Source organism: Cydia amplana, chromosome 16, assembly GCF_948474715.1.
Source record: "Cydia amplana chromosome 16, ilCydAmpl1.1, whole genome shotgun sequence".
In the NCBI taxonomy this organism is placed as follows: Eukaryota; Metazoa; Arthropoda; class Insecta; order Lepidoptera; family Tortricidae; genus Cydia; species Cydia amplana.
In genome coordinates this window covers 14,675,378-14,747,466 of record NC_086084.1, presented here as the reverse complement: position 1 = coordinate 14,747,466, position 72,089 = coordinate 14,675,378, and the positions used below count along the sequence as shown (strand labels likewise).

Here is a 72,089-nt window from a genome sequence, read left to right as displayed (position 1 = left end):
TGTATGAAATATATTTTATTAATTGCGTATTTTATCAAGTTTTTCAGTTGTTTTAATAAATATCTTCTTTATTTCTCCTTGCACCATTTATACATAATTTAGCGCAATGGTTGACTGGTAGAGAATAAATAAATATTATATGACATTATTACAGAAGTCCAACTATAAGCTCAATATTGCCATTTGTACATTATTTTTGTATTTTGTGCAATAAAGTTTATATAAATAAAATTTAAATAAATATGTAATTACTTGTTAAAAGCGCTGGTGGCCTAGCGGTAAGAGCGTGCGACTAGCAATCCGGAGGTCGCGGGTTCGAACCCCGGCTCGTACCAATGAGTTTTTCGGAACTTATGTACGAAATATCATTTGATATTTACCAGTCGCTCTTCAGTGAAGGAATACATCGTGAGGAAACCGGACTAATCCCAATTAGGCCTAGTTTACCCTCTGGGTTGGAAGGTCAGATGGCAGTCGCTTTCGTAAAAACTAGTGCCCACGCCAATTACTGGGATTAGTTGCCAAGCTGACCCCAGGCTCCCATGAGCCGTGGCAAAATGCCGGGACAAAGCGAGGAAGATGATGTAAATACTTGTTAAGTTAAAATTCAAATTCATGTAAAGGCGATGGAACCCTAAAACCCTATGAAAATCTTCAACTAAACTAACTACATTACAGATCTACTGCCGTATTAGATCGTACTAGATCCATTCTAGATACGTTATAGTTTAGATTTCAACTAGTTCTCTTTTGCAGCGCAATTCGGGCAACCAATGTCACTTTTACTATAGATCGTGTTAGATATCTATAAGATGTGAATTAGATCTCTAAGTAATATCTTGTGGAAATCGTTCAAGAGTATCTCCAGAATCGCGGAAATGTCAAGTTTGATAGGTTAGATCTTAAACATATCGTTATCGTATCTTGGCGATGTCTAAAAGATATCTAATAGATGTCTATTACAAAATCCGAATCGGGCCCGTAGTGCATAAGTATTTTCCATCGTATTTTCACGGAAACTTACGAACGTGTCTTGCTATTTCAGTCAGTCTCGGTGGAATAAGTATAGCCTGACCAGTAATATATGATAATTGTCAAGAGGGCGCTGTTATTCTCATGTATAGGGTGACAATTCAGTGCAGTATGAAAAAATTAGTTCCAGTGAAATTCCGCAACATGGCGCACCCTCAATAGATCCTGGTTCACCTATACTGACATTGACTGAACTAGCATGGCAAATACGAACGTTGCCGAGAAAATACGATGGAAAACAATTATGCACTACATCTACCTGTATCTTATCTAATATCTTATACCTTTAAACGAGCAATTCTTGTATATATATTAATTTATTTATATGTATATATATTTCGGGAATCTCGGAAACGGCTCTAGCGATTTCGATGAAATTTGATATTAGGGGTTTCCGGGGGCAAAAAATCAATCTAGACAGGTCTTATCTCTGGGAAAACGCGCATTTTTATATATTTTCCGAGCAAAGCTCGGTCTCCCAGATATTAAGTAAATTATACAACTTACCACTAACTATATTTACCACTCTCTATAAACTACTCTTAGACTACGTAATCGGATTATCGGTTCTATTATATCCTCCCAGAACCTGCGGTCCTGGTCACCCTTTCGGCCCTTTCATCCACAAGAAGGGTTAAGGCTTTTTTAATACGGAACCGTTTCACCATTGGAAAGGGTTCCGTCGACGTTTATTTGTGTTAATTGGGTGTGTGTGTGTGTGTTAGCTTGACAGTGTGAGAAAGTAAAAAAAAATGGTTTTCTTTATTCACATTTAAAGTCGGGTCTGTCGTGAAATTTATTTTATTATACCTTTATTTATCGACGTTTCGACGTGTCGGACTATTGACAATAATTATTTTACCATTATGGTTTGAAAATGTGATGTCTACCTCAAACTACTTTCATACACTTTTCGTCGGGTAGCTGGACAAATCTCTGTTTTGACATTTTGCTGGGACATTAGTTAGCCGCGACCACGACCAGTGAAACCGGAGTCGAAACGTCGGTAAATAAAGGTAATAAAATAAATTTCGCGATAGACCTGTCTAAACGCGAAAGTTTTAAATATTATATGGTTTTCTTTGTTCTTTCTTGTCAATTTACACTAGTGTGGCTACCACGCTTGGCACTGATACCTATTAACGCTATCGAAAACGTAACTTACTTTCTATGCATCTCGCTTGTACTCGCGTATTAGTGCGAGCGAGATGTATAGAAATTAAATTACGTAGACGTCAGCATATATGTCAGTTTTGACACTGTCAGTGACTCATGGTACACCCGTACCCGTACCATACCGTAATAAATATACCCATATTATAGTGGTTTACAAAGCTAGCGCGGTCGAGTTCACGCAGTCAGCTTAAAAATAGCAAGTCTCATTATTTCGTTTAAAAAAATCGTTTAAAAACATTTTCGATTGAAACTATTTCTATCCTTAGTGAAAAAAGACAAGTACAGTCACCTGCAATAATATTATTATGTACGTTACTCTTCGAAGGCCGCAAAAATGTGTGACTCGCTCTTATGGCTCTACAAATGAGATCGTGCCAGATATTTTTGCGGCCTTCGAAGAGTAACATATTATTGTAGGTGACTGTACCAATATTAAATTTATGTACAAGTTGATTTATTATGGTTGTATCCTATTTAAAGTTTGTCAAAGGACTGTCTCATTTTAATTATAGACAGAGAAAATCATACTATCTTTGTCTTACACTAGTACTAGCACCCAAAAGAAAAGGATGAGTATAATTTTCCTGGTTCTTACTGACTGAAAAATTGGTTTGGCCAACTATAAACACCTTTTAAGGCCCGTGCACACCGGCTTGCGTGTGCGTGACGTGCACGTGCGCGTGCGTAAAAATGTTGGAGCCGCACACGCACACGCACGCAAGCGGTGTGCCGTCTCTCATAAGGATCTGTATACTACAACACTGCACGCACACGCAGCCGGTGTGCACAGGCCTTTAGTCTTTAGATTCCCCTTTTGCCCCCGTGTCCCCTATATGACCTTGTACTTTTAATAAATGTGTGCCGTTACGTCGAAATTGCTAGGTACCGACGTTGATGAATGAGATCCCGATCGATTAGGTTTTATAGCCCGGGTGTCATAGGTTACTTTTTAACTTTCTTCTAACTTGGTCGAAGGTGTACGTACTAAATACGGCGTTGCGTGAACAAAAGATTTCCTTTGGCAGGATTGGTCCTTAGGACCCAAGGATGGATTTAAGAAGTGGAGCCACCAAGCTGTTTGATATACATTTTTAGAGGTTAACCCGGTTAACCCCGAGTTAGTGGGATGGTAGAAGTGGCGCTCAAAGGCTGCGGCTGGACTTTGACTCGTACATCTTTCCCCCCGGTACCCGCGAACCTCTGGATTGATTGATTGATGGAAAGTCCCACGCTCTTATCATGTGAAACTTAAAACTATAGCAGTTTAATAATCTGAACCCCTAGTGTAAATTTCATTCGATAGCGTGACGTGACGTACCTACGCGTTAGCGTTAACTGTAATTTTTTATGGGATTTTGAGTTTCCAAAACGTCCCGCTGGGCGCGCTGTTCAAGATCCCATACAAAAATAGATATAACGCAAACGCGAACGCACGTCACGCTATCGAATGAAATTTACGCTAGGGATTCATTCTGAATATTGCTTCAGATTATATGTAAGTATACCTACTATGCAGGTATATTTAAAAACCGACCAAGTGCATCAACCAAAATAGAGCAAATCGTGTTTGTTGTATGGGAGCCCCTCTTAAATATTTATTTTATTTTATTATTAGTACCTATTTGTTGTTATAGCGGCAACAGAGATACATCATTTGTGAAAATTTCAACTGTCTGCTATCGCGGTTCATGAGATACAGTCTGGTGACAGACGGACGGACGGACGGACGGACAGCGAAGTCTTAGTAATAGGGTCCCGTTTTTACCCTTTGGGTACGGAACCCTAAAAACAATGGGTTGCACTCAGGGAGTGCCGGCAGAAGTGAAAAGTAAATCACTATTGCAAAAGGTCTGCAGCACTATGTATAATTGAGGTTAACGCCATCTAGCGTTATTTCGTCGCATTACTTGAAACCCCTAAGCACATCACAGTTAGTACTCGAGTTATATTAATACCAGTTAGAGCGAAACTCACTAGATGGCATTTAAATCAATAAAGAAAAACTCAATGACATTGAAGTAACAGTTTTTCGATCAGGTCACGTGTCCGTCTTACGTCTTACGGTCACATGACACCTGTTACGAGTTAAAAAAAAAATCCCCATCACAAAAAGTGCACAGCGCCACTAAAGAAGTTTTCACTTCAAAAAATATACAACTTTGTGTATGACAAATCTTGTACATAACTTATACTAAGTAGCCATTTTAATCCATCTACTATTATGTATTCAAAATAATGATTATTAACCATTCCTTTGAGGATTAAAATAGTCCCAGTACCCCGTAACCCTAAAGTTTATGATTTATAACGTGAAACTATGAGGGCATTATAAAATATATGTAAATCATACGCTTAATACAGGTGTTAGTTTATTCTATATGTTAATAAGTCTGCCTAGCATGATTAGTTTGTAATTTAAATGGGGTAATGTCGGAAGCGGGGTAAATATGGACATCACTAATATCTACTAAATAGTTTCTACTATAGCAACCGGAGGCCAGATTCCTTGGCAAGCATTGCAGTAGCGTAAGTGTTACATACTAGAACAAATTAAATTATTTTCAGAAAATATTTTAATTTGTTATTATTTCGACTAGTCACACTACTATATAAATTATAAACTGAATGAAGTATGAAGTGCATATACTTGGAAAAATTCGACCTATGCCGCTGTCCCCCGGTGGCCGAGAGGTAATAGGCACCTGCCGCGATAGCAGAGGACGCTGGTTCGATTCCAGCCTGGGGCACTAGAGGCTTGGGTCACTTTTTCTGAGTATATGACATTTATTTCAGTTAATATCCATTCTAGCGATACCGAAAGGTCTGAGGTCCATACGATCCTCGCTGGGACATCTAAATTGGTTCCTAGTGTGCCATTATTACGCGTTTAACATAAAGGGTATGTCGCCTCAATCCCAAAAGGATCTAACTTTAAACACACAACTTGGACTTACGTCTTAAGTATTCTAAAGGTTCTCGTAATGTCTGTTGGACGATAGAACCGGCTTTACTGCGTTACTATGTTCATTATTAATGTAATTAAAGGGATTTTGAGTTGATTGTGGTATTTGTTTAAAATTATACTTGATGCTGAAATTAATAATGCTTGGTTTAGCGTATTTCACTTTGAGAGCGCTTGACTGACTTGTTTATATTACGTCTTGCACATGTTACCTTGAGTTGTGCAACTACAAATTAATTAGGCATTATTTTCCATCGTATTTTCTCGAAAACGTTCGTATTTGTCATGCTACTTCAGTCAACCTCAGTACTTTTTGTACGAACGTGTCTTGCTATTCCAGTCAGTCCTGGAATAGCAAGACACGTTCGTACGTTTCCGTGAAAATACGATAGAAAACAATTAAGCACTATACATATTCTGTACTTACTTATGCACCGTTAGGGTGAAATCACATCTGTCAGCATCGAGTCGCATTTTATATATGAGAAATCGCTCGTTAGTATGAAGATGCGTACGCATCGGAAAGCTGAAAGCATGCGTACGCATCTTCATACTAACGAGCAATTTCTCATATATAAAATGCGGCTCGATGCTGACAGATGTGATTCCACCCTTATCGTTAGTGCTTGAAAATGGAGACTTAAGCTCTCCGCAGCAGCGATTAGCCGAGTGATAATAAACACTAAGTATTTTTTTTGTGGAAATTTACTGTCTTGTGTGGGACTTGAACTCACGGCCTCTGAATCGATACTCCAGCACCCTGCCATCTGAGCCACCAAGACCTCATCCATAGCAAGCACATCTTTCCACTATATGTGTCAAGGGGACCAGGCATCGTTCGCAGACGTTTCTGCTCGTTAAAAATAAAATTAAGTAATATTTCTGCGCAAAATAATTACATTTTATACAGCTTCAGATCCTTTGTATCGCCTTATAGGTTAATTATAAACCTTACACGCCCCTGTATCCCAGATTGGACCCTCTTCACAAACTTCAAAATTTGCCTCATACCTCAAATTAGTTCGAAGGAACTAAACAAATAAACTAGGTACCTACCTAACAGAAAACACTTGACCGGGCAAGTTTCGACGTGTTTGGGAGTTGGTCAATATCGGAGCCGATTGGGTCCCTGAAGGAAATATTGTAATACACCGCGGTATTCGGAAAACAAGATCCGTTCTAAAGAAGAGAACGATACGATATGTACTAGATACCTGATAGTTTAGATTTCAACTAGATATATTTTGCAGCTCAGTTCGGGCAACCAATGACACTTTTACGTTAAATTATCGTATTAAGATCGCTTCAAAATCGTTTTGAGATCTAAAAATATATAAGACGTTTTAGACGTTGTGAAAATCGTTCAAGAGTATCTCCAGAATCGCGGAAATGACAAATTTGACAGGCTAGATCTTAAAAATATCGTTGTCGTATCTTGGTGATGTCTAATAGATATCTAGTTCAAAATCCGAATCGGGCCCACATTATATTGTAGGTAGGTACTTGCTGCTTACACGAGTATTGAATATTTCACTAAATATTAAATTATTAGAGTTTGGGTAGATACATTTAGTAAATTTAGTCTAATTCAAATTACATAATTAATTGTGAATTTCACAATAACATATATTATATATTAACAGCTATTAAATTAATAAATCGACACTTCACATTAATTTTACTAGCCACCAATCATCATAAATATTAAATCAGAGATTTGTTGAATTGAAAATTAAACGTCTGAAAATCCATTTCCACAGTGGTTTTCGATAGTAAATCCAGAACATTTAAATCGAATTGAAACGTAACTCGCTGTATAAAAGTAAGTCGTAATCATTTCAAGCGGGGCCCCATTTAAATTGAACATAGATAATCCGAAATGTCACGGAATAATGGTAGGATGGTCGTTAATCTTGGCTATAGTATCTTCATGGCGTTTCTTTTATAGCCCCTCTAAATGGCTTCTGAATCTCGTGTTACTCGAATTTCATTTTAGTTTCAACGGCATTTTCCTTAACGGCCTTCTAATCTAGCAAGGAGTGAGGGGAATGAGTAATGATTTATAGTTTTAAACATTTTTTTACGCCTAGGAAGCAAATCAAATTATTTTTGCATTTAATATTTACGTTAGCATCTAGTTCACACGAACTTACCCGCATTCCCTCTCTATGGACTCATTTAGACGGCGCGCGAAGTTGTAGGTATACGATATACATTGCGGACCATTGAGGTTACGTCAATTCAGCCAACCGATCAAATGACGCAATGTAATGAAACCGTCTAAATGAGCCCTAAGGCACCATATTACGAAGTAATATTTAAATCAATGGTATTGGCCTTACGGGCACTAAGAATGGTGCCAGTTCAGCGGTGTCATTTTTGGTGTCACGCACGAAATTGATCCAATCATAATTACCGACTAACGCAATTAGTTGCGACCAATCGCGCGCGTGATGCGAACTCATCAACCAATCGCGTTGTAGCAGTCCAGATATTCAGGGGGGAAGTCCGGGATAGTTATATTGTCGGGAGAGATGAGTACCTAAATTCAGTATTGTTAAAAATATTTTTTTTACAACGACATTGACAGTTATATCGCTCCCCGCAATACTGCGATGCTTTGGCAATTGGAATGTAAGCTTAAGAAGCCAGCAAGCCGATTTCATCAATTAGAATAAAAGTAGCTCTAGAAATATTCGGGGCTCTTTTGTATATCAGTGTTTTCTTTTAAATAAAACAAAATAAATATTCTGACGTTCAATACGTATATTTATGTCTTAAACAACGCCTTACAACTATTATTTACACAACCATATCAATTAGACTAAATATTTAAAACAAAATTGTATTTTATGTTATTAATTAAACAACATGATCTAAGCTTTATTTAGTTTAGTAATATTTATTAACTATCAAACAGCGTTTCATTTTGCTGAAAAATGTTGACAAGGTTAAAGCTCACATGTCACCCAATTCTGTATTAGCACAGAAACACCGCAACAGTATTTCGCCCGCGAGATAGACTACTTGTCTTTTTCTAGCTGTATTAATTAGAGAGGGACGGGTAGTATATCTCGCGGGCGAGATACTGTCGCGGCGCTCGTGTGCTAAGCCCGGTCGACAAAAGCCATTATAGGCTTGGCAATATGTTGCTTAACCTTTTGTAAGGTGCGGGGGACAATTTAGACTGCGGGATAATTTAAACTAGTTTTACATTATTAACTAGAGTCACACACAACACACATAGCACATCTTTTTCGCTATCTGGACATAATTATATGGCACTCTAGTTAATAATGTAAAACATGGAAGTTTCGATTGGTTTAAATTACCCCGCAGTCTAAATTGCCCCCCTGCACTTTATAACAGATCTGACTAGATGTTTGTGGATGTAAATATTAATATATGCAATATATTCATAAAAGTCAGTGAATACAGGCAGATGTGAAACTTCTCTTATAGTCAATAAAACTATTAGCTTGGCTACCCTGCATACACATTTGTACGTCGGGGTGTTAAGCTAACAATTTTGCTGACTTTCATAATAAAACTTCAGTGAGACACAGACATAATATAGGTAAATATATTTAAATGGATCATTCAAGTATTGTTTAAGTGGAACATTATACCCTTTTTAAAAATACAGTGACCCGTTATGATAGTTTTGCTGACGGTACACAATGTTAGCTACAAAACACAGTATGCTATTTTTGAGTCAAATAGTGATCATCAGTATTTTACAGGTTTGAGAAGCTGTTCCACAGCTGTCAAGCGAACGCCGCTATCGCGCGCACAGTTTATACACGTAAATATTAAATTTTACACGAATATTTGCGATTCTGACTGCATAAACCACGTAACTTTTATTAATAATACTCGTATGTACCTTAAAAAAGCTGGTAAAATTACCTTTTTCACACAATGAAACGCTTTGCTTAACTCGATTTATTATTCTATTCACTAAATACAATAGCAATATTTAAATTCATAAAGGCATTTAAATGAGGGATCGGTAACGAATCTCAAAAAACGACGCACCGTTTTTATATGTCTGTACTAGGAGCCTGTGCAAAAAAAAGTGTATTCCCAACTAGGTATAGTTATGCCATTTTCGAGAACGTTCTCTGTTTTGTATAGAGAACGTTCTCGCTTGAGATTATTCCCCATATTAGGTAAACGACAATGTTCTCGAGACCGTTACATACAACTCTATTCCCAACCTTTATGACTTGTAAATCATACATCACTTGTAGTTTTTCATACAAATAAAAATTTCAAAGTGCACAGGTACTTACCAAAGTTCACATGTCTGGTTTTTTCTAATCTATTTATCTTATTACTATAGAAAATTTGTTTAAAAATAAACGCTTTATGAACAACAACTTGTATTTGGCAAATGAAAAATTCTGAAAGAGTACCTTCGAAATATATAATAAGGATTGAAAAAGTCGAAGAATACTACTAGGAATTATATAAAACAACAAGTCGGGTGGAGTAAGAAGCAATTTATTTTGCCTGGGCAAGATGAACAGTTTAAAAAACTCTATAAATACAAGTATTCCTCTTGCCCCGGTGTTCCTCTTTACCCCACCTTACCTTTCAAATTTCGATGGATTCGTCACAAATAAGGACTTTGAATTATTAACTCTAAATATTTACAATGTTTCTAACATAACACATAATATTATATATGTATGTGCATTTATCATGTTTTACAAGTTATCTTGGCTAAATCAAAAATAACTTTTTGAAGCCGTGCAGTATAAAAAGCAGATAATATACAGAAACATTACAATTTTCAGGATCAGCGATTTTTTTGTTATTTTGTTCTTGCTCAAATTCTAGAATATAGTTGGTCAAACCAATTTGTCAGTAAATAAGAACAAAAAAAACTATACTCATCCTTTTCTTTTGGGTGCTAGTACTAGTGTAAGACAAAGATAGTATGATTATCTCCGTCTATGTTTGAAATGAGACAGTCCTTTGACAAACTATAAATTTCAAGCTCCATTGCACCTCTTACCGCCTTACCACGACTGCCTTAGCAGTTGAGTGTCAAACTGACATACGGCCCGATTCAAACTTTAAAATACGTCAAATACATAGAAGGTACGACGCCTCCGCGCGATACGCGTGCCTCCGTGACGGACAAAACATAGGCAATGCAAGACTATGATTGGTCGAATTTATTTGTTGCCCACCATAATTCATACTAATTTATGGTGGGGAATAAAAAAAATGTGAGACTGTGACAAGGACAAAACAATAATAGCGCTTTCGCTGCTACTCCTACTGAAAACATGCATAAGACTATCCCGTTCGGTCATTTCCCCCCACCCCTCATGCCAGATCCAGTTATACACTTCATGGTCAAATATTACGTTTATAAATTATGTTTATGTTTAATGTGGTGATATCTTACCGTCGAAATTTATGCAACAGCTCAAAACGCTTTTAAATGATAATGAAAAAGTTATTAAGTACACGAGGCAACTGAGACCAATCGAGCTCGCAAACGGATTCGAGAGATTGTTTTCCATAGCGATTCGAGAAATTAAAATTTTAAGCGCTGTTTCATTACAGTTTAACTTTTTCGCGCTTAACTTGGATGAAGCTCGGATTTTTGCTAACGAACCGCTTTGATGTTTTTTTTTGTTATGGACTTGAGGGCGGTGTTGCCCGTAGCCAACGTCAAGTAAATCGTTATTTGTTCTTCATTTTTATGGCTTTCAAAATTATGGCTTCAGTCCAGTAGGACTATTTCGCCAGTATCAAGTTGGTATCAAGGCATTGACGTATAATATCTAAGGACGAGCTAATGGGGCACTAAAAATCGTACTAGTTCAGCGGTGTTACTCGCGAATTCCAGCCAATCGTGCAGTCTAACGCAACTAGTTGCGACCAATAGCGCGCGTAATGCGAACTCGTCAACAAATCACGCGCGTGATTCTGAACTCATCAACCAATCGCGTTGTAGCGATTTTACACCGCTGTACTGGCCCCTGTCATGCCTCATTTTTATTACCTGTAAAGCCAGTCCCTAGATATCTATGTCAATGTATCAAGGTAATAGACAATCAGTGTACGGTGATTATATTAGCTCTTGTAAAGCGATAGCCGGTCTAAGACAAGTAGCATGTGGACTTCCAGCCGTTGACTCCAAATTGGTGGTTAAACGCGTTTCAAGATTAATTCTCCATTCACTGCACACTACCACATTAGTTTACTGTATCTGATATAATGAGGTATCATAATGAGCTATCGATATTACACTTTGAACAATATTAATGAGCTAAAATCCAAGGAATTAATCACGAGGCGTGACTATCAAGATGGCGCTCGAACCGGAAGTCTCCGTTTGATGTTGAGACAATGAAGCTTAGACTTGTACCCATTGCCAATTTGCCACAGAATAAATAATAGTACTAGGTACAGAAAGACTCACTCTCTAACAAAACGCGTCTGTCACGATCAGGACAGATAAATGGCCGCTAGGTGGCGACAGCGCCACGCGCGGCTTATGGCTAGCCACCAAAATTGGTGTGAAACGGATGTACTTTTAGCTACCTGTAGCAAAGCGACGAAATCGCGGAGTGAGCCACGCCTGTCATTGCCTACATTATACCGGGTGGGGCTTGTAATACGAGAAAAAAAATTAAACTAATGGCTATACTCGATCCTCAGAGCAACATTCGTTCAGCGACTTTTAAAAATAATGAAGACTTAAGACTTCGTATTTTTCTTACAATATAAATATTATTTTCAATGTACGCCATTATTATTGTGATTGACGTTGCTTGTCACGCCTTAAACATAACAAAATTCGCAATACATTGCGTCTTAAAAAAATCTTTAAAGTGTAATCAAAACACAAGTGTTTTTAAAAGTCGTTGAGCTAATGTTGGTCAGTTTGAGGATTACATCCTACAGTTTAATTTTTAGCTCGTGTTACAGGCCACACCCAAAAAATAGTATACCAAAAGGGTTTTTTTATGCATTTTTTTGTAGTTGTGGCAATAAAACGTTTTTTTAATAATCTGGGTTTAAATTTAAATAAATAGTAGGACGATTGTGTCGTGTTGTATTATGCGATAACCTGGGTAATGCGTTAAGAGAACCATGTCTGTATGTGTGTGTCATGTAAATGCAAACATTACGAATAGTGTTGTGAAAAACGCTCATTTCAAGGCTTAAAGACTCGAACCCTTAAGACTCTCGAGGCTTGACGCCTCAAAGGGGGCAAAGAAGATTTCTTACATCCACACGCGTAAAATAAATAAATACAATTCTCAAATATAATCGAGTCTTCAAGACTTACGAGTTTTGAGGGCTGAGTTTTGAGTCGAGAGAGGCGAGTTTTGAGTCTTTAAGGCTAAAAATAAGCGTTATTCACAACACTGATTACGAATCATAATGACATTACAAGTCATAATGGCATTATGAGTCAACAAGCGTTGAAAGTTACTTGAAAATACTCTTATCTCGTAACTTATTGCGTGTTGGTTTACATTGCGGGCCGAATTATTTTGTACCTATGGTAAATATTTTTATCGTATTTCTAAGCAAAATGTATCTCAATATACTTCTTAGATCATGCTAACCACCGTTTAAATATTGGCCCGTATAATTACATTATCATATTATCTACAGTATACCTACCTAATAATTTTAAAATTAAAATTAATTATAAAATGAGGCACATTTTACGTTATCATGTTTTCATATCAGTGGTGCTAATTAACGTTTAAATGTACTAATTATATTAGAAATTTAATGAAAGAGAAGCTGACTTCAAAGGGAAAGTGGATCAGTGTTATTTTGTTATATTAATCTCAGGATTATTTAATGTAATTATAACGAGTATTTATTCGCTCCTACATTGAGCTCAACTGTACCAATGAAGTTCTTTACTTTGTATTAGTACAGTCGCCATCAAATACATACCTACAATAAAATAAAAATAGTCTGCAAAATTGCGTATAGTATACACGCATTTTAGTCGATTATTGTAATAGGGTCGTTCTCGCATTTCGTGCAAATCGGTGTTTTCGGAAATTTACCAAAAATGTGGTGGCGTTTTCGAATATCTGTTAATGCAAGGTTGTAACATAGGGCCTAAAGTATATGTATCTCCAATGAACAATTCTAAAAAAGTTAGTATTTTCTTTATATGTACAATTAACACCCAATTTTTTCATTCATCTCTATATGTAACGCGTGAAGATATAACTTTGACCTACATTTTAACCTTAAGATACTACAAATAGAAAATTCGTTGTTTGTGCAATAAATGACTTATTTAGTTATGTTTTAAATCGTATAATATTAGAAGCTAGAAATAAATAATAAAAACTATACAGCCTTATAAGTGTATGGTTCAAGTAATTTCTTCATTACCGACGCGAGAAATAGATTAGCTATATTTTGCTACATAGCGAGGGTATATAGCGCCTACCGCCGATGCAACACATTGTTCGTCAGTCAGTTGGCCGCATGATCTCGTAGCGGATGCCCGTGTGCCACTGTTAGCGAAAATATATACGATCTCTCGGGTCGGGAAGGAGTGTGGTTCTCGATAGTCTTCATCGCCATCGCGTGATTTATACAGTAAGTAGCAAGTGTACATTATTATAATTATACGTAATGAAGTGTTTTAGTGTCGCCTTTCAGATGGTTTATTCTGCAAAATTAAGGTCTGATGCCAACTGATGTAGGCGACAAAAACTTCCAAAACTTCATTCATATCGGTTTCATTCACTTCTTTTCCTTCCAATTTTACTGGGGAAGGTAATGAATGACTTAAGAAGGTAATGATAATATATTCGAGGCAGTGCATTTAATGAAAAGAGGCTTAGTAATTATAAATACTACGCTGTTATAAACATTTAAAACTGTATATGATAATAGGGGAGCCTTTGTAGTCTAAGATGGTCGACCTTCACCGATATGTCTGACGGATGAAACTTACATATTATGAAAGAAAATATGTTCCTGAACATAAATAAATAGGGTTGCTTAAAGAAATATGGTCAAGACTATTTTTAATTATTTTTTGAAAAAAAATTTTTTTTTTTCAAATTTCACCGATCTGTCTGACAAACAAAATAAGTTCCAATGGAAAGTATACAACTTGTACAATATAAATCAACTAGGTTGCCTATCTTTTCCCGGTCACTATTATGTGGTTATAGGGTTGCTTGCGAAAATCCGATCACAAATAAGGGTTGCCAGGCTTTTAAATAAAATAAGAAGGGAAGACTTTTAGCGATAACTCATAAACGGCTTAACTTATCAAGTTTGCTTTAATTTTGTTTGAATGAGTTTATTAAGCACTATTTTTATGATTTTTTTTTTCATATTTTTGGATCGATTTTTCAAAAGTTAGAAGGAATAACCGTTTTTTGTTCTTTCTAAATTATTATTTCCGAAATGATTCACTTTATCAAAAAATGTTAAAAGTAAAAAAGTAAAAAAGTAAATTCTTTATTTGTTCTTAATTCTTTGTTGTTTGCAAACTCCTATTTATTTTTAAAGACCTATCCAACGACACCCCACACTATAGGGTTAAAACGATAAAAATAAATTACATAGGTACAAAACGCGAATGATTTAAATATATTTTGTCTATGCTAATTTTTGAAAATTTGAAAACTACGTTTTATGTGATATGGTGCGCAGATGTTCAAACCGACTTAACAAACACTTGGGGTTGACAATCTCGACTTATAATGATGATAAGTAAATGGTAAATGTACCATCTAGCTTGAACATTATAAGTTGAGATTGTCAACCCCAAGTGTATGTTAAGTCGGTTTGATCATCTCCACAGTGCTTAAGACACATGTTTTTAATATTGTCGATTTTAATTGGTGTTAATTTTCTTGAAATACAGTTTTTTTATGTTCGATTTCATAAGTTTGTTTCATTACCGTCCACAGATAAAATTACCATCTCGGCCGATTTCATTACCAGCGCGTAGTTCATTACCAGTAGCCTTATTAAATGAAAAGTAATAAGGCTACAAAGGTGCCTTTAGCAGAAAAATGTTAATAAATGAATCCACAAATTGACGAAACCCAAAAGTTTACCATTTAAAAGAAAAATTACAAATCGAGAGAATCTCACCGATTTGCACGAAATGAGAGAATGACCCAATAGCGAATTTTAAAGGGGTGTGTTGACACTTTTCTTGGTTTTAATATTCTCAGCTAGTAATTTTATCATGTATTCGAAGTACCTTTTTACCTCCTTGTTGTTGGTACCTATATGATAGTATTGTTTTTTACGGCATTTTAGGACTAGGTAGTATACCATCTTGATATTTTTTAGCAAAAATCAAAGAATTTTATCCTCAATGTATAAAAATAACTTTATGTTTTCCGTAATAAAAAAACGATATATATTTTTAGCAAAAATCAAAGAATTATGTCTTCAACATATAAAAATAACGTTATGATTGAAATCATATTAGCATTAAAAAAGAATTCATTGAACTGAAGACAAATTGGAATCGACCTTAAACTTGAACGAACGAAACGAATGAACGACCGAATGATTGAGCATTGAGCAATACAATAAAGACCCTTCTTAGGTCGTTTTGAGCGAAACTGGCTATTTATAGGAGGAATTGAGAACTTTGCAACAAACATTCAATATAAATTGATTGATTAACATTTATAGACGGTATTTATTCTGAGTTCCGTTTTCGTTTCATTGAATCGGAGAAAAAATGGACTTAGAAAACGTGAACGATTTTAAAAATAGATCGCAATGTCTATAGTTCGTTTTAGCATTAGAAAAAGACTACGCGATCTTGACCTGTCTTTTAATTGAAAAATGCTTTTAAAAATCAGTAACTATTACTTATGAAAGCAAAAGAATGTGAATAATCGTATAATTCATAATTGTTACATATTTGCCGTGACTTTATTGTTCAAAAGTGTTTTTTATTAAAAAGACACGTCAAGATTGTTTACCTTTTTTCTAATGCTAAAAAAAACGAACTATAAATAAAAATGTCAGCGATGAAAAGATAAGGAATATAAAAATAATTAGTTTATCTGTATATTATCTGCTACGTCTATACAAGGTGGCAAAAAATTTGAGCCTTTTTACACTAAGAGTTTCATGTTTTGTCGTTGGTACCAAATATTAGTTGGATTATTGATATCAATAATACAGTGAACAATTTCAACTTTTTGATATTTACATACCTAATATTATAGTTATATCGTAAACAGTAGCTTAGTCTATTTATTACATGAGATGTAAGATTCTAAATGTTTTAAACAATCATATTCCTACTCTTATTAGAAAAGAAAGTGTACAGAAGAAAAGCATTTTAACACATTATATACAAGATGCCTTTGAATTTGGAGCTTAAAGTACTTGTTATTAATAAAGCTAACTGTCTAGAATCTTTGTGTATATACACTATTAACAATCTATTAATAATATTTGTTACTATATTTTCGTTTATCGCACTTAACACACGTGAAATGTGTAAGGCTTTTATCTTTTCTACAGTAAAAAGATTAATAGGTGCGAAATCTATGGAAATAACATACCGGAAATGCACCAAATCGAAGCCATCCTGTATACTTGTTTCGTTTATGAAAACGAAACAAAAAATTAAATTGTATTATATTATTACATCCTTAATTCACATTAAATTATCATGAAAGCTCAGAAATCTCGATAAATTGGACAAAAACGGTCTTAAAATTACAACTATACAGAGTATCCGTGGTTTGGACCAAAAACTACAATCAATGTGAAATGGGCCATATAATTTGCTAAATATTTTACTGATATTTGACTTTAAAATTGTAATCCTTTCAATCTATTTTAAAGTATCCGTTTTTAGGGTTCCGTACCTCAAAAGGAAAAAACGGAACCCTTATAGGATCACTCGTGCGTCTGTCTGTCTTTCCATACTAATAAGTGTGTCTGTCTGTCTGTCGGTCTGTCTGTTACCTATTCACGCTTAAACCGCTGAACCGACTCGGTTGAAATTTGGTATAGAGATAGTTTGAGTCCCGAGGAAGGACATAGGGTAGTTTTTATCCCAGAAGTCATCCTTTAAGGGGGTGAAAAGGGGGTGGACTTTTGTACGGGGAATCGATAAAAAGCAGATTGGATCAAAAATAAGCTACCCAAATTACTAACTCCACGCGGACGAAGTCGCGAGCAAAAGCTAGTACTTCATAATCTGGCTTGCTTAAACCATCAAAGGTTCAAATTATCCCCAGATAATGTGTTAGTTAAAACAATTTGTAAGCTGAGCCAGGACCGAAGCAGAAGCGCAACTTCGCTTCGTTACTGTTAGTAGTGAAGACTCCATTAGAAGCTGTTGCATAACTTCGTCCGCCATTTTGTAGTTGAGAATTACATTGATTCTATTACTGCAAACAGTTACGTTGCGCGTTGCCCTTTAAGGCTGCGTAATAATAATACATTACATACATAGGGAGGTGAATTCGTAAATGCTCCAGATCGCAGGTGTTTGTGGCCCGAACCGAAGGGGAGGGCCATAAATATGCGATTTGGGGCTTTACGAATTACCGCCCGTGGTTTGTCTAAAGTTTTACGTCTTGCCTTGCCTTGCCAGGAAGTGAGATTTTCTTCTCGCGTAGCGGGAAGAAAATTCCATTTACGGGCCTAGGGTGACGTAAAGTATTTTTTGTAACTATACAAAAGTTCTCAAAGCAAAAATCTCCAACCAACATTTTCACCTGTTTACGTTTTTCTTTGAAAAATTACTATGAAATCGAAAAAAACTAACATCAGCAATAAATTCTGCGTCTTCGGTTTATACGAAAATGATATCAAATTTGCCCTAGTAGCCACCAGGTCGAGGATATATTTTTTTAAAGATGACGGGTGGCGGTCATCTTTGTTCCCCTCCCTCCCCCACTAAACGCTCATTTCTTATTGCATCCCGGACTAGAAATGCTTAGAATTACTCAAGGAACATATGTGATGAAGCTTAGCTTAGTAAAAAAAATGGGTTTTGTATGGGAGCGATGCATAACTGCTTCCACTAGAGCAGGGGTCTCCAAACTTTTTTACTATATTACACCTCCACAAACTTTCACGCGGGCTACCATCGGTTTTTTTTTGCGCGAGAAAATCGGCTATCGTAAGGCGAAGGCCCACAGTTGACCACAGTGGGCTTCCGCGTTAGCTGTCCGCGGGCCGGATTTGGCCCGCGGGCTGGGTTTGGAGACCCCTGCACTAGAGGATGCGTTGATAGGAATATGTTTGTTAAGAACCAATAATCCTTAATTTATTTTGTGTGCAGTCCTTCCAATATCAACCGTTATATTTTTAAATACGAGGAAAAGCTGTAAAACTGACCACTCAATCGAAATATAAACTCGAATTCTTGGAACAACGCTGTAGTCGCAAAAACTGTGGCTATCGTAAATTGCCCGCTAGTTCATGTCATAAAAAAATTGTTTAAATTTGAACTTTACTATCTGTCAATAGAGTTGAATATTATAACTGTCATGCTTTGTATGCTACTGCTTAAGCTGAAAACGACCGGTGTTTCGAAAAGTGGTGCTGGTGATAGTTTTTCTCCATTAAAGCCAATATTTAGTTTGTTGTAAAAAATATTTTTTCTTTATATTTGTATAAAATCTGGCTGTTTTAAAGTGGGCGGAATAAATACGACATCCCAATTCACAACATTTTTTTTCCCATAAAGTTACAAAACGCGTAGCGCGCAGTAGGTACACTACACTACACAGACGTAGAGCTTGAATTGAAGCCGAAATGCAAACGTTTGTACTAGTCTAAAAGTAGTGTTAGTTATAAAAGTACTAGCGCCCCGCCCCGGCTTCGCACGGGTTAACAAATTATACATAAACCTTCCTCTTGAACAACTCTATCTATTAAAAAAAACCGCATCAAAATCCGTTGCGTAGTTTTAAAGATCTAAGCCTACATAGGGACAGACAGCGGGAAGCGACTTTGTTTTACTACGCAGTGATGAGTAAAGATCGTGTGAGTCTAACGGCGCGATTCGGGAAAGGAATTAGAGATTCACTAGATATGAAATATGTACTTAGTAAAGATATGTGACGTTCCACGGCAAAAGGTACCTTATGGCGGCTGGCGCTTACGATATTATTAACGTCGCTCCAATATTCAGCCGGGGCAATGATACCGTTTGCAGTGGAACGTCACATATCTTTACTATTTCATATCTAGTGAATCTCTAAATCATTTCTCGAATCGCGCCGTTATATATAGTTTAAACAAGTCAAATATCAGTAAAAGCATGATCAGCAAGGCCATTATACGTCCAGCTAGCAGCCCATAAGTGTGACGATGAGGCTGAGCAGCGCCGCCGAGAGCGGGTACTGCAGGCGCAGCTGCCCCCCGTGCTGCATTGCTGCTGGGTGTTCTCCTGGGGACAAATACGTCACTTAAATTACCGTCAAACTAGCCAAGTTTGCGTTGAGAACTTTGGTCTGTTCTCTCGAAAATAGCGGGCAAAGTTGGCTGTTTGATGGTACCAATAACGATTATTGAGCGAGCGGAAAGCACGTAGACCAGATCAAAGTTACATTGTGACATCAAAATTTTATTTAAATGAAGTCAGTCGCATGTCGTTTTTGTCCGTACATATACGTGCGTGTGCGTGTGCGTATGCGTGTGTGTGTAGTGCATGCATGTGTAGTTTATCCGTGGGCCTGATTTTTAAATTATGTTTTATCCCTTCCTTACAAATACATAAGTCAAAATGTCAGATAAAGACAAAAGATTCATAGCTAATTCGGGCCAGTAAGTTTATGAATAATGCCATATATCTGTACCTACCTACATTTCATGCACATCGACCAACGAAAAAAGAGTATGCAAAATCGGAGACAATTTGTGCAAATTGTATAATTTAAGCTCCTTACGTTTATATCTTCATTTGGAAGTCTCCAATTTCCTACAATGTAGTTGCGTCTGAATGAGACTTTTTATGATCCATGAAGATTATTACGTCGCTACAATGATGTAGGCAAGGCGAAACACGCTTGGTAACTTTGTTTTGCCCAAGGCAAGGCCATAAAGAAGGGGATTTTAGCTTGTGTTTGAGGTCTGGGGCTCGTTTCTCAAAAGCTTGTAACTTGTAATACAAGCGGATGTCACTTTTTGACAGCTTTTGTTAGATAAGATAGATTTTTTTCCACTGGTGAATACGTTTTTATGGAAAACCGGTTTCGAGGCGGTCGTCCCCTTTCGTGTTAAGAGTTGAGCTGAAGATAGGAAGGCGTGGCGAAGCTGAAGAAACCACTGGGGCCTTAGGATAACACTCATTTTTTCCATCTCCTCCCGTCATGTCATGAGGGAGGGAGGGGAGGTTGTCATGAGTATGTGATGTCACCAGTATGTGGTGGTGTCGCCCTGCACACTACCTTCGAAAGAGGGAACTTCGGCTCCAGGAGAGGACAGTCTCGGCGGTGTTCGTGGTGGAATGCTCTGCGATCCCGTGTTCATCGTCACCATTGCTGCGAGACGGGCATACCGTGGAGGGTTTAGTCGGTTTGGTCCCTTGGCCACGAATCCGACATATCTGTTCTAGTTCCCCGCCTAGGCGGAATGCCTAAAGCATAACTCCACGTAATAAAAAGCATAACACCCATAGCTGAGCCGTGGTCGCCTACCACTTACCACTAAGGACGTGCACTTGCACGGATTTCGGATTGGCGTTGGCCGGTGCGCACGTGTATCGCCCAGTGTCGGGCACTCGTGCCCGCTGCACCAGAAGGTGGGACGTGGTCGTCTCCCCCTTTTCTGTGATGACCGACACCCCGCCGCGGGGGGAGTCGTAGTTGATTTCCTGGGAACGAAACAAGTTTTTTATGCATTGGTTAAAAAAATATAATTATAACAAAAACTTTAAGTATTTAAAACTTTCGCGTTTTGAACACATATTAACACACATTTATATAAGAAGAGTGCACGCAGCGGAAATGAGAATGTTAAGATGGATGTGTGGAGTGACGAGAAAGGATCGGATTAAGAATGAGTATATAAGAGGAAGTTTGAAAGTAGCACCGGTAACGGAAAAGATGAGGAGTAGTAGGTTAGCATGGTATGGGTATGTAATGAGGAGGGATGAATGTCATATCGGGAAAGAATATTAGGGATGAACGTTCATGGACAGAAAGCGGATGGAAGACCCAAAAAACGATGGATGAATTGTGTGAAAGAGGATATGAGAAAGAAAGGAGTGAGTGCTGAGGTGACGCAAGACAGAGGAGAATGGATCAGAAAAACATGTTGTGCCGACCTCACATAACGTGGGATAAGGGCAGGAGGAAGAAGAAGATTTATATACCTGTGTTAAAACGTCGGTAAATAAAGGTAATAAAATGAATTTCGCGATAGACCATTCTATAAAATGCGAGTTAAAAATTTAAAGGTACACGCATACCAAGTTTCACACTTTCTTCCGGATGGCAATCTTTTAAAATTTGTTAGGGATTTTAGCCGGACAAAATGTTATCACTACATGGTATAAAACAAAGTCGCTTCCCGCTGTCTGTCCCTATGTATGCTTAGATCTTTAAAACTACGCAACGGATTTTGATGCGTTTTTTTTAATAGATAGCGTGAAACAAGAGGAAGGTTTATGTATAATTTGTTAACCCGTGCGAAGCCGGGGCGGGTCGCTAGTTTTATATAAACATACGTGTGCTAACTCGGGGCACAAATACTAAAGTGATGTTCACTATAAAAGTTTATTAAAGTGTATTTATTCATGCATTTGCTCGTTGAAAATCCTCTATTACTATAAGACTAAAATATTCTATAGCCAGAAAGCATTATAACGTATGTGTTTAATAAAAGTATATTAGAATGGCCTCCTTTACGAGACGTTATGTAGTCTCGTTTCGAAGAAAGCTATTTTACGAGTCTCCACTACAAAATGTTCTCAAGTCATTGAACACATATTTTCCAAGCGTATAAAGACGTATCCGAACGGATATAAAACTACGTCTTGTGTTTTACGAGCAAATAGGACAAGAAATAAGGCCTTTTGTAGGTAGGGTCAAGACAGGAACACTGGCTCAAGGCGAACAGTGGCTCAGTCGCCCAAAGATCGCTGTACATTATGCGATTACTGAATATGGCTGCTGTATTAGCAGAGAAGCAAATTACTTCTCTCATGTCAGAATTATGTTAAGTGAGCCATTGTACCTGGCTATTTTTTCCGAGGCACTGTTCCCTCCTTGACCCTATGCATCTTTATGCCAAAGAAACCCGACTACAAAAGGGTTATGATTTGAGCAGACTAGTATTTATTTATATTTATTTTATTCTTACTGTCTTATTATATCTTAGGTACCATCGAACGTTTTAGGAAGATTTTTTTAAAATGTATTTTTGGCTAATTTGACGGTGCCTACATTATTTGAAGAAAATGTGTCTTTAAATTGTAACTATTCAGGCTGTGGTGTGTCTGTGAGTATCTAAGTAACGGAACCGTTGAATATTTTTTATAGAATCTTATACCTTTAAACGAGCAATTCTTGTATAGGTATTTACACATTCGAGGAACTTGGAAAGAGCGCTAACGATTTCTATGAAATTTGCTATATGAGGGCAAAAAATCGATCTAGCTAGGTCTTATCTCTGGGAAAACGCGCATTTTTTAGTTTTTATATGTTTTCCGAGCAAAGCTCGGTTGTCCCAGATATTAATATTTAATTGGGCTAAATTCCAAGCAGGGCTTGTTAACGTTACCAATTCACATTATAAAGTAACGTTACTTAACGTTAAAATCATAAAAATACCTTATTACCGGCAGTAAATGGTAACGATACTTGATAACTTAACATTATTATAACGTTAGCTAGTTAACGTTAATTTTACCGGTAATTTTACTTTTTATTGCAGGGCGTGTTAACGTTACCCAATTCACATTATAAACTAACGTTACCAAACTAACGTTAACACTATCATTCTTTAAGCTGATATTTGCTTGTAATTTCATACACAATTTTAAGGCCAGTAGACCTTATTGACCATAAATACGACAGGGCTTCTGTCAAATTGAAATAGAATCAGTCAAAACTGGTCAAAATACATTAAAGATAATTATGTACGTTAGTAAAACTCAACTTTAATTCTAGTAGTTAGAGTTCATAGTCTTTTGTCATTATTCTTTATGTTTATCAAATGAAAGAGGTGGTATTCTACTTGTTTAAGATCTTTGTCCAATATGCATTGCGTCTCACTCTCTCATTAAGCAAAATGTGAGACGCAAATACACAATGGACCGAGATTGGACAGATAAAATACCACCCGGCTGTGTCGGAATATATTTGCCAAAATAAGAAGGTTGCAAAACGTCATAAATTAGTTTGTTAAATATGATGGTATAGCTAATTCGTTACTTGATCGGTTTATATTAGGTACAGGCGTCTTTGATATAATATACGTCAAGATTATATAGGTTGGATAATGTCTTGATTTTTTTTGTGAAATATGGAGGTGTTGCTGAAATGTAATTTAGTCGGATTATATTAAATGAGACACCTATTTATTGATGTTACTGCTTGCTTGTAAAATAGTCTGGTCAGCACAGTTCATAATGTATGAGAGCTCTACATGAATTCTCACACCAGCCAGCCTATTATGGATAGCTTTATCCATCTTTATCCACGTGATAAAATAACTCTCACTGTTTAACACCGTGGGAAAGAAAGTGACTGTTGTGTGGGTATTCATACAAATATGACCTATAGGTATTCTCCTTTTTTTTTACATTTTTATTAATTTATTTGTAACATTATATTAAATTTTATTTTGATTTAATAACTATAAGGGAACTTCTTTCACTGGCCTGGTAAAATTATGAATTAAATATAGTTTTTCATATTAATGCGTGCCTTAACCGCCGCCTGTCTTGGTTCGCGAGATTTTTCCGTATGCGGTTGCGGGTTTGGCGTGGAACCAGGAGCTGCACCGGCTCCGTCGGGCGACGGCGGCCTGTCGCTGTCGGCACTCGACCAAGCTTCCTCGTCACTCGGCAATTTGTCAGCAACGTTGCTGTCATTCACGGGTGAACCTCGCTCAAGTTTTATTAAATGGCGCCTGTTTCGTCTGATCCGCTTGTCGGAGCGATCAGTCACGAAATAGGAACGAGGTTGATCTGCTCGTGACTCGACACGGGCTTGTCTCCTGCGCTGCCCATCCACCACCAGCACCGGGTCGCCCGGCTGTAGTTCCGGCAGTGCCCGTGCTCGTTGATCGTAGTGCTGTTTACTAGTCTGTTGGTTACGTACCATTTGCTCATAGTCACGGCTATTATCTCGGCTCGGTCGAAGTTTGCTCTCGTGAGACGGTAATCTTATATTGAGCGTGCGTCCCATTAGTAACTGAGATGGCGAGCTTAGGTTATCGCGGGGGGTAGTACGGAAGTTTAAAAGTCCTAAGTGGAAATCTGAACCAGAATTTATAGATTTTATGAGAATATCTTTAATAGTTCGCACGTTTTTTTCACTACGACCGTTCGATTGTGCATAATGGGGAGATGTCGTAATATGGTCAAACTCCCATTCTTTTTTAAAACCCGCGAACTCTTTTGATGCGTAAGCAGGTCCGTTATCCGTAACTAAAACCCAAGGAATGCCGTGTCTTGCAAACTGATCTTTCATGGCTTCTATGACTGCCCTACTTCCTATGTTTTTGATTTGACTTACTTCGATAAAATTAGAAAAATAAGAAGTAGTATAGGTCATATTTGTATGAATACCCACACAACAGTGACGGACACCGTTTTATCACGCTGTCACGTAGACAAGAACGACCATCATATCCGTACAGAGATTTTTTGAGATGTGATAACCTATGTTGCAAATACTATATTTAAAAAGAAATCTCCACAAAATATGTCACATTCTTTTAATAAATCCAAAATATTATTAAAATACAAAAAATATATCAAAACATGGATCCGACACTCGAGATTTTAATATCATTTTATTTTACATTTCCAATTCCCGTTTCATTTACACCCAATATTAAATCTTTTTCCGTAATAAAATGCGTATATAATTACTGTCATCATCTGTATTTATTTTATTTCTTTAACCCCTTATTCATAAACGCGCTACAAACTTCAATTAGCTAATAAAAGTAATAATCGTTTGTCCCTATCTGTCACTGTAACTTATGTATTTGTAAGTAAGGGATAAACATAATTGAACTAAATCAGGCCCGTAAAGTTTATGAATAAAGTGGTTAATCTTTATTGCACAAAAGAAAAACCTTATAGTACAAGAGGCGGACTTAATGCCATAAGGCATTCTCTACCAGTTAACGATGGCTTGTCCTCCGGGCCATTTGATCGATGACCTCCTTTGATTATTTATTTTTAATGGACGCCAAAATCCAGACAGGAACTTCGATTTTGACATTTACCACAGTAATGCAGTCGGTAGCAATGTGGCGCTTCAAAATTGCTGCAGTCGACTGCATTGCTGTAGAAAACGTGAAAAAGGTCATTCAAAGGGTAATAGGGTTATATACACCGCGGGGGTTATTACCCGAAAGATTTAAACCAACGATTTTAGATCCTAATTAGAGTATATAAAGTTATATAACACATAGTCCAAAAACCCTTAATTTAAGAGATATTAATTATTTAAAACAAATCACAAGTTAAAAAATCTCAATTCTATTCTAACACACCCTTATGCGTGACGTAGCCACCAACTAATTTTACACGCAGACGCACTAACTGCATGGTTATTAGCCAAATTCGAACTTCTAACGAAATTTTGTTCTGTTCTCAATCACGAGAGTGCAAACTATTTACCTTCACGATAACTGGCTGATAGTTTGACGAAAATGACGAAATTGATGTCAAGATATGCGCAAGATAAAATCTTTAAATTTGATTGACTGTAATAAATAAAATTCGCCATGCCGCATTATCCTCCGGCTCATTTAGCGGATATTCACTTTGTGTACGGATTTGGAAACCCGAAGAACTATGTGCTTCCGGCACGACGGACCCACTTCAGCCTCGTTCCCAGTTCGTAAATTGGCTAGACGAACAATACCCTGAGAGGTGGATTGGCCGTGGAAGCAACGTCCTAACCTGGCCCGCCCGGTCACCCGACTTAACGCCATTGGTTTTTTTTCTATGGGGAACTCTGAAAGATAAGGAAGGAATACTCAACACCAGTGAAGTCTGGAGAAGAATTATTAATAAAAATTCGAACGGCTTCCGAAGAAATAAAGAACACTTTTGTAAACCTAAATAATGAAATCCGTTTAAAATTAAATCTTTGTGCTGAAAACGGTGGTACACACTTCGAAAACCTAATTCATTCTTCTTCTTCAACCTAGCGTTTTCCCGGTCTAGCGCCAGGGTCCGCTTTCCTGCTCAGCCTTCTCCACTTTGCCCGGTCTTCGGCATCCTCAGGTGTGAAAACCTAATTCATTAAATTAATAAAAAAGCGTAATTGTTTAACATAGTTGTTTATTTTACTTTACTCAGTATAAATCAACACATCGAGAATTTAAAATACGTACTGATAAGCATGATCGATATTTTAACAAAAGGTCATTCATTGATTTTAACAAAGTAATCATCCCTTTCCAGCTGTAGTATGAGTTAAAACAATAAGAGACATGATTTCTTTCGGATATAATCATGGTTAATGGCTTTGGTTATCTCACTCAAAGGAAAAGATTTTATCGCAAAGTTTCAACAATAATAACTGCACTGTACCTACTGTTGTAGTAATTAATAAAGTTTTGATACACTTTGTGGTATTTTGAGGTGCCAATCAATTGAAATAATTTCAACGTAAACATGATCCTAGACATAACTTGACACTTCTTGTCATGGAACACATGTCACTGCATTCGCCGTGCATCGTATGATATCGGAGTGATTCGTGAAATGTCATGCTCGCTCTCTGTTTCTCTACTTGAGATTAATTAAACTCGCTCACTCTCTGAATAAAGGTTTGTTCACAAAGAAGCGGTAAATTAATATGATTTAATTTGTACTGAAATATTAGTTTAATTAAAATACATAATTGGACCCATGTTGATATAACATTATTTACTCGTACTGTCGTCAAAAATACGTGGTTTAAATCTTTCGGGTTATTAAATCCCGCGGTGTATAAGATGAAATGATGCATTAATAAAACTTTAGTTAACTAACAATATTATATTAAATCATTAACAACTTTGACAGCACGATCTCTTCGCAGGTAGGTGCTCTACAAGGAGTTTATATTACAACATTATTTCCAAGAAATAATCTCTCATTATTAAATTATACAACGGGACTTAATCGCGTATCGTTGTATAATTTAATAATGTGTAAAAATCGTGAAAGTTTAAATCAGTGTAATCTCTCATTGTTACGAAAATGTTGGTAGGGTGGCTTTAGGTCACTTTTCGTTCATATCGTCTTGGATATGGGTGAACATGGTGTTAATACACTCAGTATCAATCAACCTGTAAAGATATTGTAGCCTGGCCTTTTCTCGAAAAGTCTTCTAGAAAAATTTACGCTCATGTCGTCTCGGATATGAGTATATTTGGTATCAGTGCATTCAGTATAATATCCTGAACACAAATATATGAGATGACAAGCGCGAAAGTGGTGAGGGTAGTTACTGTGATGCAAAGTTTTTACCATTTTTCTTTTAAACATACCATGTGGGGTACCAAATGAAAGGGCCTTGTGAGTAGATCACAAATATATAACATACTGTAACACTTTTACTACTTAATCCAACAAATTATTTGAAAACGTTCAAAAATTTCACAATGAGTTGATTTCCAACTGCTCTAAATTGACTAAGATAACTTGATCCCAAGTTTCCTTGCAATTATACGTAATCGAGGGCCAGGCTCATACTAGTTCTCATGTCGCGATGCGCTATCGCTAACAAAAACTAAGCGTTACGAATTGCTGACATTTGCTTCTTTAAGTTTCTCTACTCAAGCATCGGATGACAGGATCGTTGAAAAGGGACAAACATATCCTTTGACGTTACGTTACTCTTCTCGTGAATTGTCAAATTTTAAAATTCGAAATTAGCTTTGGAATTTGTCCGGGTGGCTATTCGAAGTATAACTTGGTGGACGGTACTTACTAACCAAATAAGCTTGAGATCCAGTATCATAGATAGTTGTAAGACTTTAAGGGTCTATTTATATCTGACTGCATCCTGTATTCTAAACGTTTTGTGAATAGATATAAAAATTGACACCTATCATTTTTCACATAAACACAGACACTTTATGCATTGAATTATTAAACCTTAACGCAATGCCATAAGTCATAAGGTATATTTTCCTAATATACCTTGATGCTAATTCGAACTTTGTTATAAAAGATGTCATTTTATATCATTCGCTCGTGCATTTCACTCGTACTAGATGAAATATGTATTGGTGCGAGCGAGACAGTTGGGCGAATGATAACAAAATGATATCTTTTTGACATCTTAAACAAAGTTTGAGTTGGCCTCTGTGGAAGCCTGGAAATACAGCATACTTCATTGACTTTTTATGCTGGAAATTGATTTAATTATTGCGAGAAAAATAAGTATGTAGTCTTCAATAACTTGTACAGTTATGTACTGCCAAAAAACTAGAAGTGTCCATTAATTGTGTAGAACATTATTTGCTGTTTGTTTCCAAAATCATGCTGCTATTCTGCGAATATAGCAGTTCCTCGGGCAGATAAATTAAACATGATCGAAACAAATACTATTAAATTAACCACAATAGTAAACTTTTCTCTCAGTGTGGGATATTCTCGGTCATGGAAAACTTACAAAATTATTGTTTTTTTTCATTAAATCTATAATTAATATTATTGTCGGGAGAAATTCTGACCGTGTAGTCATGTAAGCTTCATAGCCCATTCTTCAAAAAAATTCTAGTTAGAAATTACTGTTTAGGTAGTATAAAATATAAAATAAAAAAAATGTTATTTCTAAAAAACGGGAACAGATATCAAGTTGTTAATTCGCAGACGGGTATTCAATATGATATATAATTCACCCGTGTAGAAACATTTTACTGTGCAATTAATGTAACTTTAACTTTATATTGACTCCACTATTAGTAATTCGGTATTGTTAGATTACAAAGTAATCTGGGAATCGGTAATCAGATTACAAAGTAATTTCGAGTAATCGTGGAACCAGGAATCAATTACGAAATGCCCATCTCCATTTAATAAGTCTTTGTCTCACGGAAGTTTTGTTATTAAAATTGCCCATCTCTGCTTGAGAGTGAATGAACATTCGCTCGATTGTCAACGATGATGGCACCTATCAGTTAATCAAACGGTAAATAAGTAGCTGTTAACGTTACCTACTAACGTTAACAATTGTGTATCGATACCTTTGACTTAACGTTAGCTCAAATTGACAGCTGCTAACGTTACCATTTTGTTACCGGTAAAGAGTAGTATAACTAACGGTACCTGGTCTAACGTTAGTTACAACTTAACGTTAAATCTGTCACCTTGTGGTAACGATACCAACTTTTTAACGGTATTTAAAGCCCTGATTCCAAGTGTAATTTTACTCGAGATATTGAGAATTTAGTGATATACTTAGGTAGTGAACTAACTATAATCGGTTATTTCCTGAAAAAAATGCCAATATATTGCGACGCGTATAAAAATAAACACATAATATAATATTATACCCAACGTTAAGTTGCTTATTACTAATTTTAAAAACGTTTCTAACCACAAAATAAATACGGTAATCGCCAGCTAGGTAAACTTATTTTCCTTTCATTCTTTAAAATAGATACGTCCGTTACGTCTAGCTGTCATCCGCACTCAGTGCTTTGACAAAACCAATTCCAACATGGCGTCTTTAAACTAGGGCATTAGTTCAATTTATAACAAAAGGCCAAGAGCGGGTACAATTTTATTTTCTGGCAAACTGGTCGCAGCTCTTTTTGGCATCGTTTCAAATCACCGAGTTTCCTTGTAAATAGAACTTTGGAAGTTTCTCGAACCGCCAGGCAACGCCAATTCTTTGATTGCGTGCGTTATTAGGTACCATAGACTAGGCATCCTCTAGACGGAGTTTAGAGCAATTATTTCATGAAACCGATGCTGCCACAAATACTGGGGTGCGGGGGACGAGGTGAGCGAGTCCCGTGCCGTGATTGGTCCGTTCAAAGACACGGACGTCACACAAAGACACTTTGACTCGAAAATGGAGTAAAACTACCGTATATTTGTGGCAGAGGGTAGCGCTACTATTCTCAGTCTAGAGGATGTCTTGTCTGTGTTAGGTACATTCAGCGGTCGTTACGGAGAAATGGAACTTTGTAAAACGTGTTATTGGGTCATTTAAGGTAACTCTTCCAACTATAATGTCCTATTAAGATATGAAAATGAGGATATATTATACAAAATAATGCTAATAAGACTTCAATTACTATAGTTTATTGTACTAAACAATATAATTTTAGGTCAAATCAACTTCATTTTATTGGTGGCGGAGTTGATAATTATTAGCAAATATTAGACACAAACATGCAATGTCACGATTAACGAAGTTTTTGTAGTTATTTGCAATTAATTTAAAAGAAATTGTGTCCAAAATGAATTCAGCAGTTGCAGTTGTAGTCCCATTCGAACATTTGGCCTGTTTTCTCCAATTACGTACGTGTTATTTGTTAATTCAAACTTTTAACGTCGTTCAGCGAAACGACCTCACCTATTTGTGGGTAGCTTTCAATTTTAAATTCACTATTTGCTTTGGAATATAGCCGAGGGAATTTGAATGTTAGAACAGTGTTATTACACTGACTTACCTACCGACCAACATATGCGTGGTCTTCGATAATACATGGTTTTTACAGATATCGAGGTCAAAAGAACGCTGGTTGGCAAAGCATTTAGATCATTAAAGTAAAAGGAATGTACCGTCGGTACCTACTCAAAAGTTACCTCAACATTTGGTATTGAATACCTGACTCAGTTTCGTAATGTTGACGGACTTTATATTTCGTAGGCATAAAATATGCTTTATCATATTTTAGCGGCAATATAAATCGTACTGGTAAATTATTGTAGTGACCCTCGCAAATTTTATGTTAGCGTTGATCTAATCGCATGGAAATGTTTTGGTGGCACTTACAGTCTCGCCACTAGACCTGTGCGGACCATTGAGTACATATATACGTACTATTTCGCGTCGTATAGTGTCAAAGGAATATAATAAAAAACCGGTCAAGTGAGAGTTCGTTCAACTCGCGCACCGAGGGTTCCGTACAAACTTTTAATTTTCCCATGTAACTATAATCACGCTAGACTTTTGACGAGAAGTAGCGTTAAGCGTTATTGTGTACTGCGCCATCTATCGGCAAATTGACTAACTAATTTGCGCGACCTGTCAACATAAAAATTTGTAATAATTTTTGCATGAAAGCAAAACATAATGCTTTTAAATTGCGTAATGTTATTTTGGATTGAACTCGTAGATTAATATATAGTTTTTGTTAAAAATTAATTAAAAAACAATTCATTAAAAATGATGTCCGCGATACCGGGCACGCACGGCCATCCGCTCAGTGTTGAAAGTTCTGAGAAAGACTTGAACTCACTGCGCCTTAATAATCAACTTACGGGCCTACTTGTAACTCTTCCGCACTCAAATCACTCAACCAAACTCCACCAATCAGTGAAAATGCCGCTTAACCACATATTATCGAGTAGCACTTCAACTGGTTCGCCGCAAAACGTTACGGGTGGTTAGAAACGTTAAAAACTGCTTTGAATCGTTACGTTTGGGGATCTCACATTCAAACGGACGCAGTTCGTTTTTGAATTGGCTACGTACCTATTCAACTGTGCGATTGAGTGCTATGATACTTTATTTTCAAGTGTGAGTTTAAAAGTAAGGCCCTTATAGCACACTGCAGAGCCCGTACCATGAGTCACTGATAGTGTCAAAACTGGCATATACGCTATTGAGAACGTAATTTACTTTCTATACATCTCGTTCGCACTAATATGCGAGTACGAGCGAGATGTATAGAAAGTAAATTACGTTCTCGATGGCGTTTATGTCAGTGCCAAACTGATGGTAGCCATACAGCAGTGTCGTTACGTAAGAGACGCGTAAGCGTAACGTAAAAACGTTACGAGTAGAGGCGCGTAGAGTTCTGCGCGCGTAAGCGTACCTAATCGTGGCGTAAGCGTACCTAATAGTTTTATAATGAAAATTAAAAGTTTTTTACGCTTTGTTTTTTACGTCAACATTGAAGTTTGAAGTTGAAGTTTTGAAAATTGAACCCCTAAGAGGGGGAAAAGTCCCCAATAGGGTTGATATCTCAAAATATCAATATGGGTATCGTTTTCATAGTATTTTGAGACGCTAATTACAAAAATGGCATCAAAATTAAAATTAACGTAGTCGAAGTGAACAATCATCCCCCTGGTGGGGGTGCAATGGGGTTGAAATTTCAAAATATCAATATGGGTATCATTTCCATGCTTTTGTGGGACGCTAATGACAAAAATGGGATCAAAATTAAAATATAACGTAGCCGACGTGAACTATGGCTCCTGGTGGGGAATGCTAAATAGGTACGAAGATATCATAGATTTTGAAATTGAACGATTGTAACATACACGCTGATTTACAGCCACACGTGATCCAGACTTTTGAGAATGCAATCAAATAAAGTGACAGATTTACCGGCGGCAGCAACGACGCTGCAACAGTTGCAGCTGCAGTAGACACCTAAAGGCCATCTTTATTGTTAGTTTTGAAACAACAGTATAAATATTTTACTTAAATAACCTAAGTCCAAAATTTTACTAGGGAACCTTAAAATCTTTCCCAAAAATTAGGTTTTCTCCTTAAGGGCACGTTTCTTTAGACCTTCATACTAAGAAAACTTAAGCGTGTGACAGGATTGATTGATGCGTCTAGTTCGTTCGATCGATTAACCTAAACGTCCTCTAGATACATATAATGATGGAAGTTTGACATACTCGTAAAAGATACAAGTGCTTACATGATGGATAATGTTTGCCTACTTACCCCCCGGATGTACAGTTGGCCAAATTTTGTATCTTTTATGACGAATCGGTGCAAATTAAATTAGGTCGACTGTAGTTTATGGAATACAGAGTTCCTTCAAGTGTCATTTGGTTGGACTTAATTTAAAAAAAGAATCGTCTAATTATATATTTTTGCCATATTTTTGTAACATAAATGTTACATTTCAACATTTTATATTGATATGATAAACTTCCAAAAAATTACTACTAATATTTTACGTAACAGTTATTCCATATAAAAAAAAGCGGCCAAGTGCGAGTCGGACTCGCCCATGAAGGGTTCCGTATTTAGGCGATTTATGACGTATAAAAAAAAACTACTTACTAGATCTCGTTCAAACCAATTTTCGGTGGAAGATTACATGGTAATGTACATCATATATTTTTTTTAGTTTTATCATTCTCTTATTTTAGAAGTTACAGGGGGGGGGACACACATTTTACCACTTTGGAAGTGTCTCTCGCGCAAACTATTCAGTTTAGAAAAAAATGATATTAGAAACCTCAATATCATTTTTGAAGACCTATCCATAGATACCCCACACGTATGGGTTTGATGAAAAAAAAAATTTTGAGTTTCAGTTCGAAGTATGGGGAACCCCAAAAATTTATTGTTTTTTTTTCTATTTTTGTGTGAAAATCTTAATGCGGTTCACAGAATACATCTAGTTACCAAGTTTCAACAGTATAGTTCTTATAGTTTCGGAGAAAAGTGGCTGTGACATACGGACGGACAGACAGACGGACAGACGGACAGACGGACAGACGGACAGACGGACAGACAGACAGACATGACGAATCTATAAGGGTTCCGTTTTTTGCCATTTGGCTACGGAACCCTAATGAACTTTCATTTATATCACCCATTTTATTTAATCGTATGACAAGATTGGGTGATGGGATGGAAAATGGAACGGCCTTGGCCATGGTCAGTTGGAGTGAAGACTGTAGATATTTAAAAGATGTTTTATGGTAAAAATTAGGATTTATTGAAACACACAATACATCGTTTCAAAGGTAAAATTGAAGAGAGTCGCTATGGCAACGGAAAACAATTTACATTTCGTACTATGGGCGTATAATTTTACGCGACAGGTAAATAACAGGTATATACACACTCTCATAAAAGTTACCTAGGTAAGGTACAAATGTGTTCTTGTTTCCTACATATGTAACTTCAAAGGGGAAACCAATATTAGTTTAGGGAAGTTAGGTGCTTAGTACTATTTGAAGCCACAGTAAGTTACTCGCCTTTGCCAAGTTTCTGAAGGCAGTCGCGTAAATTTTAGAGTCTACTACAAGTTACTAATAGGATTTCGGTTCAATATTTCATCAAACATAAGCAAGATAAACATTAGAATGATTAAAGCGTTGAATGTATGTAATAACTTTCAAGTTATGACAAACTACGGAACTATTAAGGTTCCGACACACAGGCGCGTTTTCCGGGCGGGGCGTGAGCGTTTTATATGTTAAAGCGGCGCGCCCCGCTCACGCCCCGCCCGGAAAACGCGCCTGTGTGACGAAGCCTTTAGTTAACTAGCAGCCGTATTCATACAACGCTTATACGATGTCACAGCGATACGATACCGATCTGTCAGTGTCAAAGTGACATTTCTTCAACCAAAAACGTCACTTTTGACCCTGACGGACTGGTATCGTATCGACGTGACATCTCATAAGCATTGTTCGAATACGGCCGTGGGAGACCAATTTCAACGTACACTTACACATCAAAATGATAACTTAATAATGTTATTCAGTTTTGACTCACGCGTGCATTTCGCTTACTGTACTTGTCCGTACATGTCCGAGCAATATGCACGGACGAATGAGAAAACTACTGAGAAAATGACATCATTTAGATAGCATTCGTTTATAAAAACCTTTGCCGCTACGATATAAATTATTAAGGCTTGGCCAAACACACGGCGCGACGCAGCGCCGCGTCCGCGCCGCGCGACCGCGGCACATGCTAACAGGTTACCGACGTCAAGTCAAACAGACTGCGTCCCGCCGGTATCACGCCCCGCTTCTGTCGCGCCCCGCGCCGCGCGGCCCCTTGCGTCCACGCGGCGCGTGCGCAGCGCTGCGCCGCGCGGACGCGGCGGCCCGCCGCGTCGCGCTGGGTCACATCAGTCGGATCGGACGTTAGGCAGCGAGCGGTGGCGCGCGGCCGCGCCGCGTTCGCGCGTGCGATGAGGGCGTGTTGAGAGCGCGATCCGCGCGCGCCCTGTTTGAACAGGCATCACGCGGCGCGGACGCGGCGCTGCGTCGCGCCGTGTGTTTGGCCAAGCCTTTAATCTCATATGTGATGTGATATATGATGTGGTGGAATATGTTCGCAAGAAGATCCGGTACGAGCTGAAAGTGTTCCAGCTGCGATCGCGCCATTACGTGCACTTCACCTCGTTCGTGGTGCGCGTGCCGCGGCCGCTGCTGGAAACCATCTCAAGCGCGGACTTCTGGCCGAAGGGTGTGGTATTTCGGCGGTTCCGTGGGAATCTGCCAAATCCTACACCTGAACATGCGACACAGCAGAAAACCTCAGTGTCGCCGAAATAATTTTTAGCTTGTAAGGTTATTATTATTGTATGTATGTTAGTTTGTAAGGTATGTATCTATGGGCCTTAGTTGCCTGACAATAAATGATATATTATATTATTATTATTTATTTCTGATCTTAGGTTAGGTTATTTTATAATATGGATATAAAAATAAAATACAAAAACACTTACAAAAACAATACAAAATACATATAAACACATTATAAAAAACCTAACCTAGGGTGCCGCCAGCAGCGGGGCAAGGCCCAAGCTACCGGTGGTCAGGGCTGCAGAGACAGGAACCGGCGGACTATCCGCGCCGTGTCCAAGATCACCGCCTTCTGCATCTGGCCCTTGATCCAACCACCTAGCGAGAGTCTCTCAAGATGTTGGTCGAGACTCTTCGCTATTAGACCGTTCGCTGAAACAACTATCGGAACAATGATCGTCGAATCAACATCCCACATGGCGGTTATCTCGTGAGCCAAGTCTAGGTACTTACTGGACTTGTCCTTCTCGGCTTTCACGAGATTCTCATCATGGGGGATGGTGATGTCAACGAGCACGGCCCGGCGTTGCGCTCGATCTATTATCACAATGTCAGGCTTATTGGCTACAATAGTCCTGTCAGTGATGATAGATCGATCCCAATAGAGCGTGGCACGACCATTCTCGAGAACTGGCGCAGGTGAATACTTGTAGTACGGTACTTCGCGGTCCACAAGGCCGTATAGGAGAGCAAGCTGCTGGTGAATAATCCTGGCTACGAGATTATGTCTGTGCAAGTACTCGCCGTTAGCAAGATGAGAACAACCGGAAATGATATGCCTGAGTGACTCTCCGGGACGGCGGCATGCCCGACAAATGTCGACCGTACCGTCCTTCAGGATATATTTCCGATAGTTGTTCGTCATCATTACTTCGTCCGCAATTGCACAGGCAAAACCCTCGGTTTCTCCAAAGAGGTCCCCGAATCGTAACCAGTTCACCGACGCGAGCAGGTCCACATCGGGTCCCGTGAGGGCCTTGTAGAACCGCCCGTGTAGCACCTTACTCTCCCATGCCGCCTTGCGATCCGCAGTACTTAGTACCACAGGTTTGCGCCAGTTCTCGTTTGCCAAGGAGAGCGGCGTGAGGTTCCTGTCTACTGCCACCACATCACGATGCATCCCACACTCGTTGTTAAGGAAATAATTCCTGAGATTGTACACCTCGCGGTTGTGGAGATCCTTGGCGTTTAGGAAGCCTCGGCCTCCACATTTCCGTGGAATGTACAATCTCATAACTGACGAGCGTGGGTGTAGCATGCGATGTGCGGTGAGCAGTGATCGGACTCTCCGATCCAGGGCATCCAACTCGGTCTGAGTCCACCTTAGTATGCCAAAGGAGTATGTGAGTAGGGGCATTACCCAGGCGTTGAAGGCGCGCACTTTGTTGCCTCCTGACAAAAGACTGTTAAGGACTTTTGTGAGCCGACTGAAAAAGCGCTCCTTCACCGACCGTCTAATACCCTCGTCCTCAAAACCCAACGACTGTGACATACCAAGGTATTTATAGGTTTCTGATTCAGAGATAGATCTGAAAGACATTGTCTCAGAAGGTTGTAAATTTGTTGAATTTACAACCCTCCCCCGCTGTACATGCATAACCGCACATTTATCGACACCAAACTCCATGTTGATGGCACTACTGAAGACTTCGGTGGTTTTCAGTAGCTCCTTCAGGTCTTGGTTATTTGGTGCAAATAATTTGAGGTCATCCATGTACAGAAGGTGAGAAATGACTTCACCCTCTCTCCGAAGCCGGCAACCTAGTCCCAAATCCTTCAGCAGGGTGCTGAGGGGATTCAGAGCTAGGCAGAACCATAGGGGACTCAGACTATCACCCTGAAATATTCCTCGCTCAATCCTTATGAAATCCTGCGGGCCAGGGCGGTCATCTCCGCTTCCTGGTTGACGAAGGACTGTGGTCCACTGCCTCATACACGCGCTTAGAAAGGCTCTCAAAGCTGCATCAACTTTATACAGCTCTAAGACCCTCCCCAGCCATGAATGAGGCACCGAATCATAGGCCTTCTTATAGTCAATCCAAGCGGCTGAGAGGGCCTCCTTGTTCCGCCGGATTTGTTGGCAAATGGTCATGTCTATGAGGAGGAGCTCTTTAGTACCACGGGACCCAACCCTACATCCATTTTGAGCGGGGGCCAAAATATTGTTAGCGACAATGTGCGCGTTGATTTTTGTCCTCAAAATGGATGTAAGGAGCTTATAGAGTGTAGGTAAGCACGTGATGGGTCTGTAATTCTTCGCTTCCGTGGTACTACCGGACTTATAGAGCAGGAAGGTAACACCAGTTGTTAAGGAAGGTGGGAGAGAACCAAGCTCGAGGGCTTGTTGAAATTGTGCTGCCAAGCACGAGTGCGAGCATCGGAACCATTTTAGCCAGAAGTTGTGCAATCCATCCGGCCCAGGACTTTTCCAGTTCTGGGACGTGCGGATGGCACAACTTACGTCATCGGGGGTGATAGTGACTACCCCCATAGGTTCGATGGACTCGCACTCACGCTCGACAACATTCATCCAACTCCCCTCGGTGTGTCCGACAGGCACCGACCAGATGCTACGCCAAAAGTCAGTCATGACAGTAGGATCCGGCGGCTGCATGTCGGACACACGAAGGTTGGTTTCCTCCCACCTTCGGTACACCTTCCTTTGGTCACTCTGGAAAAGACGATTCTGCTGGAATCGATCCACACGCTCTCTGTAGCGGCGAATACGGTTTGCCCATGCATAGACTTTCTGCTTTAGAAAGTCGATACGCTCCATAACGTTGGCCATGTAGTCGCGGGGCCTGATATCCGTCCCCGCGAACGCCTGGTTTACAAAGCGCATTACTCGGGGGCGATTGTTGCCCCCCCTGAAGCAGATCAGCTTTGCGATAAGAGTCCTAAAGGAGCTGATACGTCGCTCGATCCGTATTTGCCATGCGGGGGCACCTCCGGCGGTCCTAGGTGCACGTTCAGAGTCCGGAAACTTGACTCGTGCAACACGGCACGCCGCGATGGCTCCGCAATACATGATCGCGTGCGTATCATCTAAATCTTTACTAGTCCGTAGATATGGCTCTAGTAAAGCATTTAGGGCTCCCATTAGCGCTAGATTGCGTCTATTCATAGGCAAACGTGGTAATCGTGGCCTAGTGTTGGGAGTGGAGCGATACTGCGTAATCGCCTCATCCAGAGTCCTCCTCAGATGCTCATTGGCTGTACTACTCTCACTCTGCGCGATCTCCTCCTCGTCGGCGTTGAGATCCACCCGCGCTACCCCCGGCGCCCGGTCGGGTGTGGGTACCGGATTCGGCGACGTCGCGGGCGGGTCCTGCGCCGAGGTGGAGGCCGCGCAAGCAGAGAGAGCCTCCAGGCGAAGCCGATCAAGTGTCGAGTCATCCAACCGCTTTAGCCGCTGAATGACGCGCACCTGATCCGATAATCGTTGCTCCGACACGGTGATGGTTGGTTCAAGTGCCTGAAACAGTGGAAGCATTCGGACACGATAGGCGCATAAGTTGGTTCCCCCCTCTGTAGCCCCATAGTAGGCGCGCATGACGTTCTCATTTATGGTTTGAGACCATCGCATGCGACGCACTACACCACCGGTAGCGGGAGCCGTGGGCGGGGCAGGATGTCCCGCAGGCCCCAAGCGTGCCGGCAGCGGTGGCCGCCCTCGTCGCGCAGGTGGTCGTGGCGGCGGCGGCGGCGGCCCGCACTCGTCGCTCGACTCGCTGGTGTCGGGCGCGGTAGCGAATTCATCGCCCGACGACGGTTGCGAGGAGACGGACGAGGCGGGCGAGGGTGGTGGGCGTGCGTTGATTGTGATTGACGCTTGTGAACGCGCTTTACTTCGTGTTATCATTTTCCTTTGTATGTCATTCGACCATTGTTTGTCGGCTAGTTTTGTACATAGTTACATTTTTGCGGTCACGTAGCCTTTTGCGAAGTGTCGCATTTATGTGAAGGTAACTTTTCCACAAAAAAAATACAACGAAAATGTAATAAAAGCCAGTAAAAACATATTGATCATATATAAAAGGAAAATTTAGTAAAAAACGCGTCTGACGTTGACGGCGTCAAGTTTTTTTTTTTTTTTTTTTTTTATTATATTATATTATATAATATTATATTATTATTATTATATCGACTGTCAAGGAATTAGATTTCCAACCCATTTCGTACCTTCTCACAGTGACAATCAGTATGAAAGTCGCTAGAGACTGAGGTCACTATTGTCATTGTGACAAAGTACAAAATTGGTAAGAATTTAAGTTCTTTCTCTGTATCACAGAATAAGTACCTAATAGTACTACCATACAGAAAGGACACTTCCTACAAAACCGAAGGTTGACAGCGATGCAGGGTCGAGTGATGATATCCCTTTCCAACTTATGGCACTATCCCTTTCGGCTATTTAGGGTTGTCAAAATTCAACCCATTATCTTATCTGTGGTCGTGCACGCAAAGGGACGTCAAGTTGTGTCAACCCTTATAATTGCTCGGAGCAATGCTGAGCCGAACGGAGCCGAGTTTGCCCGAAGTCAGGAGTGTCTCTCCACTGCCTGTATGTCAAACTCTGTCTCTAAAGCTTACCTCTTCATTATGTGTCCATCTAATAGCCGGAGGAGGCTCAGGGGAGTGCTGCACCACACACGTCAGGTTGATGGTGCTACCCATGTTGATGAACAGGTCCGGACCTCCCAGAATCGTCGTCAGCGGTTCTGTTGGGGCGAAAGGACAAATTTAGTCGAGTTCTTTTAATTGAAGTATTGAAGCATATAGACTTAATACATTGTTCTAGATATACCTGCTAACGCCCATCAATGCCCACCCCGGCTTCGCACGGGTTAACAAATTATACATAAACCTTTCTCTTGAATCACTCTATCTATTAATAAAAAAACCGCATCAAAATCTGTTGCGTAGTTTTAAAGATCTACGCATACATAATACTATGTAGTGAAGTCCAGTGACACCTCTTAACCTCTCAGCCCTCACACCGATGTTTCCCTTAAGCTATCCTAGATGTCGCTCTTTATAGAGGGCCAACTTGTAGGGGCGAGTTACCGACTGCCGGAAATAAAAAGGGCCTCTACATGTTAGTTTTGGCTCCGCGTACGCCTGCCAAATGTCCGGAACACCATTGTTCCAAGACGGATAAAGTTATTATAGTTTGTCGAAGGACTGTTTCATTTCAAACATAGACAGAGTGAATCATATTATCTTTGTCTTACACCAGTATTAGCACCTAAAAGAAAAGGATGAGTATAGTTTTCCTGGTTCCTACTGACTGACAAATTGGTTTGACCAACTATAGGAGATCAAAACACATTTAATGTCACGCGTGATACATGTATGCAAATATGATTATTTCACAATGCATACGAAGTGCATTCAATGTGCATTTTGCTATGCATAGCACAACTGTTACATCACAAATGCATAGAATCAACATTGATGCAGCAGTGTACGTGTTTAGATTTGGGAAGATAAGTAGTTGACCTACATTTCTAGTGTTCTGTAGTAAAAATATTTGAATACAATTTTACATATAGGATATTCAAAACACTTCGCGTGTCACTTTGTACCTTGCCACAGTGACAATAGTATGACTATTATTATACTACTCATACTATTGTCATAAGATTTGCTTGACCAAGTATTATACTTGGTGGTGGTTGGAAAAGGGCGGCAAATTAGAAAAATCGCGGGTTAGCAACACTACGTTTGAATTGTACGAAAATCGCGTGTCATTTATCTTATCTGTGGAACTGTTTTGTCTACATTTCATCGTTGTTCGATGTACATTGCTGCTTTTTCTCGTTTTCTAGGGATACCATACTTTAGTTTGCTTTACATTGCTACTGACACATCTAGCTTGACAGACTATATGTGGCATTTCTGTCCTTTGCGACTTCAGTCTCTCTGACTCCTGAGACAAGAGACAATTGTTTTGTTTTGAATTTGGAACCTTTAGTAAAACAATAAAAGTTCATAATAGATTTTTGAATACAGTAGAGTCCGATTAGTACGACTTCGCATATAACAACCAACCGCTTATAGCGACGTAAGTATAGGCACTTGTTTGGTTTTAGTATGAGCTACTATGAAAGTACAACCGTTTATTACGACTCCGCTTATAACGACCGATCGCTTTTAACGACGGAAATTGACTCAAAATCCATCCCTCGAGTCCGGTTACAACGACGAGCGACGTAGTTTTTAATAAATAGGTAGTTGGTATGAAGCTTACTCCGTCCCGCGCACCTAACACCCCTCCCCCTTTTGCGTATACGCAGCAAGATGAAATAGTCATGTGACTTTTCGTAATCTTGCAAATGAAATAAAACCCAATTACCATTATTCAATCGAGCTTAAACTTCACATACATAAGTACATAAGTTGGGTACAATGCAATATTTTGGTAGGTACCTTCGAGCTAATCTGATGATGGACACAGAAGATGGCCATAGGAACTGTGTGATAAAACAACGTCAGATCCCCAAGAATTACGACTTTTAATTTTACGGGATTCGAGTAATTTGCGGATGACGAGTGAGTTGACTACGCGTAGGTACCTTGAAAAGAGTGGCTTCTTCTAAACACACAAGTCTCTCCATTTAAGACAAAGTGTCGTAATACTAATAACGTAAATAAATATTATAAAGGAAATGTTTTTTTTTCTTTGATTGTCGCATAAGTATTAATAAATACAAAATGAAAAAAATATTAAAATTGGCAGTTCGTTTTGTACGACGTCCGGTTAGTACGACGTAATATCAGCGGTCCCTTGGGCGTCGTTATAACCGGACTCTACTGTATGTACAAAATTTTGCACCATGGGTCCCAGGAGGGTATAACCCATTTTAATTTTCACCATAAACTTTTGAACCCATAAAATGACCTCTTGACGACTGGCGTCCTATGAGGAGTTCAGTACAGTTGGCTGCAGAGCATAGGTATCCTCCGTGCAAAGAAATTCGTACCTATGCAAAGGGGCTAAGCTAATAGTATTGCTGACTATAGTTTGTCAAAGGACTGTTTCATTTCAAACATAGAGAGAGAGAATCATACTATCTTTGTCTTACCCTAGACTAGTACCCAAAACAAAATGATGAGAATAGTTGTTTGTGTTCTTATTTACAGACTAATTTGGTTTGACCAACTATATGGACATAGGCCCAATTAAGTTGAGACTCTTTGTAAATTTGGGCTTTTTCTAAAATAAATATCGAAAACCCGATTCTTTCAAATCTGGACATTCTTGGGCTCATTCTACTCAGAATCGACAGCACTCTCCATCCTACCATTAAAAAAAGATGTCCCAAAATGTCCATTCCATTACGTCATTTTTTTAGTATGAGAAAAATTTTCACTTGTATGTAACGTGACGTAGTGGAATGTACAATTTTCATACAAAATTTTGGGAAAAAAAAATTTTATCATCAGGATTGAATATGCTAGTGATTCCGAGTTGAAAGAACCCAAAAACACCAGGATCTGGGAGAATCGGGTTTTCAATATCTATTTTAGAAAACGCCCATTTAACAGAGTTATAGAATACGCATGATCTGCATATCTATAAAATAAAAATAAACGATCATAAATACTATAAAATCCGGAAATATTTCTGAAAATAGTTAAATATTCGAATAAAAATATTTATGAAATATTATTCTAACAACAGATACAGTAAAAATTATTCGTGTTTCTACGAATCGCTGCAGTTTTAATCGCGTCGATATTTTCGATATTTTGTGCAATTTATTGTAATCGTTTTTCAGCATACATGTTTTTAATATTCAGTTTTATAGTTTTAACCTAGGTTGATGTACAGTAAGCTGCAATATTGCATGGACAAATGATGAATGTATTCATTGAAAAGTCGCCATGCACTTTTGGCTGATGGTATAAAAATTGTATTGATATTACCATCTGCAAACATTCCGGTTATGACAAACAAGGTGTCAATCGATTATTTGTACGCCCCACAGCGCTTTCATACCACAGGGGTGTAATTTTACCGTATTATTATCGTATAATGGAATGGAGGACTTTTACGATCGCAGAAATTTTGTTCCATCGAAATTCCGCCGATGTAAATAAATAAGTAGGTACCTATTTAAGTTCCCGTGTATTTTTTTCCGTGGCATTTTCTATTCATTAAAACGCGTAAAAATTAAATATGTAAATTACTGGTGGCCTATCGGTAAGAGCGTGCGACTTTCAATCCGGAGGTCGCGGGTTCAAACCCCGATTCGTACCAATGAGTTTTTCGGAACTTTTGTACGAAATATCATTTGATATTTACTGAATGTCAAATGGAGAGCAAAATGGGGGCTACATGTGTGTGGAGAAACCGTCCTTCGCTATCCCCAACGACTACTACAAGGACAAAGTCACGGGCGTAGGTTATATCTAAACATAATTGCCTACTGTAGACAGTAGGCAATTTGATGAATAGATATAATTATGACTCAAGCCCTTAGGGGCCGAAATTTGCTATTCAGCAATCGCATGTTAAAAGGCTGATAAATATCACATTAAACCGCGATTTAAGCCCTTATTGAACTAAAAAGGAGCTATAAAACTAACTATTTGCAGAAAAGCCATCTAACTTTTCGACACGCAAGCAATAATGGCCGTTTGTCTAACTTTGATAAGATATAAATTGGATTAACACCGAACATTCCGTTGTTTGATGGTTGAAAATTTATTGCCTATTGTAGAAACTTTGTGATTCACGAATAAACCAATGTAAATTCTATTATTGCAAACTATAAGCTTGAGTTGTCACGAATGTAACAAGTTGTTAAATTTGAATGGGGCTCTGTGTTCTTCTGTTTTCGTTAACAAATATCCTGTTTTCTATGTGTTTATAGTATTTTATGCAACCGTTGTTTAAGAGACGTCAAAAAAGGCGAGTGGCGTGAGTAACAATTTGAGGCGAAGCCGAAAATTATTAATAAAGACGCCACGAGTATTTTTTGACTCAGTTAAACAACGTTGCATACAATATTTTTTCTACGACCAAGCACTTACTTTGAAATAAAATTGTAAACTTAACAAATATTTTTAATTCAAGAAATAGCAAAAATGGAGAGTACGGGCGGGAAAAGAATGAATGAATGAATGAATGAAATTAAAAAAAAACATGTCTATGGTTCACTTATTTGTCAGAGATGACATTAAAAATAAGGTTGGCAACACTGTATTTCATTCAATATTTTTTAAGTGGTCATTACACGAAGTATCGTAAAATCGCCAAAAAGATACTTCGTGTAAGCACAAATTCTTTTTTGTGGAATAGACTAAAGACTTGTCTTGACAACTATAAGGTAGGGTTTTAAAGGTGTGTGCACGACCCTTTAAATGACAAATAAAAGTACGGGAGTAGAAAAAGTATTTAAATAAATATTATAGCGGCAGAAAGCACCGAAATTTCAAAACCTAAAAAATGTCTCTTATATCGACTTCGACTACAAAATAACTCCTTTTTTGGTAAGAAAACTGATGTATACAGTTACCACTCTTTCTTTAGGTATATTTTTCAATGCTAAAAACTTACCAACGACGGAAAGATACATCCGGTGACCAATGGGCGGGGTAGTGCCGACTTGGCACTCATAGATGCCCGAATCTCGCCGCTGCGGGAACCTTATCTATATAAGAAAAAAAAAAGACAGTTTAGAAACTAGGTTATGAAGGGAGACCGGACCGGTTAGTAATAAGGACTGTAAAATGTGAGACCATTTTCAGAGAGAGATTAGTAACAAAACTGTAGTATCTACAGTATGAGAACTGTGAGACTTTGAAAAAAGTAATTTTTGCCTCTAGGTTGTTGATGTCAGTGTTCCTATTCAAATAATAAAGAAATATTGGGGGACACCTTACACACATCAACTTAGCCCCAAACTAAGCAAAGCTTGTACTATGGGTACTAAGCGACGATATACATACTTATATAGATAAATACATACTTATATACATAGAAAACACCCATGGTAGGGGAGCCCAAGAGGGGATTTTTGTGTTTACTCAAGCGCGTCAGATAGATGCTGATAAGCAATAATGTGTCAACCCACATTCATTTTGCAATAAGATGCCAACTCAAAAAATTGACGCTTAAAATTGACACTTTATTGCAAAATTAATGTGGGTTGACACATTTTTGCTAAACAGCATCCAATATGAGTGATATCTTGCTACCCCGTGTAGTCTACCTTTACCCCTTTTAGCCATCTATGTTGAGCCCTTGCTTGGTGGGGGGTTCAACAAATTGTTAAGCAGATTGTGGATTTGGTCATATTAGTCCAAATTAGCGCTATAATTGTGCTATTACTAAATCTAATAAATTATTTGCACGCATTTCCTTAATCTGACGGTTACAATGTAAAAATTAGGCGTTAAATTTGTGTTCGTCAGATTAAGAAAATGCCTACAAATAACTGTTATATTAAGTTATAGAAAAAAAATAGCATTAACGTGGACAAAAACGACCAAACCCACAAACTGCTTAACGATTTTTTAACCCTCCACCAACCTCCTGAAATTTAAAAAAAATTGTAGACGCTTTCTGGCTCGCTGGAAAAAAAAACTTTATATAACTTTTTGTTCTTCTTATCATCTAATATTTCGATTCCAATGTCTGTACGACGCTCGAGTAAGTTACACATTTAGCATCGTCGGCTCCCCAACTACCATGACTCCGGAACAAATATTAGTGTTCATCACACAACAACAACAACTTCCTTATTTCTGAAATTTACATCGAATTTCATACTGCATATGCCACTTGTTCTCAATTGACCAAGCAGCGTAGTATGGCAGATCATTCTTGAGTCATTTAATGAAAAATTACTAAAATAAATTGAGTTATATCGTTCCACAAAATAACTAAAACAAAATAGATTATATACAACTAAGAGAAAGTTAATCGGGTTGTTTGCGACTAACCTATAATTACTTATGCAATTATTTCAACCGAATCATGTTTACTAGAAATTGTATTATGTTTTGACCTCAGCGTAATATTATTATAACTTTCGTTCGATGTCGTTACGTGACTAAAAATCAAATAAGTAGTGCACTGTAGTGCTGTCTGTCTATCTACAATAATGATATCAACTGTCTTTATTATTTGATTGTCTCTGTTATTTATTTGGAAGCAACTTGGTATTTAAAAGTATTGGCTAACTGGAATGTGTGTATTTTATATAGGCGCGATAAAAACTATTTAAACTGAAATAAATGTCATAAGAACTAGTATCCATCCAAGGTAGGTATCCAGTGGCCAAGGTTGGAATCAAACAAGCGTCTTTAGCTTTCGCAACTTGACAAAATGACATATTTTCGATGTCAGAATGTAAGTTAAATAAATAAATACAAATAAATAAATATTAATGGACATTTTTACACATATTGCCTAAGCCCCACGGTAAGCTCAAGAAGGCTTGTGTTGTGGGTACTCAGACAACGATAGATATAATATACAAATACTTAAATACATAGAAAACAACCATGACTCAGTCTTCGCTCGCGCATCCAAAGGAATCACACAGTCTAGATAGTTATTTGGGGCGCTCCGTGTCCAACTTTAAGATAGATCGTTTGTGAGACGTTCTGGAACATTGGGCAGGAAAGGAATGGAGGTTTTAACATGTCAAAAGTAGTTTAAATGTTTGCTTTAAAGCAAAGAAATCAGGTCAATTGAAACGTACACTGACATTAGAATGATATTTGAATCAATTATTTAGTCCCCCGGACCAGGTGGCATTATGCATAAATGCATTTTTCCAATGTTATCTAGTAGATTGTTACCCAAGGGATGAAAGGCACTCATTTCTGCCGAGGTAGTTTGGCGCTCGAACGCATTTTTTAGGGTTCCGTAGCCAAATGGCAAAAAACGGAACCCTTATAGATTCGTCATGTCTGTCTGTCTGTCCGTCTGTCCGTCTGTCCGTCTGTCTGTCCGTCCGTATGTCACAGCCACTTTTCTCCGAAACTATAAGAACTATACTGTTGAAACTTAGTAAGTAGATTTATTCTGTGAACCGCATTAAGATTTTCACACCAAAATAGAAAAAAAACAATAAATTTTTGGGGTTCCCCATACTTCGAACTGAAACTCAAAAATTTTTTTTTCATCAAACCCATACGTGTGGGGTATATGGATAGGTCTTCAAAAATGATATTGAGGTTTCTAATATCATTTTTTTCTAAACTGAATAGTTTGCGCTAGAGACACTTCCAAAGTGGTAAAATGTGTCCCCCCCCCCCCCCTGTAACTTCTAAAATAAGAGAATGATAAAACTAAAAAAAATATATGATGTACATTACCATGTAAACTTCCACCGAAAATTGGTTTGAACGAGATCTAGTAAGTACTTTTTTTTTATACGTCATAAATAGCCTAAATACGGAACCCTTCATGGGCGAGTCCGACTCGCACTTGGCCGCTTTTTTAAATTATATGACTAAGTATAGATTTTTATAGTATTTCTTTCAATTAACAATTAAGGTACAAGTATCGTTATTTATGGAATGGCGAGTTAAATATCAGAATGTAAATTGTATAACAAACCCATTTAACCCCAAAGTTCCATTGCCTGCAATTGCATATTTGAAAAAAATCGTACTTAGAAACGTAAAATGCTCTAGTACAGAAACGTATCATCTTCAGCACACCTTTTAGAACAACAATGACCCTCTTTAAAAGCATGAGAAATGAAAACATATATGTGGATCAACTATTTCTTGTTGTTATTCTGTCTGGTCAGCCAAGAGACAATAGTAGCATATTAGTTTGTTAGAAGACATTGTACACCACCTTCTTCTGACTCGCTCTGACCCTCAATGGAAAGGGTTTATAAATATCACAAAAATGAGTGTTTGGTGAATTTAAATGCCTACAAATCGAGGTTTAAAGAGTGACCCAGGGGAACGTAACCATGGCAACGAGTGACAAGAAAAAAGTTGATTCACCGTACGACTCACTTTCAATATCCAGTCTTCTGTGTGAGGATTGTGGACGCTGAGGAACCTCTGGTCCGAGGTGTACGTCATCCGTCCGGACGTCAGGAGGTGGATGTCGCGGTGTCGGATCCATGAAACCTGCACGAAAACACCAGGTAAATAATAGGGAATATTACGCGAAAGTCTGCGTAGGGGGCGCCACTCCCACAATAAGACACAATCTAGGGGTAGACCCCTACTGATGAAGGCGTCTAAGTCGTCCCGCCATCTCTGTCTGAGCCTGCCACGTCCGCGGTTCTTATGCGGTATCCACTTGGTGGCTATACTAGCCCACCTATCTAGATGCATCCGGCAAACCTGACACGCCCTGTCCTACTTCAGCCTTTTTATCTTTAGTAAAACAAAAACTTAGGCCCAGCAGTGGGACACTCAAATAGGCTAGTAAAAAAAAAACTTACAGTTCTGTTGCCAAGATCATGCACTCTGCAGTTAAGCTGCGCTGTCTTCCCGACCAGTGCCGTGACGTTCTTGGAATACGCCACGTCGAAATGTGGTTCTCGCTGCGCCAGACCCAGGTCCACGTCCGTGTAGTCCAGCTCTTGCACGCTGTCCGTGTTCACGCCGTTCATGTTGTCCGTGCATCCTGAACAAAAAGTATTGCTTAGGGAAGGTAGAAGAGTATACATAGATCAAGTGAAAGAAAATGTTGTAAATAAATACCACATGTATATAGGACACTAAATTACAAAGGCTGTCCATCGCAATACAACGCGGCAACGCAGCGAGCGTGATGGGCACCTTTCCGTCGGGGACAGCCCGGGACGGGTTTTAGTAAGTAGTTATTTTTTATATTTTTAGTTTGTAACTTTGTATTTATATTTAAGTTTATACAATAAATTTCTTAATTCTCAATTACAAATATGAATTTTGAATAGATATAAATATATAGTCAATTGGTACCGTAAAAGTACAATTTGCCCTTCAACATAACTTTGTCCATCGCGTCACAGTTCAGTGAAAGCGAACAACTTAAAAGTAGTTACAGATACACTGTGTGTGTTTGAAGAAAGCGAAGAAAGTGTATCTTTCTGAAGATTTGTTTCTGAAGAATGTAAAAAAAGTATATCTATAACTACTTTTAAGTTATTTCGCTTTTACTGAACTGTGACGCGGTGGACAAAGTTATGTTAAAGAACAAACTTTTATACATTTATGGTATTTATTTTTTCAGTGGCGGTCTGACAGCTATCCCTTTTTTTATAAAAAACAATATTAAAATCCCAAAACAACTCATTATTTCCCACGGCATTCATAGAGCTCATTCAAAAAAACCCAAGTTTTCAAACAATGCTCCGTTCCATTTAAACTTCAGTTCACCCATTCAAGCTTTTTACATTTACTAAACAGTAATATAAAGACCAGTTAATTTCCGAGCGTACTTTACATGCAAAACAGCTCCGCGTAATGAAAAAACCGGTCTCGTAAATACTCCCGAGTTTAATATTAAAACAATACATAGCTCGCTGAACGGATACTTTTGTATAGGCGGTGTATTACATATTATAGGTACCCACAACCTCGGCTTCATAAAGCGCTTCCGAAGAGGTCACACACAAAGATGTATACAGCCAGTATAGATAGATAGATAGATAAAAACTTTATTCAGGTAGGTAGATAATTTATTCATTATTTTAAAATTATGGCTTCAGTCCAGTGGGATCGCCAGTCGCCAGTATCAAGGTATTAGGAGCAAAGTAATACTACTAAAATTTTACGGTTAGTTTTTTTTTATACTACATCGGTGGCAAACTAGCATACGGGCCGCCTAAGCAGTCACCGTAGCCTATGTACGCCTGCAACTCCAGAGGTGTTACATGCGCGTTGCCGACCTTTTAAATACCTGTACACTCCTTTTTTGAAGAACCCCATATTGTCTACAAGGGTCTACCCTCGAGAAAACCTCGGAAGGGAGCTCATTCCACAGCCGGAGCGTCCGAGGGAGGAAATTCCTCTTAAAACGCACAGTACGCGACCATTTAGGTTCTAGGAGGGTGTGTGGATGAACACCCTGCCGCATAGCGAGCGGTGCGGTGATAGAAAGCGGCCGTTGGCATCATGTCGAACAATTCTTCAGAACACAGCCCATTGTACAAGCGGTAGAACACATAAGGAGGCAAGGTCTCTCCTCAGACTTAAAGGTTCAATACCGCTTGTGAGTTTAGGATCATCGACGATTCGTACAGCGCGCCTTTGGATTGAGAGTACAAGACAGTGTACGGTGATTTCATTAGCTCTTATAAAGCGATAGCTGGACTTTTCAAGTAGCACATGAACTACCGGCTGTTGACTCCAAAATGGTGGTTTTTAAACGCGCTTCAAGATTAATTCTCCATTCTCACACCACCACAGTAGTTTCAGCAGTAGCTATCGATATTACACTTTAAACAATATTACCTATACGGTTACCATCAGTTTGTCACTGACATAAACGCCGTCGAGAACGTAATTTACTTTCTATACATCCCGTTTGCACTAATATGCGAGTGCGAGCGAGATGTATAGAAAGTAAATTACGTTCTCGACGGCGTTTATGTCAGTGACAAACTGATGGTAACCGTACTAATGACCAAAAAACAAAGGAAATAATCACGAGGCTAACTATCAAGATGGCGCTCGAAGTCGTTGATAAAGCCTGACCAGAAATATATGATATATAAAATATAAATATATGATCTATGTCGTATCTTTAGCAAATTTTTGACGTATCTTAAAGTTCGATTCATTCCGTTAGGCTTCGATTTATCTGATGGCGACTGTACAACGAACCCCTGAAAGTCACTGTTTGGTTTTGAAACGGGCGACTGAAATATGGGACATAGCCTATCTATGCAGAATATAATCGCTTGATAAATCGTTATAGCTCCGCGACTTCGCAGTGAAAGCCTCTATTGTTTTGAGTTTGAGGTACAGCCATCTATACTGCCGTTTAGTATGAGGGCCAAGGTTTAAAGAGCCCGAGGTTTAAAAAAATTTTTTTTTTTTTTTTCAATTTATAATTAATACGTAGTGCTTCTGACAAACGAACGCTATCAAATTAAATTTACACTAGACTCCAAAATCAGGCGAACTAAATAGACAAATCAATGTGCACAAATGATACAACCGTTAGGCCAGTGCTGTTCATATCGACATTTTCCAAAAAGTTTGAATTAGAGAATATATCGCGAGAATTCACCGCTAGGGACGCTACTGTTGCGCGGTCAGTTCAAATGTAACTTTAAGTAAGTTATTTTACAAATGTTATTTGGTATTTCGGAAATTGTATAGTAGGTAATAGAGACAATGATATTGGATAAACATATTGTAATTAAATAAATATTTTATTTTATTTGTTAGGAAAACTTATAGCTTGAGTAACAAGTTAGGTGATAACACAGAAACAGTGATTTTGGCTCAAAATACACAACAAATAACGCACCTCCTGATTTGAACGATAACGTCACAATCGTACAATCGAATAAACCACACTTTTCTCGTCACATTCATATAAATCTAAATCGTTTGTGACCCCTTTATAATTATCGATATCACTTTATCGACATATACTCGTGACTATTTTTTCTTTGCTATTCCTGGTATCATTTTATCTGTCAATCTCATGTCAATTTAGTTCGCGAGATTCTGGAGGCGACCTTAGAGGTTCAGACTTTCAGACTAACGAAGTATATCGGGGTCGAATAGAACGAAGGACTTTTAGGCTACGTACCTACTTTATTTTTCACCTATTAATCACGTTAATATTTCTAACCGTTTTTGTGATACAGTTTGTTAAACATTAGTGCAAAAATCTGTATGTTTTTTTTTTGCTTTTTAGTCCAGCTTTACGATTATAATAATTCGATTGTAGATCACATAGATAACGCTATCCTTTCAGGTCGGCGGGCGCAGCATGGTTCCATTTTTATCGACTGTCACTATGCCCATCACTTGACATACTTGTTAGAACGTGACAGGCATCGTGACAAGTGATAAAAAGCGGCCAAGTGCGAGTCGGACTCGCCCATGAAGGGTTCCGTATTTAGGCGATTTATGACGTATAAAAAAAAACTACTTACTAGATCTCGTTCAAACCAATTTTCGGTGGAAGTTTACATGGTAATGTACATCATATATTTTTTTTAGTTTTATCATTCTCTTATTTTAGAAGTTACAGGGGGGGGGGACACACATTTTACCACTTTGGAAGTGTCTCTCGCGCAAACTATTCAGTTTAGAAAAAAATGATATTAGAAACCTCAATATCATTTTTGAAGACCTATCCATAGATACCCCACACGTATGGGTTTGATGAAAAAACATTTTTTGAGTTTCAGTTCGAAGTATGGGGAACCCCAAAAATTTATTGTTTTTTTTTCTATTTTTGTGTGAAAATCTTAATGCGGTTCACAGAATACATCTACTTACCAAGTTTCAACAGTATAGTTCTTATAGTTTCGGAGAAAAGTGGCTGTGACATACGGACGGACAGACAGACGGACAGACGGACAGACAGACAGACATGACGAATCTATAAGGGTTCCGTTTTTTGCCATTTGGCTACGGAACCCTAAAAATGCGACCGTGCTACAGCCGCAGTCTCTAGAAATGTTCCACCCAGTTGACCCAGTATAACGTGAAGACCGCCTTACGCGGCGTACTTATAGGCGAACAACACGCGAACGCGAAGCGAAGCGATGCGGCGTGAGGTGAATCAATCCTTTGATACCTATAGAAGCGTCCTACGTGGGCGATGTCGTTGCGAACGCGAACGCCGTGGGCCCGCCTCGCCGCGCCGCGCCGCTTCGCTTCGCGTTCGTGGGTTGTTTGCTTAAGTAAGACGCAGCGTTATACCCCCGTCGCATACATAGTTGTGTACATCACTTGAAGTATTCGAAGAGCGCTTGAAACTTGTTAATAGTGTGTAACGGTTGAAGGGTGTCTCGTGTCTGCCGCAGACATACAGGTTGTAATTAAACACTGAGGGGCTACCTCGATCTTTCTCTTTTACTCCAATGAAGTCGAAATTAGATCGAAAGAGAAAAATTCCAGCAATTAGCGAACTTCGATTTTCGCGGTTATAGCCATGTAATGAGCACACATCGGGGTTTTTGGTGCGGGAATGATTTCGATTTAATAACTTTGTTTATTGTAAAATAATAACCGAAGTATAAATAGGTAGTAGCTCGAAATATGTTTAGAAATGTTAACGTAGTAGGTACCTACCGGTTATTACAGTTTTTAGGTTTTTTTTTTAATATTCCCGCACCAAAACTCCGATGTATGGTAAATGAGTGTTGTTACGCAATATTAAATCATTTGACGTCCTCAGAACGTTTAACACTACCACAATTTAACATAATTACCTAAAAACCCCGTATCTGAAAACAAAACATAATTAGACAGGTACTAAGTTCTACAATCAAAAAGCGGACAAAATATACTACTTTGTAGTACCAAAGAAAATATAATTTTCGTCTTAGTGCCTTCACAAACTAAAGTGTGTCAACAACACTTCCCCCTAACTGTTCGCGAAGTCTCAACTCGGAAGTTGCGGCGCCCCATATAAAATGTTACATCTTAGATTTTAGTCACATTGCGGACTGTTGGTTACGTCGAATTCAACCGACTGATCAAAACCGGAAATGTAATGAAACTTGCATCGTCTAAATGAACCCTTTTATTGTCAGATATTGCTCGCAGCTTTGCGCCACCATGTATACCTCAGTGTAAGGCGTATAGCTGCAGCGGCCTTAGTGTAAGGCCTGAGTGGACGCTCGAGTTGGGCGTGCAGCGTGCATGTTAAACAAATACAAACGTATAGGAGCGGCCTTAGTGCACGCTGCTCAAATCCCTTGGGAGCTCGACGCCACGCTGCACGCCCCACCGAACGCTCCGCTCCGAGCGTCCACTCAGGCCTTACACAGTGCACGCTGCTCAAATCCCTTGGGAGCTCGACACCACGCCACACGCCCCGCCGAACGCTCTGCTTCGAAGCGGAGCGTTCGGCGGGGCGTGCAGCGTGGCGTGGCGTCGGGCTCACAACACAAGTGATTTGAGCAGCGTGCACTAAGGCCGCTGCTATACGCTTGCATTTGTTTAACATGCACGCCGCACGCCCCGCCCCGCTGCACGCCCAACTCGAGCGTCCACTCAGGCCTTAAACTAACGGTCGAAGTCATTTGAAAACCATTGCAGTTTGAATTTGGAATTAAATTGTGCGCGAATGTGATGTGTTGGATTTTATTGCGCGACCATTTAATTGTGTAAGCGATTTTCTTTTTAGGGTTCCGTACCCAAAGGGTAAAAACGGGACCCTATTACTAAGACTCCACTTGTCCGTCTTTCCGCCTGTCTGTCACCAGGTTGTATCTCATGAACCGTAATAGACAGTTTAAAATTTTTACAGATGTAGGTATTTCTGTTGCCGCTATAACAACAAATACTAAAAAGTACGGAACCCTCGGTAGGCGAGCCCGACTCGCACTTGTCCGTTTTTTTTCTGTCTCTCACAGTTTTGAGCAGATGAGGAGAAACAAAATTAATAAAAACGACTTCTGAAGAATAATATTGCTATTTTTCATGTTTATATAATGACGGATATACCAAACTTCCTGATGGAATTTGTTTTTGAAATAAAGCAACCGAAGGGGCATCATAATTCATAAATATTTAGTTAGTTAGTAAAATTAAATATAAAAATTTGATAATTTCACAAAAATATTTTCCATAATATTAATATCTCAAGAAGAAAATGGGGACTACGTTTGTATGAACAACCTTTCGCCTTTCCTCCTAATAGTGGTGTAAATTCTCGGTAGTATTGTGCCCCGTCTTAATTGGTCGAGTGGACTCGCGCGAGCACTAAACGCATTGGGGTCGAGTGTGCATGGACTGTTAAGTCGCGACTGGTGAGTGTCGGCTTACACGGCTGACGTTTAAAATGCTGTTTTGTTAAAGAATAAAATTTTAGCTTTAATTTTTCTAGATAATATAGGTACTTATTTCAAATGATATGGTAGGTTTTGCGAGCAATCGATCATACATACAAACATTGCAAGTTAAATAAAAGCTTGTTAAATTACGACCTTAGAACAACGTTGGCATAAGTACATTTTTTTAAATTATGAACACAGTCATTATAAACATCTTAGATTTATGTTGTTGTAGGTACACTGTGGCGTTCAAAAGTGCATGGACATGTTTCAACCGTAATATTAAGACATTACGGTCGACATCTATCCATGCACTTTTGAACCTGGAGGTTCAAATAATATTAACTCATTAGGGCATTTTCGTTTTAACTTGTACTTTAAAGCGCGACTTAAGTCGTGTCAGTAACGTCTAACCGTCACATTCCTGACAAAATGTATGGAATGGACATTGACCGTCAGTTTTGTGACGATTGTTAACCGGCCGTTAATGGTACACAGTTAACCTCGTAAGACCCGGGGCAATTTTGGCGCTTTTGAATTTGGAACATTCTTTTATTTCTATATGAGTTTAAATCTCGAATTGAATTTGTACTTGTACAAGTACACGAGGGTGAAAATGCCATGTAAACTAACCACGCATATTTACCTGTACACCCCACTAGAGCCAGCACCAGGGCTCCACACAGCAGCGCCATCTCTAGTTCGCGTGCCGTCGCATAATCTCACTCTCAAGCTCCATCTGCAAACAAAAGCCAACCTTAATACTTACACATTAAAACTGAAAATACAACCGGACGTACTTGAGACTCTGCGACAAACGATAACGTATTTTATTACGTGGCGATAGAGTCCAGTTTAAATTGCCCCCGATTTCCATAAGAGGTTCATATTGTTACAATATAACGCTTGTTTTGGTATATGTAAGGTTGTTAACTCTCGTATTATGAAGCGTATGCTTTGTTCGAAATTCAATTTTAAATCCATGCCGGAGTGTTGGTTTTCGCTTATAATTGAGTTTGGGATGTATTGAGCAGGGTTTTGCTTGATTTACAGGGTGATGTGTTTTGGTATGATAATATTTGTGTGGAATATGTTATTTTGGGAAGTGAAGGTCAGGGTATAGATAAACTCTTGTTTGTTGACAAAGATGTCTGATTCTGACGTATAAAGGGGCCCACTGATTAACAGTCCGCCGGACGGTATCGGCCTGTCAGTTAGAACAAAATTTTGACAGTTCCGAACAACTGACAGGCCGATACCGTCCGGCGGACTGTTAATCAGAGGGCCCCTTTCAAACTTCAAACTTCAACATTTATTCAGCAAATAGGGCACTTTTACACGTCAACATTAAATTTACATACATTAAGGTTGTAAGTTGGCGGCGAAGACATTTATTTTAATGAAATAGTTATTTATCTTCAATATATTTCCAGACGAGATGTTACTTGTAAAATATTATCTGACTAATCTTGTTTTCGTTTCAAATAATTCATACTTTAGTAGTTTATGGTTATTGCGTAATGATAATGTTTTTATTAATGCACAACAAATACTACAGGTATTACTTGGCAGGATCGCCATGTAAGGTGTGGCGTCAATGATTCAACTGTTGGTGTCTAAATACGAATATAGTTTGTCAAAGGACTGTCTCATTTCAAACATAGACAAAGATAATCATACTATCTTTGTCTTACACTAACTAGCACCCAGAAGAAAAGGATGGATGGAAGTATTATTTTTTTAATCTGACTAATAAAAATAAATCATCAGATTGGTCGGCTTACATTTTTTTACAAAAACGTTGTTAGTTTTTTATTCCTATCCAACCAACTGCGCCAACTAGCTAATCAAAAATGTTTTCAGTGTCCTAACAGAAAATATAAACATTTATTTTCCGAAGTATGTATTTTAATCGATCAAAGGCCAACTCGTTCGTTAAGAAGCCTACTAATTAACAGTCCGCCGGACGATATCGGCCTGTCAGTTGTTCGGAACTGTCAACTTTTTGTTCTAACTGACAGGCCGATATCGTCTGGCGGACTGTTCATCAGTGGGCCCTTTAAGCGCTGGTGGCTTAGCGGTAAGGTCGCGGGTTCTAACCCCGGCTCGTACCAATGAGTTTTTTGGAACTTGTGTACGAAATATCATTTGATATTTACCAGTCGCTTTTCGGTGAAGGAAAGCATCGAGAGGAAACCGGAATAATCCCAATAAGGTCTTAGTTTACCCTTTGGGTTGGAAGGTCAAATGGCAGTCGCTTCCGTAAAAACTAGTGCCCACGCCAATTCCTGGGATTAGTTGCCAAGCGGACCCCAGGCTGCCATGAGCCATGGCAAAATGCCGGGACAACGCGAGGAAGAGGAAAGGCCAACTCGCCAACTGGTATAGAATAATTCAAGCTTAATCCTGATGTGGGTGTTGAATAATTGATGGGACGCAAGCGCTTAGTCGAGTAAACATCCTGGACTTAACCCGTGTAAGCTAAGCATGGCCAATATAACCGAATAAATTAAAATTGACTTTGGAAATTGGGTCCTTTCCTACTAGTCAAATCAGCTTCTTTTTTAGAACTGTCAAAACGATTTGCCAACATGGACTTTAAATATGAAAACGTGTGTAGTGACGTCACGGTCAACTAACGTACTTTTTATATTTCTATGTGATTAATTAAATATAAATTGTTATTAAAAATTACTTCTATCTATGTTTTTCTAAGAATTATCTGGTGCTTAATTTCGTGCAAGGTGTGAAATAATTTATTATTTTAAGTAGAGGAAACTACCCAATTCCTAGGGTTAAAATTCTTTTCGTTATCTTGTTTCTTTACACTAAATTGAATAAATTATGCCGTGTCTTTTTCAAAATGGCGAAGCCATACATTAAAGGATGGCTCACGCTAGACCGGGCCGTGCCAGGGCCGAGGCGTCCGACATGTCATTTTCTATGACGGCTGATCGGTGATCACGTGGTACTTTCCATAGAAAACGAAGCGCCGGAAGCTCCGGCCCGGCCCCGGCCCGGTCTTGCGTGAGTCATCCACCAGTTTTAAGTTATGCTCGCGAGCTCTACTGCTCACAGATTCACTAATATTTTACTACCAATACCATACAAATACTCTTTATTGCACACCTCAATATAATAAAACAATACAAAAAGAAAACAGAAACACAAGCAGAGTTAAACAACAGGCGGTCTTATCGCTGAAAAGCGATCTCTTCCAGACAACCTTTGGGTAGCGGAAATTAAACCGTAAACGAAACCGGAGTTGTTAATTAAGTTATTAAGACTTGCAGTCTTTAAATAGTTCAGCATCTTTTAGAAAGCTAGCGAGACTAATTTGATTAACTAGACTTAAACCAGACGCTAAATTAAAGTTGCCTAGACGATCTAGACTCAGTTCTAACTGGCTTCAATTGGCTTAAAAATATCTAAGAACGTCGAGGAAAAGTCTGCGCTTCGGAGAAAGCTAAGTGTTTCTTTGAAATGTAGTGGGAATACGAATGTTACTTTTACAGTACATCTGGTGCTCCTTTACGACACCCTGTGCTATAATAAGCACATTACGTAACAAATGTGCATATAACAATAGTATTTTATGCAACCGTTGTTTAAGAGAGGTCAAAAAAGGCGAGTGGCGTGAGTAACAATTTGAGGCGAAGCCGAAAATTGTTAATAAAGACGCCACGAGTATTTTTTGACTCAGTTAAACAACGTTGCATACAATACTTTTTCTACGACCAAGCACTTACTTTGAAATAAAATTGTAAATTTAACAAATATTTTTAATCCAAGAAGTAGCAAAAATGGAGGGTACGGGCGGGAAAAGAATGAATGAATTAATGAAATTTAAAAAAAAATATATCTATGGTTCACTTATTTGTCAGAGATGACATTTAAAATAAGGTTGGCAACACTATTTCATTCAATATTTTTTAAGTGGTCATTACATGAAGTATCGTAAAATCGCTAAAAATATACTGCGTGTATGCACAAATTCTTTTTTGGGAAATAGACTAAAGACTTGTCTTGACAACTATAAGGTAGGGTTTTAAAGGTGTGTGCACGACCTTTTAAATGACAAATAAAAGTACGGGAGTAGAAAAAATAAATATTGCATCGGTTCTCTTCTTCCTATTTAAGAGCTGTGCTCTTGTCTGTGGAGCAGTCTCCAACTCATCCGGTCCTCCGCCAATTCCTCAACCTTCTGGTATGACACGACTTGAACCTTTTCTTTTATTTGGTTGAAATAATTTTTCCTCGGTCTTCCTCTCAACACATATAATATCATAAATTAGAAAATACTAACTTTATTAAAGATACATTTCATAGCATACACGTCTACACGAATACAGTACCTTAACTACCTAAATTTTAATACTCTTTGAAACTTTCACGGATGAACCACTTACATACAATTATGATGAAAAAGTCTATTACTTTTCGTAAGTATGATTACTTTCGCTCAGATGAACTTTTTCACTAACTTTCACCGTAAACACTTTGAAATACCGCCATATTGCGCATTAACTTCCAAACTCTCCTCAATTCTAATTTCTTTAAACTTCCCTCGAATCGTTCTACAAACAGATTAAAATGAAACCGCTCGTTGTAATGTAAATCTTAAATTTATATCAGTAAGGTTGAAATCTCTTTGCAATCTGGATTAAATGCTAGGTTTACACTAGTTTAGCAGTTAAATTTGTTATTAGTACTAATGAGGGTAATTGTCCGCAGAATCGTTATAGGTACACCTTTGGTCTTGATATGACTGTTAATTAAAGATTAGGTTAGATGATGGAATGAGATTATTCATGGTCATAAGTGAATGAAGATAATTAGAACCCTTAATTTTAAATAGAGCTGACCGTTTCACGTGTTTCACTTTCACTTCGATTTAAGTCGTGGGTCCTCTGGAGAGGTTACGAGATTTGCGAGATTAGCCGATGCACACTTGGCTCCCTTTTCAAAAGTGTGCTTCGCACAGATTTTTTTTTAGTCTTATTTAGTGTCCCACTGCAGCAGTTTAGTACTGTTTACACGAACTGTTTTTTTTGGAAAATTGTACAAATCGTAAAAAATACACTGTTTTTTTATCTCAGTTTTGCAACCACACAATAAACGAGCTGGATGCCAAAATTCAACTTGCTAGGTCATCTGGAAGTCTGTTAGGTTTTTGATGATCCCGATTTTTAGATGTTTGTATCTCAACAACCGGTTGAGCTATATTAATGAAAATTGAGGTTCTAGTTAGCCTTAAGGGTCTTAATAAATGAACCTAATTTCATATGTTTATGTTTAAAAGATTCTGAGTTACGTATGGGTTAAAAGTGGCTCCAAATGGTTCGTGTAATATAACACAGGGCCGCTGCGTCGCCAGTTCTTTTTTCTTTTGAACTTAGCTTGACACGCTGCCGCGTGTCTAGATAATCCCCAGCATTCTTGTTTACTCTTTCTGAATTCTATACACGTTCATTAGAGCTAACTAACGCGCATTAGCGAGATTAACTTGAACTATAATGACGGCGATGAATAAATAACGCTGTTCTGGAACTGTGAGCTTTCGTCAAAGGCTGAATATCTAACTAGTTAAATAAGTATTAATTATGAGAAATTGTCATTGCCTGGTTAGAGTTGAATATGTTGGAATATATTGCACATATTGTGTTAAGAGTCATAACATACTATTGGTAAATCTAAATATGCTAAGTGTAATGGCAGTAAAGTTATGTTAAAACCGTATTCGTGAAATTTCAGGAGAAATATTTTTTTAATATAATTATGATTTCCTTAAAAAAATAGATTATTGTCTAAGGAATCGTTTGGCACACATAACTCAAAATGTGTCATTTTGTCGGTTGACACATGCACTTTTGCTTAACCTTTTCGACGCCGTGTCAAACACAAAAGCTGTCACGCTGACGCCACGTCACCGAAGTGTCAAAACTGAAATTGAACTTTATGCATAATATGCACGTAGGTCTATGTTGCTCTGTGATATGTGACTGATTAATCGGTCTTTGGCGTTGAACCTACGGTGCGGATATATCGGTCATTGGCGTCCAAAAGGTTAACCACGTCCATATACATATAATGTAAAAGGATTTTACAGTACATATGGGGCTACTTTTCCGCACTAGTGCGTAAAATAGCACTTTTCGTGCGTATGTCGAAACTTTAAAGTGCCATATGTACTGTAAAACGTTGTTCGATACACGTGCGAATAGGTAATTCGCAACTCGTGTCGATTTAAAACACTCCCTTCGGTCGTGTTTTAATTTATCGCCACTCGTTTCGAATTTCCTCTTTTTCGCACTTGTATCGAAAATAACTGTTATCCTATTAAGTGTTAAGTAAAAGCCAACAAACGCTAAACAATAGTAGTTTATGCAACAGTGATATAATAAGGGTTCTTAAAATTCAAGGGTCGAAGTTACAAAACGAGACGTAGTCGAGTTTTGTAAAAAAAGACCCGAGAATTTTAAGAACCAATTATGAGCTGTTGCATACATTACTTTTTCTATGACAGCTGCAGAAAAAAAAAAAAAAAAGAGTTATTATTTAAAAAAAAGAGTTATTATTAAAAAAAAAGAATTATTATTTAAAAAAAATTGAGTTATTATTTAAAAAAAAAAAAAGAGTTATTATTGTAAATGAAAACATACCTCTTTCAATCAAGATGATCGGAACTTGTATCTTAAAAAAAATAAAGCAGTTGTATTATACTCATAAGATGACTGCTAGCAGTCATCTTATGAGCCTATAGACAAATCATTCAAATGACATTGCTTTAGATATCACTGTCAGTCATTTAATTGACACATTTAAGTGCTGGAGTAGAAAAACGCTATTTATATTGCTTAGCAAAAACGTTTTTTACTAAACGCTCTTTATAGTGCTTCACTCCGTATATTTATCATTTATTTATTTGTTTGCATACTCAACACAGCAAGTAAAAAACAGAAAAAACGGTGGTTTGGCTTCTGAGAAATAACACGAGAAATTAATAAAGTGCAAAGGGCCTACTGATGAAATAAAAAGTGTTTAAAAAAAAAAAAATAATAAATATTATAGGACATTATTACACAAGTAAATGTTAAAAAAAATGTTTTTTATTAGTAATTTCTGTTTTAACTGGGGCAAAAGGCTTTTTTATAGGTTAATGGTAAAGCTTTTTAACCATTCTATTTATATGGTTCAAATTCATGAAACAACCCATTTGGAGATAACACGTTTTGTTATCTCCAAAGAAAAGACCACCCTGATTGTCCTCAGAATGAGCTGTCACATAAATTTGAACCTTAATACTATCACGATAGTTGCTTTTTAAACGACATGGTTACTTTGGCACTTGCTGAAGACCGCTCTTAAAAGAAACAAAAGGCTTTTGTTTAACAGATTAGTGCTCGAGCCCGAAAAATTCATCTGAGATAATTCATACTATACTTCCTTTTCACTTTACTATAAGCATAATGGACTTCCACTTAATAAAACCCTGAAAACTTCATTACACTTGTCGAAGGCCTAAATAAATATTTATTTTATATTACGAACGCCCGCATTGTGTGATTAGAGCCCGTACCATGAGTCACTGACAGTGTCAAAACTGACATTTACGCTATCGAGAACGTAATTTACTTTTTATACATCTCGTTTAGTACGAGCGAGATGTATAGAAAGTAAAGTAAGTTCTCGACGTCGTTTATGTCAGTGCCAAAGTGATGGTAGCCGTATAGGTTAGGTAGGTATATTCCTGACGCTATTTAGTTTGTTTCTGGAACCTATGTGTTTTGGGATTAAATAGGACTTAGGACAGAAAACGTGACAAAAATGTGGGGCGCGGCAGAATTACTGTTTATTTGCTGATATTTCAGCAATTTATATTGAAGGTTTTAGTTTATTTTTTTGATATGTCAAAATTTATTCAATAAAAGTCAAAATACAAATACAAAAAACAGTAACAACTTAAGACTAGCTTAAGCCTAGTCAAAAAGTCCCCCGCGAGTTGTCCCCGGCGTAAAGGTACCCATCACACTAGCAGCGTTACCACGTTGAATGGCGATGGACAACCTTTGCACCAGGTATGAACCCGCGCGGGCATCAGCCCCCCTCTCCCTAATACGACGTCCCACTTCCCTAATAAAGGCAATAGCCTCCGACCCCCAGCACCCAGTTAGTTTATTTGGACAAACAAATAGTAGGTATTATACGAATTTTTTTATTATTTTCCGTCAGGTTTATATAAAATTTGGTAGATACGAGGGGCGTTCAAAATATTCTCGGTATTGATATCTTACAACCTCTTCTAAATTTCTTTCGTTACTGGCCGCTAAGGTTTATTCATTGACATTAAAAAAAAGTATAATTCGAACCGAGATGTTCTTTTGTTTTTCTGCAATTGCTGAACAAACATGAACATCATGTGGGAATTGACAATGTTAACTAAATTAGAACATCGATGCGTGATAAAATTCTTGACAAAACATGGTAAAAATCAAAAAACCATAAAAGAGGAAATGGATTGTGTTTACCGTGAGTCTGCTCCTTCTTTATCTACCATTCAAAAGTGGTCAAGCGAGTTTAAACGTGGAAGGGAGAGTGTTGAAGACGACCCTAGACCTGGCCGGCCTGTAGTATGAGCTACTTCACAAGAAAATATTGATAAAGTGGAAAAACTTATATTGGAAGATGGTCGAGTGAAGGTAAAATCTATAGCACAAGTAACCAATATCTCTATTGGTACCGTACATGATATTATCCATGACCATCTTAATATGTCAAAAGTAAGTGCAAGATGGGTTCCGCGAATGCTGACTCGGCTTCAAAAAGACATGCGTGTAGCTTGTTGTTCCGATTTTATTGACCTGTGCGGTGAAAATCCTGATGAGGTGCTGCAAAGAATAGTTACTGGAGATGAAACCTGGGTTCATCATTATGACCCAGAGAGTAAACAAGAGTCCATGCAGTGGCACATTAAGGGTTCAGCTCATCCCAAGAAGTTCAAGGTCATCCCTTCAGCTGGCAAGGTCATGGCCACGATATTTTGGGATTGTGAAGGAGTATTACTGATCGATTATAAAGAAAAAGGTGTAAATATCACAGGACAGTACTACGCTAACATTCTACGTCAATTAAAGGATGCAATCAAAGAAAAGAGGCGAGGAAAGTTAACCAAAGGTGTTATGCTTCTGCATGACAACGCCCCCGTCCATACTGCTCATATTGCCAAGGCAGCTATTGTTGAATGTGGGTTTGAAACTGTTACTCACCCACCGTATAGTCCGGACTTAGCCCCCAGCGACTTCTTTTTGTTCCCCAATCTTAAAAAGGATCTGCGTGGAAATAAATTTTCCGATGATGAATGAACGCATTGAAGGCGGCAGTGGAGGAGCATTTTTACACCAAAGATAAAAAATATTTTTATGCAGGATTAAAAAAAATAATTGATCGATCTTTTAAGTGTATGAACATAGGGGGGGAGTACATTGAAAAATAAAAATATCAAACTTTTCGTACTTGTTTGTTTTCATTCTCATACCGAGAATATTTTGAATACCCCTCGTACATAGAGTTCCCTGTCCGATTATGTGCAATTCAAGCGCAATATTTCACCGTATGTTAATAGAAAAGCTTGTTCTAAGTTACGAAAACGTGTGGTATTGTCGTAATTCTACGTATCCGTAGAGTTACGACAATACCACACGTTTTCGCAACTTAGAAAAACAATTTCTTATTTGGGACACATTGAGATTTCGTATCTATTCCGACCAGAATGCCCTTCAAATTAAACAAATTTTATCCAAATTTAAGACAATAACAGCCATATTCGAACTTTAAGACACGTCAAATGAAAGATATAGACACGATATGGATCGGATATGTCAGTGTCAAACAAGTGTCGAAAGTGACATTTCTTCAAACAAAAACGTAACTTTAAAAAACGAAATATCCGATCCATATTGTTTCTATAATTGTCTTTCATTTGACGTATCTTAAAGTTCGAATATGGCTGTAAATCGTTAAAAGTAAAAACTAGCCAATAAAGTTAAACTTACAGATATTTTTTTTATCGCAAACAGCATACAATTGGTCTGGGCATAATTCCCCCGGCGATAATATATTTTGGCAGGTACTGTAACCGGGATCACCGCCTCCGTCCCTATACTAGGTATGTAGGATGGTATACAGCGTGGTAAAATTTATTGTGCTCTCCAGGGAACTGCCTTAAATCGTCGAGATAGCTGAATTCGCTGAAAGAAAGTTTTATTTTTTGTAAGAAGAATAACTTTTTGACTGATTTTTGGAAGAATGTCATCATCTTCTTAAATAGGCCATCTAGCCTCGGCATTTTCCAACGGTTTACTTAGAGATCCTGGGGTCTCCTCGGCAACCTAATCCAAAGAATTAACAGAGACACTAGTTTTTACGAAAGCGTCTACCTTATAACCTTCCAAGGAGAAACAAGGCTTAATACGATTGTATGTTTAAGCATTCGAAGAAAACTGTTCACTAAAATAATGACTCAAACAGATCCTATTCCATCTTGTGCAGTCGACGTCAATGTTGTGTTAGCATTTTACGCCTTATTACAAATGATTAAGGTGCAAAAGTGTAAACATATTTTTACGTCGACTGTATGTATGTGATCAGCCAGTTTTACCATCTAACTGAATGGACTTAATGAGCGCCCAGATCTCTACGAACATAAACGAGTAATGTTCTGTACAGCATGTAAAGAAAAAAGGAATTAGGTATAAAAACCACCCGTTTACATGAAACGTTTACCCTTTCTCGAACGCTTAATGATAATTACGCACTTCTGTTGTCGACTGTAGTGTAATGGTAATGGCGAAAGAAATAAACTTGCCACTGGCTGTTAAGGTAGTAGGTTAATTGGTGTTAGTCTAAGATAATGGCTTTGCTTTTTAATATGACATTTTATTACAATTAAATGTTATACTCGTATGTTTATGAAAAGTAAATTTGAAATGCTACGTAGTAAATCTTTAGAATTAAACTATTTTTCTTATAGGTTTCTAATAATTTACGTGTTTAAAGTGCAGACGCCAATAATTCCGTATATCACTGATGTTATTTTTTTGACAGATTTTTTTTAAAGTAGGTATGATTAGGGGAAGTCTTGAAATTTTATGTGTCAATATAACAAAATCAATACTTCGGACATAACGAAATAATATCATACGTATGCTCTGCAAGCTCTTTGAAGCATTTGAAATGTGGTACCTAGATACGACTAGAGGCCATGAGCTGGGTAGAAAGAATAATGGATGAGGCGTAGAGTCACAGAAACGAGAGAGATCCTAAAAACCATTGAAAATAGAGGTGAAAAATGATTCCATATTACTTAGATGCGACACGACCGTTTCTTTTGGTAGACGAATAGAATGTGAGTTGAGAGGTAGAAACCAAATACAAATGACTGTGCCTGGAGTAACATGAACCATGTCAATGATAAACAGCCATATTCGAACTATAAGATACGTCAAATATTAGATATACCTAGACACGATATGAAACGATATCTTCTTCGTGAAGACGTTTCAAACAAAAACATCACTTTGACACTTGTTTGACACAGACATATACGATCCATATCGTTTCTACATCTAATATTTACTCGTAACGTACCTATCTTAAAGTGCGAATATGACTGGAAGTGCCATGACGTCCCAAATATTTAGTCAAAGATTTGGCATATGTAAGACAAAGCTGCGAATCATTTATGAATGGTCTACGATTAGTGATTCGATTTTTCTTGATATCGTTCAGATCTCCGTGTTATATCAATGTGATACGTTAGTTTTTAATTCTCAAATCGGGCCCTTAGGAAATGCTTCGCCCGATAAGAAACACTTACTAGGTACTTAGGGTGACTAAGCAGAAATAAAAGAAATCTAACAATGCACCAACTTCTCGGCCCTAGGCGTGAATCCCTAAACCCCTATTTAAACTTGTCACTTAACTGGGTACAAATTAAATTGCCTTTTTCGAAAAGTTTCGAGGGCTCGACAGCGGACATCGTCGGGCCTTTACAATATATAATTGAATGACAGTTTTTCCCGATTGTGTAAACTCAAAAGAATTTAACGTTCGCAAATCAAATATGGCGTGAAATGTTTGGGACGAAATGGCAATTGGAAATTTTTGTATCGAGACGGAACAAATTTGGTTAAGTATTTGAAGAGGGTTTTGGTGACTCCGTTCAGAGATTTCAAGACTATAAAAAACCCGCCCTGAGCAAAACGAACTTTTTGTTTTTAACCCACTAACAAGAAGTGAAAAATTAAATGCTGGATGCTGATGGTACATTTTTTATAGTATTTTATGCAACCGTTGTTTAAGAGAGGTCAAAAAAGGCGAGTGGCGTGAGTAACAATTTGAGGCGAAGCCGAAAATTGTTAATAAAGACGCCACGAGTATTTTTTGACTCAGTTAAACAACGTTGCATACAATACTTTTTCTACGACCAAACACTTACTTTGAAATAAAATTGTAAATTTAACAAATATGTTTAATTCAAGAAGTAGCAAAAATGGAGGGTACTGGCGGTAAAAGAATGAATGAATGAATGAAATTAAAAAAAAAAACATGTCTATGGTTCACTTATTTGTCAGAGATGACATTTAAAATAAGGTTGGCAACACTGTATTTCATTCAATATTTTTTTATTGGTCATTACACGAAGTATCGTAAAATCGCCAAAAAGATACTGCGTGTATGCACAAATTCTTTTTTGGGGAATAGACTAAAAACTGTCTTGACAACTATAAAGTAGGGTTTTAAAGGTGTGTGCACGAGCCTTTAAATGACAAATAAAAGTACGGGAGTAGAAAAAATATAATTCAAGTTTTATTACATTACATTTACATTATAACTTGTAACTAAATAATGAAATATCTATTCTAATATCCTAAAATTGTAATGACTGAAAAGTGGATATTTATAAATTTGAATGTGCCGCTTTTTTAGTAAAAGTAAATTTGCAAGTATATCTATTTACCTATATTTAATTGCTTATTATTACTTCATCGTCATTAACTTAATCTTCATTATATTCCAGCTTTCCCTATCTTGCGCCAGCTCTTTGACTTTATGATACGACACGACCCCTACTTATTCTTTCACGTATTATTATTATTACTTACCGTAAAACGGGGTGAGTAGGTTTCGCGGGGAGAGGTGGGTTATGAATGGGGAGAGAAGGTTTGAGAGGGGGATGAAAAGGGATTTTAAGGCTACTGCTACAAAAACAATCCAATTTAAAATGGAGCTATAGTAATACGCATAATAAAAAAAAACGATCCAACAATCTTCCAAAATCACCTTTGTATGAAACCCCTCTCACCCCAAATACGAGGCACTACGGGGTGAGGTGGGTTTTCCTCTTTATCGTAAAAGTTATGAAATGGAACTACCCAAAATAAAATAAAAACTAAAATACAAACGTCCGGAACACTTATTATATACACTATTCAGTTTTCATTATGTAAAAATAAAATGTTATCGAGGTTTGAATTTCAATTTTGACCCTACTCACCCCATTTTACGCTACTTAGAAATTAATTCAAAGTTAAATTGCTAGTAAGTACTGCATGTATTTTTTATTTAAGAGGCACACGAGCAGACGAATCGCCTGATGGTAAGCAATCACCGTCGCCCATGGACGCCTGCAACACCAGAGGGCTTACAAGTGCGTTGCCGTCCTTTAAGATGAGAGTACGCTCTTTTCTTGAAAGTTCGAAGGTCATCGATCCGGAAATACTGCGGACAGTTCATGTAACAGAGAATAGTTGCCAACTAGATTTTGACCCACTTTGACTAAGAAACGATATTTCGCCAACTCCCGAGATTGTATTACGATAAAACAACAATAAAACTTTTTGTTATATATTTTCCTTTATTTTCCCCCTTTTCAAATGTTACTTGTTTATTCACGAGAGCATAATAAATCATTGGTGAATTATTGCATACTGCTGTGGATTTATAGATACTGTCAAAAATATAAAAGCAAACGTGCGCTTATTGAAATTATTTTAATATTAAATAATATCCGGGGTTATTGCATTTAATATAATCGGTTGATAAATTTAATAACGCTGCCAAAAATGTATTAAGCACCGTAAAATGTGCCTAGTTTGCTTCAAAATTTGATCCAACATTTAAATTATTATTTGGTAGGTATGTTGATATTTGTTGGTAGGTTGCTATGAAACCGTTGTTATTGTAATGTCTGTACAATCAACCGTCAGTCATCTTATTTTATGTATCAAATATATTCCACGAAATTCCACTGCGACTTATTATTCTTCAGGTCATGTCCCAGTTTACAAAATTTTCTGTTACCAAATTAAACGGATTAGAAGATTTTACGTCATGGAAATTCGCAATTAAAATGCTACTCGTTCGCGAAAAATGCTTCAAGTACACGTCAACACTACCGAAGAATCTAGATACTGCAGAAATAGAGAAGGATCAGGAGGCTTTCACGTTAATATGTCTACACCTGGAGCCGCATCTGTATCCCTATGTGCAAAATCTATCTTACGCTAAGGAGGTGTGGGACGCGTTGACAGCTCTATTCGAAGATAAAGGTATAAACCGGCGGATCTCTTTAATGAATAATCTCTTGGATGAAAAGCTAGAAAATCACAAGTCTATGCATGAATATGCTGCATCCGTGATGAGCCACGCTCAGAAGCTGAAAGAGATTAATCAGAGCTTTGATGACGATCTGATAGCCGTAGTGCTATTGAGAGGTCTACCAGATGAGTATAAATCATTGCGAATGGCTTTAGAACACTCAGGTATGAAGCTTACCTCTGAAAATGTCCGTCAGAAGCTGTTAAAAGAGGATTCCGGCCAGAGTTCTTCGAAAGATTCCTCAGTTGCGAATTCGGCGTTAGTAGTAAAGAAGCAAGGTCAACATTCAGTTTTAAAGCTCAAGTGCTTCAGATGTGGCCAGAAAGGTCACAAGAAGTCAGATTGCCCGAAGCTGGTAAAGGAAATGGATGGTGAAGGCGTATCAACGGTTTCTTCAAAGTCGTCAAGTTGCTTTACACTGTTCACTGTCGGTACATGATTCCTTCAGCCCCTCGGCATTTTATCTGGACAGCGGTGCGTCGAACCACATGAGTTACAAGAAGCACTGGTTTAGAGACTTTATGATAACTGATAAGAATGTTGTGACATGTGCGAATGATGACAAAATGTCAAGTGAGGGTAAGGGTGACATTATGGTAAGTTTAAAAGGAGTTTTGTTACCTGTAAAAGATTGTTACTATGTACCCGACTTGAAAGTTAATCTTTTATCGATATCGAAGTTGGTACAGAATGGGTGGAAGGTGATATTTGATCTTAATGGTTGTAGGATGATTCACCAGTCGATAGGCCAAATTACGGGTAAACTTGTGGTGACTGCTAGTGAAGTCTCAGGTATCTATAAGGTGGATGATTGTTTTCCTGTTGTAGAAGGGGCTTTGGCTACAGTTCAAGTTGAGGACTCGTTGGCGCTTTGGCATCGGAGGCTTGGGCATGTGAATCTGAGTGATTTACGGAAGCTTCCACAGATCGAGCTTGGAGGTAAAAGCGTAATGGAACCTTGTGTCGCTTGTATAAGAGGTAAGGCACATAGATTACCTTTTCCAAAGGGTGAAGCAGGACGAGCAGATGACAAACTCGGGTTATTACACGCCGATTTGTGTGGACCAATGTCGGAACGTTCTTACGGGGGTGCTCATTACATGTTTGTCATTGTGGATGATTTCACGAGAAAAATGTTTGCTTATTTTCTTAAGGAAAAGTCGCAAACTTTAAGCTTCTTTAAGGATTTTGTGACGCATGTGGAGAATGAGACAGGTTTGACAGTCAAACAACTGAGAACGGACAATGGTACCGAATTTGTTAATAAAGATTTTAATGCATTTCTTTCCAGCAAGGGAATAAGGCACCAGTTGACGGTTCCCTACACGGCCGAACAGAACGGAGTCGCGGAAAGGTCCCTGCGTTCGATTACGGAGATGGCACGGACCATGCTTATGGATAAAGGCTTAAATAGGAAGTTTTGGGCGGAAGCTTGTAATACAGCGGTATACGTCAAAAACAGACTGCCTCATAGCGCCAACAATGGGAAGATTCCGGAAGAACTGTGGACAGGGAAAGTACAGAGGTTGGATCATTTAAGAGTCTTTGGTTCAACGGCCTATGTGCATATTCCGAAGGAGAAGAGAAAGAAATGGGACGCTAAGGCAAAGCAATATATTTTCGTCGG

At 38.2% G+C, this 72,089-nt stretch overlaps 1 protein-coding gene across 2 annotated transcripts; it reads right to left on the bottom strand.

The window, feature by feature from the left end:
* Nucleotides 1–19,448: 19,448 nt before the first annotated feature.
* Nucleotides 19,449–56,664, bottom strand: LOC134655089 (zwei Ig domain protein zig-8-like). Of its 2 annotated transcripts, none has more exons than XM_063510551.1 (7): nucleotides 56,451–56,664; nucleotides 49,292–49,476; nucleotides 48,855–48,971; nucleotides 45,427–45,520; nucleotides 40,452–40,579; nucleotides 20,843–21,011; nucleotides 19,449–19,586 (listed from the first exon to the last, which is right to left on the bottom strand). In XM_063510551.1, exons 1-7 carry the CDS (start codon nucleotides 56,497–56,499, stop codon nucleotides 19,486–19,488), a joined length of 843 nt encoding a protein of 280 aa, XP_063366621.1. In that variant the 5' UTR covers nucleotides 56,500–56,664; the 3' UTR covers nucleotides 19,449–19,485. The 2 variants fall into 2 exon arrangements, with proteins under 2 accessions (XP_063366621.1, XP_063366622.1); XM_063510552.1 differs by having other exon boundaries at nucleotides 19,451–19,583.
* Nucleotides 56,665–72,089: the final 15,425 nt, after the last annotated feature.

What these genes read in the sequence shown, in the direction of transcription:
- LOC134655089 (XM_063510551.1), bottom strand. Translation starts at nt 56,499, where the DNA reads ATGGCGCTGCTGTGTGGAGCCCTGGTGCTGGCTCTAGTGGGGTGTACA. An exon ending in CAGAAGACTGGATATTGAAA is followed by an intron (nt 45,521 to 48,854) that starts GTGAGTCGTACG and finishes TTTCTTATATAG; the next exon opens with ATAAGGTTCCCGCAGCGGCG. An exon ending in GATGTATCTTTCCGTCGTTG is followed by an intron (nt 40,580 to 45,426) that starts GTAAGTTTTTAG and finishes TCGCCCCAACAG; the next exon opens with AACCGCTGACGACGATTCTG.